At 35.6% G+C, this 72089-nt stretch overlaps 1 protein-coding gene across 1 annotated transcript; it reads right to left on the bottom strand.

Annotated features, from left to right (window-relative positions):
* Nucleotides 1-31251: 31251 nt before the first annotated feature.
* LOC121487204 (TLC domain-containing protein 4-like) lies at nucleotides 31252-57100 on the bottom strand. The gene is made up of 3 exons (XM_041748632.1): nucleotides 57084-57100; nucleotides 51295-51360; nucleotides 31252-31791 (listed from the first exon to the last, which is right to left on the bottom strand). Exons 2-3 carry the CDS (start codon nucleotides 51324-51326, stop codon nucleotides 31458-31460), a joined length of 366 nt encoding a protein of 121 aa, XP_041604566.1. The 5' UTR covers nucleotides 51327-51360; nucleotides 57084-57100; the 3' UTR covers nucleotides 31252-31457.
* Nucleotides 57101-72089: the final 14989 nt, after the last annotated feature.

A 72089-nucleotide genomic window follows, 5' to 3' on the forward strand; every position in this document is an offset into this window, starting at 1 on the left:
ATGCATGTTAAATACTCAGCCAACAAATGTTAGTACCACATTTATATGAGACCATGATTTCTCTCAATGACACAGCATTCCTGGGAAGAATCTTCACTTAGGTAATCAATCATTTATGGTTCTGGCATTTCTCATGGCTTCTGTCTCTATTTTGTGTCATCAGGATTAGTGTTAGTTACAAATATTCATACGCAGGTTTTTATGTGAAAATACCTTTCAATTCTTTAGGTAGATACCTGTGAGTGGTCTAGCTGGGTAATAGAAGTGTAGCTTTATACGAAACTGACAATCTGTTTTCCAAAATGACTATGCCACCAGGAATGTATGAGAGTCCCAATTGGTCCATGTTCTGTGCCAAAATTTATAATTGGCATTTTAACTGACTTCTTTCCATTCTGTTAGGTTCATAGAATATACTCTTTAAAATAAAAAGTAACAAGGATAAATGAATTGTTTAAATGGAGCTATTTGGGGGCACCTGGGTGGCTCAGTTAGCTAAGTGTCCCGTGCTTGGCTCAGGTCATGATCTCTAGGTCATGGGATTGAGCCCCATGTCAGGCTCTCTACTCCGCACAGTATCTGCTTGAGATTCTCTCCCTCTCTCTCCATCCCTTCCCCTGTTCGTACATGCAGGCTGTCTATTAAAATAAATAAAATCTTTAAATGGATCTATTTAGTTGACCATAATGATTAAGGTCTAGAAAAATAACTGCCTTATGTTCTGATAAGTAAAGCTAGTCCTCTACAGTACAAATTAATAGATATTCTTATTATTTATAGTAAGCTAGGAATTCAAGATATTTTATAGTTATATGAATCAACATATTTTTTGCCAGGGTGCATCAAAACATCTACGTTATTAGATATCTCAATAGCTATCTAAATTTACTTGTCATTTCAGAAGTAGGATATCTACATGAAACAATTTTTTTTTCTTTTCCAATAGGAAAACTTACTGAGAATTCAATACATTTCTATGGACAATTTAAATAGAATTAAATTGAAAAGAAGTACATGTATTTCTTAAACACTATAGCATTTGGATCAAGGAATGAAAGGTTTTATTCATATAGTAGGTCTTAAATCATAAAATTATATGTTTCATTTCAAACTTCAATATTGAGTCAACATACAAAAAATTCTAGATGGTAAAAAGTACCCTGATCCACAGCAGCTATGTTTCTAAAATCATTCTAATTTTTTTTATTATTTTTTTTTAAATTAATTTTTATTGGTGTTCAATTTACCAACATACAGAACAACACCCAGTGCTCATCCCGTCAAGTGTCCACCTCAGTTTTTATAAAGTTTTATTATCTTGATCACATCAGTGATGGAGTCACTCCTGTATCATAATTTCATCCATTTATCAGATATTCTGAGAATCTGGCACCCCCAGAAATAGCATCAAAACTTAAAAATTAGCAAGCTACTTTCTCAAGATTATTTAAGGAATTCTGGAATCTGGCACTTTTCAAAAGCTCCTCAAACTGTGAAAATTATATTTCCCTAATATTTAGATTTTGATAATCTGCACAAAAAAGTGAATTGAACAAAGGAAAAGAAAAAAAATATGAATAAGGTACGATATTGGTAAACACAATTCATGAGTTGGTCTCATCAATTGTTCTTGGGATTCACCACTACATGAGAGCTTTCACTTAAATTGTGTGGAAATTTTTGAGATAAATAATAATAGAGCTTGATCAAATTTTAGAAGTGATTCTACTTAATGGTTTCTTTGGTTAATTTCCATATCACTGACAAAAAATTGTCCATTGTATATAAAAAAGTACTTAAAATTTGAAAAAAATTATAATTTGTTTAATTATTTAGCATAATCATATGGAAATAGTAAATTGAGACCTTTTTTTTTTTCAGTTTTAAGCTAGTATAGTCATCCTCTCTACAAAAAAAAATGCACAGAAATGGGTTTTGTCACTGTACTTTTTCTCCCTTTTATCTTGCATGATCATAAAGGTAGACTATATCAGCATTATATTGAAATCATCAGGGAAACGTTTCTTGAAAGCTACTGAATAGACTGTTCATGCAAAATATTCAATGGAAAATTGGTTAAATTTCCATATTTTTATCATCTAAGTCTCTTTTTCTTAATGAAGGAGATTGTGACTGTCATTTCAGTGCTCCAGAGAGGCTTGAGTTTACCAGGGACATGGTGGCATATTTTTTTATGTTTTAAGACTAAATTTAATGTGCCAGAATATAACAAGGGCACAAAGACAAGAGATGCTGATATCTGTCAAACTCAACCAAGTTAATTGGGATAAACTGAAATGCAGAAAGCTAATTGTGCCAGATAAGATATCACACTTTAATTATGTGTTTAAGAGGTGTGATACTAACTTCAGGCCAATCCTTTATTATCGTAAAAGTTCTAGCTATTTCCATATGTGGAACTTGAATTTATTTCTTTTGATGATTTAAAAGAGGGTATAAAATTTAGAAATCACATTTTGACATGTAAGGCTACAGGTTTACGCATTTGCACATAAATTAGATAGGCTAACAAAACAAGAGTGAAATATACCCTTACAAATAAAGCCTCACCCCAGTATTTACCTTAGAGAAGAGATAAATGGAAAACTGGTCATAGTTATTAGGGACAAATTAGAAATAACTGACACCCAAAAACAGAATATCAGTTTTGCCTGAAATAGGTATTTTGATAAAATTGTGTTGAATATATTTTTTTTACTCTTTCTTATGTAAATCTGAACTGAAACATGTAGACACATATTCAGGCCTATAGACTTGAGACTGAATTTGAAGTTAACTATAAAACAAGTATTCACTGAGAGACCTTCCATCTAAAAATTAACTATCAGAGATAAATTTTTTCAGGAAAAAATTCTCAATAAGCAAAAGTGACTGAAGTTAGTTTCATCTATGGTTTGCTAAAATGACTAATACAGCAAATAGAAGGTGAAGGTCTAAAAGAGAAATTGACATTGAAATTAATAATATTTTAAGGTGCTTTTATCTTGTAGGTACAGAATTTGTAGAAAGGTTAAATTAAGGACACCTGGTTGAGTGCCTGCCTTCTGCCCAGGGCATGATTCTGGAGTCCCAAGATCATGTCCCACATTGGGCTCCCTGCATGGAGCCTGCTCCCTATGTCTCTGCCTCTGTCTCATGAATAAATAAATAAAATCTTTTAAAAAATGGTTAAATTGGTGAGCTGAGATGCATATTTATTGGACTGTAGAACAATGACCAGAGCTTTAAGCTAGATCTAAACTTGAAACTCTCACTCTGCCATCTATTAGTTATATGACATAGGAAAAGTTACTTAGACTATATATTTTAACCTAAAATATGTTCTTTTGAATGTACCCCTAACATTATTATTAACTATGCCATACAAATAGGCAAAGACCAACACAACCCCAGGAAAACTGGTAGAGTTGACCCTTGACAACATGAGTTTGAACTGTATAAGTCCACTTATATATGGATTTTTTTCTTTCAATAAATATAGTAGAGTATTGTGAATGTATTTTCTCTTCCTTATATTTTTCTTAACGTTTTATTTTCTCTAGTTCACTTTATGGTAAGGATGTAGCCTATAATACATATACTAAATATGTGTTTATCAACTGTTTGTATTATCAGTAAGGCTTCCGATCAACAGTAGTAAAATTTTTGAGGAGTCAAGAGGTGTCCGTAGATGTTTGACTGCATGGGAGTGCAGGTTAGGTGCCCCTAACCTTGTGTTGTTCAAGGGTCAACCGTAACGATAATCCTGTTTATAGTTTCTCAGCTTCACTTTCTTCATCTGGTATAGTCACCATCTTCTGGTTTGCCTCCCAAACCAAAAACATTTTTGGAAATAAAGGTTACACCTAGAGGCTGTACCTAATTCATATCATGTCCCTTCTGTGGCAGATGTTATAGGGTTTGGAAATGTCAACATAAAGAATGGGTTATTTACTTAAGGGGTCTAGAGCAAGATTATGAAAGAGGGAAAAATCTGTCCAGTCTGAAAGCTCTTAGATGGCTGTCACAGCTCAGTGCCTTCTCTGCCAGGAGCTATAGACATGCTGAGAATCATGATCAGAATATCATGAACCTTGGCAAACCGAAGAATCTGAAATTTCTGTTACCTGATAATTAAGATGCTTTTAGGAAACTGCAAGATGGATAAGAGAACAGAGAGGCTGAAGTAATTAAGAAAGCCTGATCCTGCCAATGATTCACACATACCTCCCACTAATAGTGTCTCAGTTGAATTGGTTTTGGCCCTTATTGCGGCTTTGGTAGAAGATATGCATGAAGAAATATGCATTTGTTCTTCTTGTTACCTTTCTCTATTATTTAGTTCAGATTAGATACTTAAAACTGTGCTGTTAACTTGCCATACTTGGGGTAGGTGAATTACCACACCAGGCCTCTTAGCTAGTTGGGTGAATATTAACCACAGGAACTTGACTAGCTGAGAAGATGGCGTGACACATCCCAGCTCACTCAGATACTGCCAGCAAGGAGTTTATAAAATAGTCTTTGAAGTGATGCCTGGGTGGCTCAGTTTTTGAGCATCTGCCTTTGGCTGACGCTGGGGTCCTGCAGGGACCCTGCTTCTCCCTCTGCTTATGTCTCTGCCTTTCTTTTTGTGTCCCTCATGAATAAATAAATAAAACATTTTAAAAAAAAAATAGCCTTTGAAACCAAAATCATCTGGTATATCTGCAGCAGATGGTCTCTAATTGATTGACTATGGAAACTTCAACTCCACTTTACTAACTGCTAGCATATCCCCGGCAAAGGGACACAGCATGGCAGGTGACTTGTTGAGATGGTCTCTCCCTTCAGTAGACAGACACAATACTGGACAGAGAGGCTGTCTCCAAACATTAACCATTCCATGTGCCATTAATGACAATCACCGTGAACTATTCTCATTCACCCACACTCTCTTTCCTCTCTTGTTTAAATGAGTGTCCCCAACACCTCTCAAGACAAGGATCTGTACTTGAGTAACTCTCAACTGTGTGCTTTCAAAGTCTTCACTTCTCTCTCACATCAATTTATTTCTGCCAACTGGAAAATACATATTGGCACACAACTATAACCTCTTCTAGTGTTTCCTGTTATTTTAAACAAAGATAGATTTTTCTTTCTTAACCTAAATTTCCTTTCAGTCTCTGTCACCCTTCTTTGTACCATTTCTCTGAAGATACGTTTGCAGAGGTCTTCCCACCTTTACTTGCATGAATTCTTCAACACCTTTATAATTTCTGACCTGTACAACTACATTGTTCTCCTTGTTTTTGCCTTGCTATGTCAAATTTCTTTTCCACTAACCAGAGTTCTCTTTAAAAATTTTAATCACACTATTGCTCCCCTGCAATTGCCACCCAATAGCTTCCCGTTGGCTTTTTTCTTTTTTTAAAAGATTTATTTATCCATGAGAAAGAGAGAGAAATAGGGAGGGAGGGGCAAAAGGAGAGAATCCCCAAGCAGACTCATGGGGCCCAATCCCATGACCCATGAGACCACAGAATTGAAACCAAAAGTCGGTTGCCCAACTGAATCACCCTGTCACCCTTCCCACTAGGCTCTCAACAGACCTCAAGACTCTTTGTGATGGGAATCTGCTTTTTCCATCATTGTCTTCTTCCCTCATAATCCCCAGATACACTGATATAATTTTTCCCTTAAACATGCCAAATTTGTTCCAAAAAGAATGTTGCACTTGCTATTCCCTCTAAGACTTCTCCATAAAATTCTTAGTATCATCCTCTTTCACCTTTCAATTTCAGTAATATTTCCTTTGAAGGAACTTTCTTGATTGCTCTGGTCACTCTAAGGAACAACCCACCTACAATTTCTATCATAGCACCTATTTAAATGTATTTATGTAATTTGCCACTGTCTGAAATTATGTGTTTATTTTTCCTCTTTAATACTGTGTCTTCTCCTATGGAATCAGCTCCAAGCGAGAAAGGGAGCTCTCTTTATAATTTGCATTTGTCCCCCAAATGTTTAGAACAGAGCCTGATGATACCTTATAGATGCTAATCAATGTTTGAAGAATCTATTGTTATATATAAATGAGGGTAAATATTACAGTTACATTAAGAAAACACCTGAAGAAATCTGGCTGAGTTAGGAACCCTTGGGGATTTTTTTTTGTCCATAATAAAATAGTAGGAAAGAAGTATCATCTAATTTGTTAAACTATAAGGTCTATGGGTGATTTCTCTTTAAAACCCAGAACACATAGTTTGCATGCTTTACAACAGGAAATCTCCAAGGAAATAAAAACAAAACAAACAAAATAATCCAAGAAAACAAGGCTATTATTCCTTGCCAACTAATGCACCATTTGCTGTCATTTTGATGACACATTGCCAATTCTATTCACCTAAACCCTAAAAAAAGTTCTACATGTGGTAAGATTAAATACGTTTTTTTTAGAAAAGACAGACTTGTTCTGGGATGAACAGTGTACTTCCCTAGCCACAGACCTTTGTAGATTAGTTTTTTTAATGAACTTTCAAAAGTCATGGAGTAAATCATGAATTAAAGATAATTAAACCTTACAAAGTAACTATGGATCTTTGAAGAAGTAATAAGTGTTTCATTAGGGACATCTCATGTATCCAGAAATGTCCCTTTGATGAAAGGAAGGAGAAACATTTAGCTCTCAAGTTGATATGCTAATCAGTGTCAACCCTAACATTTTGGAGAAGTTAATGGAGATTGAATTCAGGAGGTTGAGATCAGCAGAGGAGTTAAAATGCCTGAAGTTAGCCATTTGGATTCACACTGAAAACAAACAAAAACAAACCTAATGGCTGTTAAATAGCTAGTTTCACAGGGAGAAGGAAATATATTATCAAACAATAGCTTTTAATAGAGGATAATTTATAATAAAGAATGTCAGTTTGTTACTTCAATATTACTGAGTGAGATTAATGAACTATTAGTTATTAAGCATATTTCCATTTTTTAAGCACCCAGAGAAAACAATTTGAACTTTTGAATGCGGGAGTTTTAAAAGTATTAACTGTAATGAAAAACAAACGATTTAATATTCTGCTCTCCTTTGCCATCAACTGCCGTAATAGAAAGTGAAAACATAATTATGGTATAGGAAGTGATGGAAATGATTCAGTGATCAATAGAGACAGGGTTAATTTAATATCGGGCCATCTATCAACCATGTTAACAAATCTGTACTACAGACATCAGTTGCCAAAGGAAAAAAATTGAGCATTTAACTGTTTCAAGATAGGAATATTCTTCTTTTGGTATTTATGGCCTTGATTTACTAACACTGACATTTGAATTTACCAAGAAAAACTTACAGCTGTGACTGCCCACCATATGGATCCTGTGTTAGGTGTTAGTTGCCTCCCACAGGGGCAGGGCTGATAATATTCCAATATTGAGGATTACTCACTCTAGCAATGTTTGGTGGTCAGGCATTCATGAGAGAGGATACAAAATTATGTATATAAGAATTTACCAGATAATTTTTTAAATTCAAATAGAAAAGCACTTTGTTTAATGTGCTTAGATGACCATCATGTTAGGCATGTTACCTCATTCACTTTTCTTCACAACCCTGTGTGTTATGTTTCATAGCCATTTCATGGTGGATGAAGAGAAATTCAAAAATCTACATCATTTGTCAGACGCTGCTCTGCTGGTTAATGCCCCAGTTAGGGTTTCTATGCAGTTCTTCCCAAGGGGAAAGGACACAGAGCAGCCTTTCCACATCATCTGGCGGTCTCATTCTGGGATTGGTGGAAGCAGAGGGAGGGAAATCATGAGCTGCCACATGACAAAGTCATTCTCCAATGGAACTGGGTAGCAAGCCCTCACAAACTCGAAAAACTTTCTCTTTAACCCAAATCATTCAGATGAGCCAGCTCCACTACATGTTTTCAAAGGTGATTGTACAAGGAGCTCTGTATTTCAAAGGGCTTGTCTATAATTTTCCATGACAGTTTTCTTTTATAAGGCAAAGAACATGGTCTCCCACAGAAAACACAACTTGTTTAATTTTTTTTAATCAATTCTTTTAAAATGTCACTCTTCCAAGGATTTTGCAAGCAGTTTCTCGTTGATCCTTACATCACTGCTAAGTACAAAGGAAGACTGTTTTCTTGCATTGTACAGATGAGACGTACGGGTTCCATCATCTAGAGAATGAGAACAGCACTGTTCTTAGAGTGCTGAAGGGACGAGGGAGTGAACCCGTATGACATGCCAACTGTATAGTATTTGCACCTTAGATGGTATTTCCTTTCTTCTCCAACTACATAAAATACAGCAAATTGAACACTGTGGTGTCTTCAGGGACTACAAAGCTCTGAGAGCAATGTTCACCCTGGCTGCATGGCCACTGGAGCTCCCTCTGACCTCGGAGACACAGACTGAGTAGAATGACTTGTTGGATTATACTAAGGGGGGGGGGGGGGGTGTGCATTTTGACACAAACCAGAACTTTTGTTCACCAAATAGTGCCATGGAGCTGCAATTAGCATCAGAAGCATTACGTTAAACTAGACACAGAACAACAAACATAAATCACAGCAGATTACTTAGGGCTTTAATTTAGGCCTTTATAGTTCCCATTCACAAACCACAATGACAATGGCGTATACATATAGAGAACAGCAAACGCATCTATGCAGACCCCATTCGTTTGATACCCTATTGGTTTTCCCTGTTACGCACATGGGTACTTAATGCATAATTTACTTCATTGCTGCTAAACATGTGCTGACTTACTTCAGATGCCATTATCATACAAAATTATATGCCGAGACACTGAAGAAGCATGTTAATGTGTTTCTCTTTGGATTCATTCTCTTTGGAGGATTTTCTAGATACACCAAATCTGATGATGGGAAGCTGCTTTTAAATAGATTGGTGCCCAACAGAAAACTTGGGTTGGTTCGGTTACCTTGTGGCCAAACTATAGAAAAGCCTGTTTCTATCTAAGGTTATAATTCAAATTTAACTTGTGAACCCATCTTTTGGATATTTGGTTGATTTTTTTTTTTTAATTTTTATTTATGATAGTTACAGAGAGAGAGAGAGAGAGGCAGAGACACAGGCAGAGGGAGAAGCAGGCTCCATGCACTGGGAGCCTGACATGGGATTCGATTCCGGGTCTCCAGGATCGTGCCCTGGGCCAAAGACAGGCGCTAAACCGCTGCGCCACCCAGGGATCCCTATTTGGTTGATTTTATGCACTAATATACTGCCTAGTAGAGGAACTGTAGAAATCAAATGCTAACTGGCATATAATATGAATGGCAGGGTTATTTTCAATAGCCAAATATCTGACTTTTAAGGATTTCATAATTTTGTGACTATGTTATGATAAAATATGTTCGAGTAAACATTCCCTACTAACATATTTCCAATTCTGGATACACGTTAAACAATGTATGCCCAGGGAATGCTTTATGGTCCTCATTGAAATCGTGCATTCTAATCATTTGTTTCTCCTATGTGAGTGTCTACCACCCTGGCACTTATTAACCCACTACTCCCACTCTTATTTAATACATTCCATTGTCCCGATGCCCTTTTGCTTTTCAAGTTTCTCCTGAGCTATTTGCACAGTGATTGCACTATCAATCATTTATTTTCTTCAAATTAGTTCTGCATTTTGTGACACTTCCTGTTTGTTACACTTGCAATGTGACCTCTTGTATATGCTGCAACTTTCTTTCAACATAAGTGTAGATCCATAAAATGCATATGTATGCGTAAATACAACGTTCATGTAGTTTACAATCTTGTAAAAAAAATGATGATTGAAGTATTATCAACTCCCAACCTTTTTTAGGACAAAACTTATAGAACTAACAAAGTCACTACAGGGCTTTCTTCTACGGAAACAATTAACATACACCCCAAGTCCCTTTATTCCTTTCAGAAGGAAACTAATTCTTCGCACTTAAGGGTGAACTCTTCATTAACTCTTCATTCACACGAAAAGGAAAAACAAAAGAAACAAAGCTCATTTTGATGTGAAGCAATTTCTTAACCTGCACCTGTTCATATAAAATACACCACAGACTAATACTACTCCAACAGTTTACACTCCTAATTATAGTCTGTTCACAAGGAAATCAATTATCTAGAATATTTACCAAATAAAAGCTGCCATTTCATCAGTAGTGAACTGAGACTGAAGTCAAAAGGGGTGGGGAGTAGAAGGTAGGTGGAAGGTTTAGTTTTCCCTAATGGAGTCACTTAATTAAAGAAAAATGATACTCAAAGCTGTGACCATTTATTCCAGGTGCTTTGTCTTTTAATAATAGGCTCCAAATTTTGAAACTCAGCTTGCTTATTGATTGCTTCACCTCAATTCCACCTGGAATGTGTGGCTACAATCTAGTTGTAGGTTATAGGCAGAAAGAAAGCAATGCAACCATTTTTGTAAGCACGGAGGACTGTCTTTGATTATGTCACTTGTCTCCCACCCTCAGTGCTATCTGTTGCAGTTGCAAACATGTGAAGTATTCCATTACAGTTGATCCTTACACAAGGCTCAGGCTTAGGGGCACTGACTTCTGTGCAGCCAAAAAGCTTCCTGTAACTCTGGACTCCCCCAAAACTTAACTATGAATAGCCTACTGTGGACCAGAAGCCTTACCAATAACATAAACAGTCAATTAACGTATTTTGTGTATGTATTATACATTGTATTCTTATAATAAAGCTAGAGAAAAGAAAATGTTACTAAGAAAATTGTAAGAAAAAATGTATTTGTGATAATGTACTATAAAAAGTTGGCCTGTCAGTGTGTCCAGGGTCCTGTGGGCCTCTCCTTGCTTCAATGGTGTTTGGCAGACCCGACCCAGGGATGTCCCTTCTTCCAGCCTCCAACAACCCTCCAACCTCTTTTCTGTTGCCAGACTCTGAACCATTTTCTTAGCTGCCCTCTGCCTCCAGACCAGCCAACAACCACCCACCCACCTCGTCTTTTTAGAAAGCTTAATTCCTTGTTTTCCAATCAACCATAAACTCACAGATTCCCTCAGATTTATTCTATCAAACTGGGGGCCACAGTCAAGCACCGAATCAACATGCATCTATGAGCCTTTTACACCTACTTCTCTCTGGGCTCCTATGTCCATGATGTAGCTCTGGAGAACGGACCACTTCTTCCACGAGTTGGCAGAGGAGAAGCACAAGGGTGTCAAGCTTCTCTTGAAGATGCAAAACCAACACAGCAAACCACTCCCTCTGCCCCAGTAACTGTCCCAAGATGGATGAGGGTAAATCCTGGGATGCCAGGGAAGATGCCACAGTTCTAAAGAGTCTAAACCAAGCCCTTTGGCTCTGCAAGCCCCGAGATCGGCTGAGCAAACCCTCATCTCTGTGACTTCTTGGAGAACTTCCTAGACGGGATGGAGGTAACTTATTAAGAACATGGCGACCACCTGACTCACCTCCACAAGCTGGGCTGGCCTCCAGGCTGGGTGGGGAGAGGTAGCTTAGAAAGGCTCACCCCTAAGCACAAGTAGGAGCTCCCTAAGCCCAGCTGCTTGATCTTGAACAGCCCCTTTGTCATCCCTCTGGTACCAGAGCTTCTCCTTCAGCCTCTCCCTGCAGCCACTCAGTAGTTTTATAACCAAACTGGGGCCTCTCCCAAGCTGTGGGCCAAATGGAAACAATAAAGCTTTCTGCAGAGGTAAAAAACAGCCGATAAGTGGACCTCCACAGTTCAAACCTATGTTGTTCAAGGGTCAACTATATTTGATAATTTGTTCAAGGAGCCACATGAACTTGAGCTTGAGGAAAATAAAACTACATTAAAGAATAGGATTGAACTGCAAAAAAAAGGTCATATGAATATTTATAAAGAATATGTTTTCAAAATGTGTCAGGGTGAAAAAAATTGTGACTATCGTTGAAGCCAGTAGTATGGTGTTGTCCCACAAACACAATATGCAAATAGGCATAGGATACATGTTTTAATCAAAGTATTATTAATCTTTCATCAATTTCATTAGCATAATTTATGTACAACAAAACATACCCATATATAAAGTACAGTGCACTGCCTTTGGGCAAAGTATACGCTGTATAACTCCTACCATAATTAAGACAGAATGTTTCTTATATCCCAGAATAATGTTCTTAACTCTTCATACTCATTTCCCTTAACCCCCTTACTTAGGGCAATCTTGGGTCTGATTTCTGTCACTATAGGTGATTTGGGGGTTTTCCTATAATTTTATACAAATGGAATCATACTCTGTTTTCTCTCTGGTTTCTTTTTCACTCAATAAAATTTTGAGATATGTGCACATTACTGTGTGTATCAGTAGCTTGTTGATTTTTATTGCCGAGTAATATATCATTGTATTTATGGGATACAATTTATTTGTTAACTCACTGTTGATGGACACTAGACTCATTAGGATTCAAGGCTATTATGAGAAATAATCTGCAATAAACATTCATGAACATATGTTTTCATTTCCTTTAGATTAATAATTAAGAATTGAATTGGTGGGCCATATGATATCTGCATGTTATACTAAAATGCCAAACTTTTCTAAAGCAGTAGACAATCAGCACTTTATAAGCAAAGCAGGAGTATTTCTGTTCTTTAAAATTCATTCTACCACTTGGTTTTATGAATTTATTTTATTTTAGCTATGATAGTAGGTCTGAAGTGGTATCTCATTTAGTAGGTGGCTTTAATTAACATTTTTCCAATGACTAATAAGGTTGATAGCTTTCTGTATGTTCTTATTAATTATCCATATTGGTTATATTTTTATATATGTGAATTTCTCCTAGTCTTTAAATGCCTTTCCATTTTCTTTATATATATATAATATTATATATGAAAGGAGAGAGAGAAATAAATGGAATTAGAGGGCAAAGGGAGAGGGATAGAGAGACTCTCAAGCAGGCTCCATGCTAAGCACAGAGTCCAATGCAGATGTTGATCTCACAACCCTGAGCTCATGACCTGAGCCAAAGTCAAAAGTTGGATGCATAACAGGCTGAGCCCCTCAGGTGCCCCTCATTTCCTTAATATTTTCATGGTCCATTTCAGCAATTTTCTTATTTTATAATTTGTGCTTCCTGGTCCTACCTAAGAAATCATAGCCAATGATTTCCCAAGGTCACGAACATTTTTTCTTATGCATTTTTTGGAAGAAATTTTAAGGATTTAGGTTTTAAGTTTAAATTTATGTTCTATTCGAAAGTAATTTTTTGTTTGCAATAAAGGTAAGGGTTATCAAATTATTCAGCACCATCCAGCACCAAACAAACAAACAAACAAACAAAAAAACCTCACAAGAACGTCTCAGATTTCCTGAATTCTTTCCTGAAAAATATTTATATATAATCTATTTCTATACTCTATTTTGTTCCTTTGATCTATATGTCCTGCCAATACTGCATTGTCTGGATTCTTGTACCTCCATAGTATATTTTGAAATAAAGCACTATATGTTCTCAAACTTTTTTGTTCACTTTAAAAATTATTTTGGCTGAAAAGAGAAAAACAAAACTGGAGGTATCACAATTCCAGATTTCAACTTATAATACAAAGGAGTAATAATTAAAATAGTATGGTACTGGCATAAAAATACACATAGATCAATAGAATAGAACAGAAAACGCAGAAATAAACTCACAATTAAGCAATTAATCTTCAACAAAGAAAGAATGAATATGCGATGGGAAAAGTCTCTTAAAAATGGTGTTGGGAAAACTGGACAGTCACATGCAAAAGGATGAAAGTGAATGTCTTTCATTCACCATACACAAAAATAAACTTAAAATTCATTAAAAACCTAAATGCAAGACCTTAAACCATAAACTCTTGAAGAGAGCACAGGAAGCAATCTCTGTGACAGCAACATTTTTCTAGATATGTCTCCTGAGACAAGGGAAATAAAAGCAAAAATAAATAATTAGGACTACATCAAGATTAAAAAGTTTCTGCACAGTGAAGGAAATAATCAGCAAAACTAAAGGCAACCCACTGAATGGGAGAAGATATTTGCAAATGACATATCAGATAAAGGGTATCCCAAAAAATATAAATAACTGGTAAAACTCAATACCCCCAAAATAAAAAAATCCAATTAAAAAGTGGGCAGGAGACAGGAGCAGACATTTTTCCAAAGAAGACATCGAAATGGCCAGCAAATGCATGAAAAGGTGTTGAACATCACTCATCATCAGGGAAATACAATTCGAAACTATAATGAGGTATCACCTCACACCAGTCAGAATAGCTGAAATCAACACCAGAAGAAACAAATGTTGAGGAGGATGTGGAGAAAAAGGAAACCTCGTGAATTGTTTGTGGGAATGCAAACTGGAGCAGGCACTGTGGCAAACAATATGTGGGTTCCTCAAAATTTGAAGATAGAACTATTTTATAATCCAGGAATCGCACTACTAGGTATTTAGCCCCAAAATACAGCACCACTAACTCAAAGGGATACATGCACCCCTTTTTTGTTGTATCATTATTTACAATAGTCAAACTATAGAAGCATCCCAACCGGCCATCAGTCAATGAGTGGATAGGAGGATGTGGTATTTGTATATACAATGGAATATTATTCAGCCATAAAAAGGAATAAAATTTTGTTATTTACAGCGATATGAATAGAGATAGAGTATTATGCTAAGCAAAATAAGTTAGAGAAAGACAAATACCGTATGATCTCACTCAAATGTGGAATTTGAGAAACAAAACAAACAAACAAAGAAATAAAAAAGGACAAACCAAGAAACAAACTGATGGTTACCAGAGGTGAGGTGGGTGGGGGGATGGGTGACATAGGGGATGGGGATTAAAGAGAACCCCTCTCATGATGTAAAAAACAAATGATTAAAAACTTATTTGGGCTATTTTAGGTTTTTCCAAATAAATTTTATGATCAACTTGTTGTTATCCAAAATATTCTGTTAGAATTTTAATTGAAATTATATTAAACCCATGTATCATTTTTGAGATAATGACCATTGTATCAATATTGTGTCTTCTAAACCACATACATACAAGGAGATGTTTAATCTCTATCAGCAAAACCTTATATTTTCCCTGTACCAGTCTTGCCCCTATCTTATTAAATATATTCTTAGGTATTTCATCGTTTCTGATGATATTGTAAATGTATATTGTATTACATTATATATTTATTTAAAGGAAATATGCAGACGTACAACTTATTTTCGTATATTGACCTTACTAAATTTACTTATGAGTTCTAGTGACTTTGTATACATTTCTTCACATTTTGTCTGTACATTATCATGTCATCTGCAAATGCAGTTTTATAGTTTTGCTTTTACCTTTCCAATTTGTATGCATACTTTTTATTTTCCTTTTAAAAATCTTTTTGCCAAAAGAAATAAAAAATAAATATAAAAACCTTTTTGCCATATTGCACTGGCTAAGACTTCTAATTCAGTGTTAAATGGAAATAATCAGAGGAGATATTCTTGTTTTAATCTCAATCTTACAGAAAAATAATTAAACTTTTACCATTAAGTTGATGGTAGCTGTAAGTTTTTTATAGATAATCTTTAGTGATTTAAGAAAATCCCCTCTTCTTAATTTATTGGTTTTATTTTCATGGTTTAATTTTGTTAAATGCTTTCCATGAATCTAGTAAGTTATTCATTTTTGCCCTCCTTCATTTCATTTATCTGGCAACTTGCATTAATTAATTTCTGAATTTTAAACCAATATTCTATTCTGGGAAAGAAGACCAATTGGTCATGGTGCATTCTCATTCTTACATATCGCTGGATTCAAATTGCTAATATTTAGTTAAGGACTTTTATATCTATCATCATAAATGATGTCTTTCTATATTTTTATTTTATCATAAAGATTTTGATTAGTTTTGCTCTCAGGGTAATATTGGCCTACTAAAACAATCTGAAAACTTTTCCTTCCTTTTTGGTCTAATCTTGGAAGAAATTTACATGTGGTGATATAATTTATTCCTTAAGAATTTGATAGAATCACATAGTCAAGTCATGTAGACCTGGGGTGTGTGCATGTGTATCAGATTTTAAATTATGAATTGAATTTCTTTAGTGTAAAGAGAGCTGATTTTCTCCAGTTGAGTCAGGTTTGGTAATACATATATTTAAATAAATATGTTCATTTGATCTCAGTTTACAATTCATTGATCTAATTTTATTCATATTATTTTCTCAATTTTTAAATATCTATATGATTTTTAGTTATGTCTCCTATTTCAGACGTGACATTGGTAATATGTATCTCTTTTTTTCTTGATCTCTTTCTAGAATTCTATCAATTCTGTTGAATTTTTCCTACAACCAACTAAAAATTTCATGTTTTTTTCTATTATCATCAATTATTTGATTTGTCATCTTATATTTTCTTCATTGATTTCTATATACATAATTGCTATTTTCTTCTTTCTGCTTCTGTGGGATATATTTTACATTAAATCATTAATTTAGACCTTTATTATTTTCTCAAATAAGCAGTCAAGGCTTTTAATTTCACTCTAAGCTTTGCTTTAACTCCTTCTCACTAGCTTAGATATGTTGTGGTTTATTCTTCACTCAGTCAGAAATATTTGAATATTTTGATTTTTTCTCAGATTTAATGAGATATGTTTTATGATCTAGCATGCAGTTAATATTGGGAATCTATCATTTATACTTAAGATGAATATGCTTTCTGCCTTTCTTAAGTGTCATGTTCTAGAACAAAGCAGCTAGGTCAAGTGTGATTATGTTGTTCAGATCTTCTAATTCCTTATTGACTTTCTCTCAAAATTTATTTTCAATTACTGAAAGAGGAATATTAAAATCTGCATTTATAATTTGGGTTTGTCAATTTCTCTTCTCCATTTTGCCAAATTTTAATTCATTTACTTAAGTGATCTACATTTATATGTGAACTCAGTGTACTTTAAGAATATCAATTTTGACAAATATAAAAATTAAAGTTATGCAGAAGAAAACACTGAGTGGCTATGCAATTTGTTAAAGTCAGATGCCAAGTGCTATCATCCCTCTCTCCTCCCTTGTTAGATTAGGTTTGATTATATGTTGGAAGGAAATGCACAATATTAGCATGGCTAAAACAAAACATGACCTTATCTCAAAAAATAAATTTGAAGTTGGGTATCTTGGACATTATGGAAACTTGCTGCTGTCTTCAGGGTTCCAGCTCCTACTTTCCTGCTCTAAAATCCTCAATTAGACCTCATGCTTCAGAATAGTTGCTAAAGCAATGGCTACACCACAGACTTCTGGGCAGCAGAGTGAAAGAATAATGTCCTAATATAAAGATTTCCTGAAAGCCCTTCACATAAATTGTTCTGATATTTCATTGTTGAGACGTTAACACACAATCACACTAGCCTGTAAAAGATGCTGGGAAATGTGGTCTTTTATTCTGGATAACTGTGCCTGATAAAATTTGGGCTTTGGTAACTATGGAAGAGGGATGATGGTTATTGATAAGTGTCCAACAGTGATTGCTACAAGTATTTGTCAATTTAATTTTTTTCACTTGATTTTGAATGTGCTCTTTCCATATTAGATTATGGGCTCCCTTGAAGAGAAACCATATATATAATAAATGAGCAATACTAATTCCATGGCATCGGCCAGAAACATTAACAGAACTTATAAATATAATACTGTTAAAATCTGCAGAAGTGCAGAGAAGCTTGCTGAAGTGGACATAGTTTCAGATGGGCATTAAAGAATGGATTAAAATTCAAGAATTTCTTTATTCAATATTATTAAACCATAGTTCAGGAACAGGGTGAAGTCAAATCTAGATGAGACCACTGACCAGTTTTTATAAAGAAATAGCATTTCTATCACAGGAAGTGAGTAGATTTTTAAAAGTTTTTATTTACTGTATGGTTATGAGTACCCTGAATTTCATTCTATAAGAAAACTGAGTATTTTTTAATTAAAAAAAAAGATACTACACTGAATTTCATTCTATAAGAAAACTGAGTATTTTTTTAATTAAAAAAAGATACTAGCTATATCTGTGGCCATGTTTTTTAATGTTCCCACTATTTAGGAAATTGCAAATAAAGGAGAATCGTTTCTATGATAATACCTTTCAAACTTTAGTTAGGCTCTTGTAAGGGGTAGGTACTTGCCATGAAATTAGATCTAAAAGACACTGAGGGCTGCAAGTGTTGAGCACACAGTTTTAAGGGCCCTGCTCTGGGTCTATGTGTGTCTATAAACGAAGGAACATCTCTAATTCCATGTTTGATGGGAAGCTTATGGCGGTTGTTTCAATAAAGCACTAAAGTATCAGAATATAATAAATCAAAATATAAAAGACAAATCCTGAGCATTCCACCTGCTTCTTTAAATCCTGTAGTCTGTTCCTTTCAGGCTGCTCTGTCTTTCATCTCAGAAGCCCACAGAACAATGTCACCGGCAGTTAAGGCATGTTGACACACTTGACATCCAATTTAGTTAATGCTAGGTCAGTCTGGGATACGCAGAAGCACTGCTATGTATGCAGCAGAGAAGGCCACATGCGACTACTGAGGGATACCCTCTAATTCCCAGGATACTTGTTAAACAACTCTCACGTCAGAATGCCAGCAAGAGAGCTCGAACAATCAGTGAGCGGCACAATCACACACGCAGGTTAGCAGATTGTTTTGAGAGTTAATGTGTTAAAATACATTGCCTTTGTCCCTTGTCTCTCTGAGATGGATTCATAGCTCTTACAGTTGGTTTAAGATTCCAAAAGCTGACGATGAGTTAGTCACTTTACACAGTGTTATTGGAATAATCATTACAGTCATTATTTTTAACACAGTACACTATTTATTTAAGCTTTGTCTGTAGCACAGTTTAATTTATCTGATGTCTGTCAACTTTCACAAGAACTGGCAAAGTGCATTTAGTTGGTGCATTAGCAAATCTAAACACACAATGGGGCATGCTGCCAATGCAAATTAATTACACAACACAGCCGAAATATTAATATTTGTGCATGCTGATAGAGACTGGTGACTTCCTTGTTGTTGTTGTTCTGTTCTTTTTCTTGTTCTTTTTACGAGTTATGGCTTATGTACACACTTTTCAACTTTGAGATTAAGTCATATATGTAGTTCAATATTTTATAATTACTATTAAATTAATAAGAAAATAATTTCATGTTAAAATCTTTGCATTCTTGGGGCACCCGGGTCACTCAGTGGTTGAGCATCTCCCTTTGGCTCAGGTCATGATCCCCAGGGTGCTGGGACCGAGTCCTTCATCAGGCTCCTCTGCCTTTATCTCTGCCTCTCTCTGTGTCTCTCATGAATAAATAAGTACAATCTTAAAAAAAAATATTTGAATTCTTGAATATCAGAAATGTTATAAGTCCCTGAAAAATGACTTGTTTCAAACCATGTATACATCCTTAATATTTCTGAACTTAAAAGGTTACTTTAAATTTTGAGTTCCATCCACATACCAGGCACTCTATTAGGCGATAAAAAAATACCCAAAACAACTGATCTCAATCTTACTGAGATTCGGAGGCGCATTCTATCCTTCAAGATGGTTTGAGGTTTACAAATGGAATGGGAGCTATATTTCGCTCAAAAATGGGTGACAATAACATCATAAACACTAAAGAGGGAAAAGTGTAAAATTCGTCTTTTAATAAACTTTTAGTCAAAAGAAGCTAAATTTGATTCAATAATGTATCAATCAGGGGTCCAGTAGAAAAAGATGCCATCACTTTATTAGAATGATTCAAGGAGTGTTTACTGAAAGCACTGTTTACAAAGATGTGTAAGGGGTAGAGAAATCATAATATAGTCTAGGAATAGGAAGAGTCAAGATGCAATTCCTCTTAGTCCCAGAAGTGACGAGGGCAGGAATGGCTACGTGAACTTGAGAACTGTAGATAGGATATCTTCAGTGGAGTTGTGCACTGTATTGGAGGGATACAGGCAGCCTCAGGTGCACACATGGAAAGAGCCATGGAAATATAAAACAACCTCATTCCCCCGTGATTGTCTACTCGGGTTCTTTATTGATCAAATCCAACCAAAAGGCAGAGTATATAAGTAGTCTATTCTGATCATAAAAAAAAAAAAAAGACAAATCCCAGTTGATGTATATTCTTTCTACGTGAATAATATTGTCCCCAAATGTCAAGGTCATCAAAAAAGGGAAAGGTATGAGACTGTCACAGCCAAGAAGCGCCTAAAAAGGCATGACAACTAAATGCGATGTGGTATCCTGGGTAGGATTGTGAAACAGAAAAAGGACATTAGGTAATAACTGGGTAAATGTGACTAAAGTATGGGCTTGAGTTAATAATAATGTAACAATACTAGTTTACTAATGGTAAAATATGTACCATACCAATGAAAGGTGTTAAACACTATGGGAAAATTTCTGTTCCCACAACTTTATAAGTTTTGAGACAAGACTAATTGCTTTAATTTAATATCTTTATTGTACTATTAATACCTTATAGGAGAAAGTATTCGTTGATAGGTATTGCTATTCGGTAGCACTCATTTTTTTGGGAAATCCTCCAAATGTGATAAAGATTTATTTATTTATTTTATTTATTCCCCCTTGACAACTGACTACAATTCCAAATAACTCCATTTTATAGCATTATTTCCTCATACCCTTTATAGTTACCTAATGCCTACGTACCAAGGGAGAATTAATGGCTGCTGTAGCTATAGTCACAGGGAATAGTGAAGGGCTGTTAGTTCATAACCTTCCCTTTGGGTTCCTGAGCTGTACTTTGTTTCCATCAAAATCCTGTAGGCATCTCTGTTAATTCCCGCTGAGACCAGCCTTCTAGTCATCCTCCCCAAGCCACCGGACTTGTGAGTGAAGACATTGTGTATCTTGCACTGAGCCCATCTGCCAATGTTCTCTCCTGTGATGTCACATTGTTCAGAAGACTTAACCGGCCAAGCTCTACCCTCATACCTGACCTAGAAAAACATGAGATAATAATTTTTAAATTTGCTATTTAAAGTACTTAGGCCCAGAGAGTTTGCTATGCACAAGTAGAAAACAAAAGAAGAATCCAGTACTTAGAAGAGGGGTTTTCCCCAAATATTCTTAACATATAATATTGCTTTTGGGATGAAGCAGAGGACAGAAGCTACAAGGGGACTTAAATTATTAGCAAAATCTGGAAATGCTTCCAGAAGACATGGTAAGGGCTTTTAAAGACAATAAGGAAAATGTTACTATAACCTGGAGAAAAGGAGATATCTGGGACATGATGAAAGGTTTGGTGACGCTGCACTTGTGAAAACCTGGAACAATGAATAGATGTTCATTATACCATGTGTTCAAGAAAGCTTTTAACGCGTGTGTTTGATACAATAGGAAACAGACTAAAATCAGTAGCATTATTTTATTTGTGGTGTTTTATTAAAATAAGTATTTAATAATAAAAATACATATTTGTGAATTTTTTTAAACTGGGAATGTGTATCATGATGACATTTTATTAGTCCAAAAAGAAAGTCTCATGGTTTATAGTTGATTTGGGTAATATTAAGCTTCTGTGACTTGAAATACCACTTTTACTATATGATAATCTTCAACTTTTCCTTTTAAATTATATCTAATTAAACACTTCATTATGTTACTTGGGTGTACAAATCTGTAAACCACAATTATCAAAGATTCTAATTATGCAACAAATCTAAACATTGTGCTCCTCTCTTGCTTGTACACATTTCTGGGGTTAGTGATTATGGGTGTTAATTGTAACATAACTGTGGATGTGGGGTTGTAAGAATCACCGAAGATTTCTATACTCTGGTTTAAAGTGTGTTTGTAGGCCAGCATCCCAGATGTGAAAAAAATAAATGTGCTTAAAATTGTATTAGCTCTTCTAATAGTGAGACAGTGTCTAAATCGATCTTAAAAATGTTCAATTTAGCTGAAGTCTTCGTTGTCAAGTAATCAATGTGTTTACTGAATGATAAAAGTGGTGTCAAGAAGCTAGTGAGACTCAAAGTTATTTGGAAGATATAATGTGGGCCAGGGAAAATTCACCAACACGAACTTTACCGTCATTAGTCAGAACTGATGATATGCAAGAGAAAAATGGAACATCTGTTTGCATTTTTCCAAAGTATAAGAGTGAGGTAAGCAGTTGACCTCACAAATAAACACTTGAAAGTTTGGTAAAAATGGGCATGAACAACAGATGGTGTTCCCTCTCTTGATGGCTTTGACTCTGATTTGAGAACATTTATAAATATTTTAGGAGCTGAGTTAAAATACAGACATCACTAAGAAATAACTGGTAGGTAATTATCTACTTAAATGTAGTTTAGTTCTAGTCTCTGGCTCCTGCCTTTCATTCACAACCTTGTACCTACAGGAAAATGTATATAAGGCACAAGGCACGGCTTAACTCAGAGCAGTAGCTCAGCAAAAGCAGATCAGGGATGCTTCCCCCCTCCCCACTTTGTTACAGTGATCACATTAATCGTTATTTAAATTGTGAAAAATAGACATCAGGCAATGAAAAGAAGGAAGCCTTGAAGAAATGTCCTTGATGCTGAACAAGGCTTATACAAATGGCAACCTATTGAGTGCAGAATAAATGAGGTAATTACCATTCAGTTTTACAGATGGAAAAGCTGAGTCACCAGGAGGTTAAGCGACTTGCCCAAGGTCACAGAAGTAGCTACTGGCATTATTACGTAGTTCCTCTTATTCTCTTTTATTTCTACTATTTTATTCAGTACACCAGGATACATTCAAAGATATTCTCCACATGCACAGCAAGTCCATTCTTGCAATTTCATATTGACACAAAAACAATGAAAACAAGTTTGGGTCTTTGTTTTGTTTTGCTTTGCTTTTTTTCCCCACATAAATATATTTTACTCTTTATTTCTTTTGTCCTTGTCTATGCAAAAATTGGTTGTTCCCTTCATGTGGCTAAGTGAGCAGAGATCGACGAGAATACAGCAGAGTTTTCCACATCAGTGTTTTGGTAAGTGAAAGTATGTTCATGGAAACCCCCGTGTAAACAAAAACTCACTTTCTCTTTTGATGACTCATTTAAATAAAGATCGCTTGACAATATAAAAATCATAGAAAAGCCAATAAACTAAAAATAAAAATAATTTTGATCTTCTATTACATAAATATACTATAATGTATATTTTTCTAAGTGGTTAGTATTCTGATCTATGAATTAGATTAACAGAAATATTAATTTAGAGTGGCAAACACGAGGTAAATAATACTCAGATGCTGTAAGCATAAGATTTCTTATGGAATCTAAAAATTGGCTGTGTTTTAACCTGATGCAAATTCTAGTGTTACATAATGTTATATTTATGGATGCCATGGGAACCAGTCTATTTAGTCATATATGAGTTCACTTCATGGATAAGGATGAAATTATAGTTTTTAAATAGAAGCTGATTCCATCCTTCATAGAGATAGAAGGATCCTTCTATCATCCTTCTATCTCTATGACTTCTTACATAGATAGTTTCCTCTTTCTCACATGGTCGTTACCCTAAAACCTTCTTCCTACATTCTCTATAACTAGATATAAAAATGTAAATAATAATTTAAGTTGCATTCTGTGAATGTTACAAAGTATGTTCACAGGTATTACACACACACACACACACCTCCATCAATTTGTCACTCTTGACTTTCTAAGATAGTTCTGTCTCTATGGCATGTCAACACATACTAGAGGGTCTAGTCGTGCATGTTAAAGGCATACAATATTTTCATAGCAACAGTAAAGTTTGTTTTTTTAAAATATTTTAGTTATTAGAGAGAGAGAGAGAACGCAATCAAGGGGATGGGCAGAGGGGTTGAGAGAGAAGCAGGCTCCCCACTGAACAGGGAGCTTGATCCAGGGCTCAATCCCAACACCCTGGGATCATGACCTGAGCTGAAGGCAGATGCTTAACCAACTGTGTCACTCAGGTGCCCCAGGAGAGCTTGTATTATAAGGAAAAAGGAAAGGAAAGGAAAGGAAAGGAAAGGAAAGGAAAGGAAAGGAAAGGAAAGGAAAGGAAAGGAAAGGAAAGGAAAGGAAAGGAAAAAGAAAGGAAGAAAAATAAAGAAAAGAAAAAAAGAAAGAAAGAGAAGAAAGAAAGAAAGAAAGAAAGAAGAAAGAAAAGAAAGAAAGAAAGAAAGAAAGAAAGAAAGAAAGAAAGAAAGAAAGAAAGAAAGAAAGAAAGAAAGAAATCAGATTTATGGCCGAGCGGGATAATTCCACAAACAACAATGCTGGCTTAATGTAAAACTCTGGTCAGAACTATACTATAAGTATAGGTAAGAATTTCTCTTAGACAAGTAATTTGCAGCAAAATTAACTTTTTCAGTTCTTTATCTTAAAAACAATAGCCACTTCTCCATTTCTTGAAACATTCCTTTAGCGAAGCTGTGGTTTATGTATACAATGGAATATTCCTCAGCCATTAGAAACGACAAATACCACCTTTTGCTTCCACGTGGATGGAACTGGAGGGTATTATGCTGAGTGAAGTAAGTCAATCGGAGAAGGACAAACAGTGTATGTTCTCATTCATTTGGGGAATATAAATAATAGTGAAAGGGAATAGAAGGGAAGGGAGAAGAAATGGGTAGGAAATATCAGAAAGGGAGACAGAACATGAAGCCTCCTAACTCTGGGAAATGAACTAGGGGTGGTGGAAAGGGAGGAGGGCGGGGGGTGGGGGTGACTGGGTGGCGGACACTGAGGGGGCACTTGACGGGATGAGCACTGGGTGTCATTCTGTATGTTGGCAAATTGAACACCAATAAACAATAAATTTATTATTATTAAAAAAAAAGAAGTATTCCTTTAGCCCCTTTTTTTTTTTTTTTTTTTTTTTTAGCCCCTTTTTTATCTTGGTTTGCTTTCTCTCTGTCAATTCCCATTTGGTTATTTTTTTGTTGCTGTTCCTGTGAAGTTTTGTTGTCCTTGTTTGTTTTTTTCCCATTTGCTTCTCTTCTGATTAGGGGCCCTTAGTATCCGGTTCTATCCTTTTGCTTTCCTGTCTTCCTTCTCTATACAATTTCCATGAACAAGACAATCAAGGAATTCTGATATTCCTAAATCTATAGCTCCAGCCAAATTTGGTTGCATAACAATTCTTGGACACATTAACAGGTACCTCAAATGCAAAATGGCAGTGACTGAACTCAATACCTATGATCCAAAATATTTTACTTTATCTGTGCAATTTATCTGAGAAAATGGTGCCTGTCATATTCATATTAGTCAGCTTTCGCTAGATTTTGCTACATAAGAAACAACTTCAAACTTATTAGTTCAATTATCCAAACAAAAAAAACCTAACCCCTTTCTTTCATATATAGTTCATTCTGAAAATAAATAAGAGTGTTTCTAAAAAAAGAAAAGAGACAGAGGATGACCAAATCAGAAAAGTATTATTAGAAAAGATGGCTTTTCAGATGTACATAAAAGTGAGATGAATTGGAATAAAAAGTTATGGTAGGGAAGGGCCTTTTTCATTTTCTTTGAGGTATTTCAATCAAGTGCACACAGATAATTTATAGAATTAGAATATTTTCAGCACAAACACGTATTAAGTAACATTCTTATAAAGTGTGAAATTCTTGGGCACCTGGGGGGCTCAGGAGGTTAAGCATCTGACTTTTGCTCAGGTCCTGATCTTAGGGACCTGGGACCAAGCCCAGCCTGGAGCTTCCCTGCCAGCAGGACTTCTGTTTGTCTCTCTCTCTCTCCCTCTACCCCCCTGCCCCCCGCTCCTATGCACGGGCTCGCTTTGTTCTCTCTCTCTCTCTCTCTCTCTCTCTCTCTCAAATAAAAATGGATAAATAGTTTCTTTACAAAATAAAATACAAAATTCCTCAATACAGTTAAGCCACTGATATTAATGTATTTAGAACCTTCGATTTGTATTAAGAAAGTAAGACTTTATCATTAGCTCTTTCACTAAATCTGTAAGTCATCAGTAAAAGTGACAGAGGAAAGGGGGGAAAGGTGGAAAGAAGATAGGAATGGATGAATGGTTAGACAAATATGCTCTGTAAGGTGTACTTGAAATCAATCACTATTAATCTTGTTCAGTTAGGTGAGCAATTGTTGAACTAGACTGCTTTTCTGGACTCACCACTTGCTTTAGCCATTTTTTCCTACGTCTCTATTGATTGCCAATGAGGTTGTCATTTTGACTAATGCATTTATTTAAGGGCATCAAGTAATGATGATCTTGTTCCTTTGGCTTGTGGGAAAGTGATGCCCCTCTGATTTCAGGGAGGAGGTACACAGTAGGAAGACCTATTAAAACAACAACAACAACAATAGTTGAGATGCAAAATATGCAAAAACAAGGAAGGGGAAAATGGAAACAGAAAAATCATGACATGGCCGAAAATATGAAGTTACTTTTTTTCATTCAAGGTGTATTTATCGTCTTGTTGGTTTAATGACAACGTTTAAAATTATACAATACTCATATCATTTATTTAAATTCCATCACCTTAGTAAATATATTCGTGGTTCTAACTGGATGATTTAGAAAAGGAGAAGGGGGGATCCCTGGGTGGCGCAGCGGTTTGGCGCCTGCCTTTGACCCAAGGCGCGATCCTGGAGACCCGGGATCGAATCCCACGTCGGGCTCCCAGTGCATGGAGCCTGCTTCTCCCTCTGCCTGTGTCTCTGCCTCTCTCTATATATATATGACTATCATAAATAAATAAAAATTAAAAAAAAAAAGAAAAGGAGAAGGGGGTGGATAAAATGCAAATGACGTTAATGGGGTCACTCTTGGGCCACTTTGTGCCTCCCTTTGTGTTCCTCCTCATTACAACGGAGTGAGTACATCACAGTGCAAACTCATTATTACTTCCCTGCATACATTGTTCAGAGATATTCTCCACACTTTCCAACTTGGCAAAAAGATGTCTCAAAATCCTAACTAGTCACATGTCTTCACCTTGTTTTCCTTGCTGCACGTTTTAAATGTTTTGCCTACAACTTTTTGTTTCCCCTGATTGTATCATTGTGATTTTTTTATAATAAATTTATTTTTTATTGGTGTTCAATTTACCAACATATAGAATAACACCCAGTGCTCATCCCGTCAAGTGCCCCCCTCAGTGCCCATCATCCATTCACCCCCACCCCCGACCTCCTCCCCTTCCACCACCCTTAGTTCGTTTCCGAGTTTGGAGTCTTTATGTTCTGTCTCCCTTTCTGATATTTCCCACACATTTCTTCTCCCTTCCCTTATATTCCCTTTCACTATTATTTATATTCCCCAAATGAATGAGAACATATGATGTTTGTCCTTCTCCGATTGCCTACAACTTTTTGATGCCAATAGCCTCCAATAAGAGCTTGCCTGAAGCCTCCCCTTTTGTCCAGTCTAAACCTTTCCCACTCCTCTGTGTTTGATTCTTTGCCAAAATGCATATAACAGAGGCCGACAACCTAGCTCTAGCAAGCTCTGAACAAATAGCCTTTGTTTCTCTCATTTGGTAATACTTTATTTACTTCCACAAATATTATGTTTCAACAGGATTTTGTGCGTGGTCGTCTAGGAGGGATCTGCTGGGTACTAAAGGGGGCTGTAAGCTAAAGTGGCAGACCAGTAGGCGGAAGACAGTAGAATAGGTAGGTGGAGGAAGACAAAGGCTGGCTTTTATCCTGAGCTGTACCTTTGATAAAGTGCCATCGAGGACATCCTGACCCTTTATCTATCACACTGATGAGACAAGGAGACTGGACTACACGATCTGTCATGTGTCTCAAGATCCTAAATGCTCATCTCAGTTCCCAGATTTTGTAGAAAATCAAGAACTCTGGATTATATTTGAGAATAAGCTGCCTCAGAGACGGTCTGGAGAACGGAGAAGAAAGATCTTTCAAACTCCTATTGCAAATTGCCTCTAAGGAGTGCTTTCCTGACATCTATTAATAAAACATACTCTTCTTGGTCTATTAGTGTTCTCTAAGATAATGATAATACCAATAATGATAATGAGAAATATGTTAGAGTACTTCTAATTATCTCAGAATTTCTCGGATAGGAGATAGTTATCCCTGTGTCCATTTCACAGTTAAGGAAGTTGTAAATGCTTAACTATAAGGAGAAAGAGATCTTTTGGAAGGATTATGCAAGGCTCTTAGGAATATTTTATAAAATACTGCTACTAAGATAAATTATATGAAAACATTTTACTTGAATTGTACCTCTTACCAGGATAAGTTTTGGAAATTGGCATTTGGAACCAGAGTGTTAATACATGGTCTGTGAAATGACCAGAGCAAGCAGAATCTAGACCCACAAACAGGCAACATGACACTTACTGGACATCATTATATAATAGTATAAAGCTATTTAATATGATATGTATATGTAACTCTTTTATTAGAAAGGATCAATTTGGTGAAACAGGGAGAGAGCTTAGTTTGTTTTGTTTTATAAAACTGTCCCATCTATGATATTTGAACACTACCCCCACCCCCAACTTCTCTCCATTTCATCACTGGGAATGCTCACTTCCTCAACAATATTTCAGTTTGTTTCTACCGCTTCTCAGTCATACTTCTTTATTAAAAAGTCACTTTTATTATTTAGGACTTTATGAAAACCCCAGTCTCCTATTCGATTCAAAGCTCTTCTCTCCACCAGCTAAGATTAGAGCTGTTCCTCTTAAGTCTTGGAGCAGATGGAGTCATGCGGTCTGCTTTTCCACAACAACTTTTCTCCCTTGCTCTAAATGCTGGGTCCTCAAACAGGGTAGGGGGACAGGCACAAGACAGACTCTTTACTGACTCCATAAACTCACAGTGCCCCTCCCAGCCCCCTTGTGGGCTGTCTTTCTTCCCTAAGTCATTTGTCTGTGGGATGCCTCCACTCTTTCGCACTGATGTGCAAACACATGAAGGGTAGTCCCCATGGAACAGTCATAGCCTTCTTTTCCACCATTTCCTTCTTCTTTTTTTTTTTTAAGATTTTATTTATTTATTCATGAGAGACAGAGAGAGACAGAGACAGAGACACAGGCAGAGGGAGAAGCAGGCTCCATGCAGGGAGCCCGACATGGGACTCGATCCTGGGTCTCCAGGATCATGCCCTAGGGTGAAGGCAGAGCTAAACCACTGAGCCACCCGGGCTGCTCCCCACCCTTTCCTTCTGAGTAAGCACATGGTCACGCAGGGAAAGAAATGCCAGTCTATCCCATACACAGTTATTCTTTTGGAAGGTATCTTTCTCTTCAAACACTATACTCCCTGAAAGATGACTCTACCTTTTTCCCCAGATATATATTCATGTTGTTTGGGGTAGGGAGCATGAGTGCAGATATTGGAAGCATCGCTTTTTGTGAAATGTTGATTATCAGAGAACTCATAGGAATGTGGTTGGCCTGAACTGATGAAATATCTCTGAATTTAGAAGTGAGGAGAGTTGGATGTTTTAATCCTTTAACTGTGAGCTTTATTACAATTCTGAGTAGATATAAATGATCTCACACAGAACCTAACTACTCCTAACTAAAGTATTTATAAAATTGATGACAAAATATATTAAAAAATATGCTGATAGTATTATATTTGTTCAATTTAATGTGTTTGTCTAAATGTTCTGGAGATTCTATAAATTTTTGGTAACTCTACAGATGCACTTCTCACAGGGAACAAAATGAAGCACTGTAAAATATAGAATGAGATGAGGATATTGGGAACAAGTATTTTAAGTGGTTCAACCAACCTTAAATTCAAAAACTTAGCAAAAATATTAGATACCCAGAGTAAAATAATCCCTATTTACACATACACACACAACACACACACCCACATACACACTCATAAAACTGCTAAAAATAAATATCAGCTAGTGCTAGTTATTAAGCTTGTGTATCATAGTCAGACTTAATCAAATTGGGTCTAGAAGACCAAAATAACAATGATATAATTGGGAAAGACAGCATATCATGTTCTGTCTTTTGTTCTTATTTGTAGACATTAAAAATTTAATGTTAGAACTTTAAAAGATATACAATTTAAAATTATGTACTAATTATATTTGTAGTATAAAATATATGTCTTAAAATCAACCACATAGATAACTAAATTACTCATTTAATTAGATATCACTCATAGAAAATCAAAGGTTCTATTCTATTGTGGTGTCCCTCCAAATATATTTTTTCCGATTCACTGAAGAATATGTTAATTTGAATTTATTAACCTATGCAATTGAGAAATGTATCCCAAGCTAGCAGAAAGGAACCAATAACAAAATAATTTATCTTTTCGTTTTGTTAATACTGGAGTGCAAACATTTGTTGAAGAATTGAATCACCTTATTAATCAATTTGACTATAACTTATCATCTTGTACTCCTTCTCTCCACCTAAATTGAAAAAAAAAATTGGAGACATAGACATATTAGGATAATTTACGAAATATACTAGATGAGGAAATAAGTTCATTTTTTAAAAACTCTACTTCCATAAACTTAAATAAGAATATATACATATGTATGATAGTTTTCGCTTCCAGAATTTCTAATATAGAACAAATATCCACACAGTATGTAGCGTCCTTCCTACATATGTCAATAAATAATACTTTTCTCTTCGAATTTATTAATTCAATTATTTAGATGAAATGATAAAAATGTACTTGTCTTTAACACACTATTGGCCAAAATCACAATAACCAGAGACAACACACATCCTTCTGTACTTATTGAGAAGTTAAAGAAGGCAGGTATTGCCACAGAGACTGAGAGATCTGTATTTTGCAAGTGTTCATTCTATCAAGGGATAAACACAAGGGGTGGGATCCAACAGCAACAAAAAAGGAAAACACCTTCTTGTGAGGAGTAAGGGTTGGGTAAAATGAAAAATGTAACAGATTAAACATTTGACTCCACACCAATAGCCATTGCGTGAATGGAATATACATTTATTTTGCTATAAGGTTATCAGGAAAAGCAGCCTTAACATTTGTGCCGGGGATTGAAAGAATGAAGACAAAATGACCAAAAGTAAAATATTTTGAGTTTAAATCGTCTGCATTGTGCTTTTATCATCATTAAAACTCATCTCCATTATTATTTAAGTAAGTTTTTGTAAAATTAACTCAGGAAACAGAAAGTTTTCTTTTCTTTTTTCTTTCTTTTTATTTCTTTTCTTTCTGGCAACTTCTCATAGTTTTTATATTTGTAATTTTTTATTTAAACCTTTAAGATTTTATCCATGCTTATATTGCAGAAGAAAATCAGAAAAGAAATCTTGGAATAAAATCTAAGTTTTAGTTTCTCTTTTCTAAAGGTAAAAAAAAAAAAAGGATTGAAATCCTCGATAACAAATATAATTAATAAGAAGTACAAGAACATGCCAAGAATTCATCCTATCAGTAGATATAATGCAGATAGTACTGAAGTATGCATATCAACAGCCCACTTTTAGTCAAGTTTTCCATTCTGAAGACTACTTTTGGTTTTCTCTTGTCTGATGAAAGAGATGACTTTGATGCAACCCTTTGTAATTTTGATCATCCACATGACATTCATTATATCCAAAACAACACAAGTAGAGATCCAGGAACATTGGATTAAAAATCCAAGCCTTATGTAGACTTCTGTTCCTAACACGGAATACATGTAACTATAAAAAGGAGGTATTGGGGCAATCCGCACGATGAACACCATTGTCGTGAGTATTCCATTGATGACGTTAGCCTTGGAAAACTTAGGATACTTCAGAGCTTCAAAGAACCACCGCTGATTCACAAAAGGGCTGGAAAATTATTTATTAAATTATTTATTAAAAATAAATACTATACCAGTAACAATGTCTTAGCTGAGTAATTATTAGGCATTATGGTGTATTCAGGTAGGACTACCACAAAGACTTAGAACAGAAACAAATGTTAATTTGGAATAATTTAATCTATTTATACTTAATTTACAATACATAGTATTTTTATAATACCAGATGTTTGACTAATGGCTAGTAACTGCTTCTTTTCACTTTTTAAAATTATAATCAGATATGTGTGAGAGAATATTAGGAAAATAAAGAAAGAAAAAGTTGATATATTACCACAACTGGTTGATGAAGATCTTCTTAGCCATCACTCTGCTCCTCCTTGTGCCCCCTATGTTCTCATCTTTCTCCTCCTCCCCACCATAATCTTGGCATTATAATAAATTATAAAATAGGCCAAAAATAAAAGTGTTTGTTAACCTGACACTTTTCTCCAAAAATATGCATGCCAAAATGTATTGGAGCAGAGATACTTATGCTGAATATTCTTGATTTTGATTATAGTCAATCTTCTTTTTAATTTCAAATCATTTTTATTCTCTTTTGCCTGCTGAAAATGTCCTACCACCCCGATTTATTATTATTATTATTAGTAGTAGTTTTTTGGCCAATTTCATCTAATCTTTCAGTTCAAGCTTCATATTCTCTAGAAAAGTTAGCTTAGCTGCTTTTTTTTTTTTTTAATTTATCTGACAGAGAGAGAGAACGAGAGCAACAAGCAGGGGAAGCAGCAGAGGGAGGGGGAGAAGCAGGCTCCCCCCTGAGCAGCGAGCCTGATGCTGGGATACCAGGACTTGAGCCAAAGGCAGATGCTTAACCAACTGAGCCACCCAGGTGCTCTGATTAGCTTAGCTATAGCTACTTAACTTCATCAGACAGGCAATCCTCCTTTATGATCCAATACATTTCTGGATCTAGCTTTATCATTATATTTAACCTATTCTTTTATAATTACTTATTTATAGGTGTTTTCCCACAAAAGTATAGAATGTTTTGAGGACAAATATTTGTAAAATATTATGTTTTTTTATCCGGCATGGTACCTGAAACATGTCAAGTTCAAAACGTACATGATGGATGCACAAATATATGAGCTAACAAATTAGTTGAATTAGTATATATTTAATTATTTGCTTTGGTTTAGGAATCATGTTATTGGAAAAACAAAGCATGAAATAATTCCCTGCTCCAAGTTTTCAGGAGGACAGTTGGCATACTGATATTATGTAGAATTGGTATTATATTTTATAACATAGAGTTTAATTTATTGATACATGAATGATGGAAATTAAGTTTTATCTCAATGCCCAGCTCCAATGGTGGTAACTTCTCCGTATGGAATGCCATAAAGGGAATGATTCTATGCCAGTGCCTTTCACATAATAGTTACTCAGTAAATACTTACTGGATATATCATTGGATGAACAAACTATCTCTTAAATGTGATTTTCTCTCTAGATGATGACATGCTTTGTTCTCTTTTTCATTTTGATTTCTCAAGACATTCTTGTTCTTGTTGATCAACAAATGGTAGTGGGTCATCTTGGATCAACCAAAACGATTAAACGTTGAAACAGAGATTGAGTTTTTTGAAGACATTCAAGTTATGAGATAACGGAGTTTGGACTTTTCAATGGGAGAGAAATACAATTATATTTCTTATTTTGTACTTGTGTTATAAAACATATATCCTATTTCAAATACTCCTGTTAATTAACACACTCTTAGTGGTATAAAAGAGTTTTCATATTTTAACAATGGCTTTTTTTAGAGAGTCTAACTTCTTACCTATGTTATAGTGTGAAACAGTATTTGCATTCTCTCGATTAAAATAGAAATTTGCCAAATTTTCTCCATAATGTTTTTAATATATTCTGAATTCCATAGGCATTGTCTGTGCCTTGCAAATCAGATGTCTTCTCAGAGCTAAGTTATCTACTTGCACTGCTCTATGATGCTACTTGGTGAACTGAACTTTTTATATTAATGTAATCACATTAATTAAATTTTCCTTCAAGATATTTTCTTTTTATATAATGTTTAAGAAATCTTTTCCTAAACAGATATCATGAAAATAAGTTTCAGTATGTTTCAGCCTAATTTTAAACTCTCTTTTACAATGAGATCTTTACTCCACTAGGAATTAATATTTGTGTTTAATGCGAGATGGGAAGATGCACTTAGGCTATTTACTTATTTATTTGTATATGAATTGCAAGGTGAAAGGTGACCTAAATATATCACTCAGATTAAATGTTTTGGGGTTAAAATAAAGGTGAATCAAAGAATGTGTATTAGCATAAAATGGTAAGAATATGAATTACTTTAGATTTTTTTTTTTTTTTTTTTTATTCATTCATTCATGAAAAAGAGAGAGAAAGAGAGAGAGGCAAAGACACAGGCAGAGGGAAAAGCAGTTTCTATGCCGGGAGCCTGATGTGGGATTCAATCTTAGGTCTCCAGGATCAGGCCCTGGGCCAAAGGCAGGCGCTAAACCGCTGAACCACCACGGGGATCCCTATGTGAATTAACTTAATGGTAACCAGAATCTGAAAAAAAACAAAAAACAAAAAACAGTGTAGGAGATACAGGAACCATTACTTTCTAAGAATTAGCCAGACATTGCAGCTGGTCATTTTCGTTAGTGCATGATTATGTAATGGGGGTAATATTAAAATAAAATGTAAAATGAAGAGAAGAATTTGGCTGAAGTGATAATAAAGGATTTATCTCTGACCGCTTTACAACAGATTATTTTAAAAGGCCCAGGTCCTGGATGAACGCATTAATGCTTTGACTCCTCAGAAGCGTATCATTGGGATCCAGCAAATGCTTGCTGAATGAATATAAATTGTTTAATGAATAAAGCAGCAAGCCATAGGAAGGATTAATAAAGAGGTGTTATCAGATAACCAGATGTTATTATATTGAGAAAACAAAGTCTTGAAAATATCACCGATATTACAAATCTGTCACATCCAGAAAACTAGCTAAGACAGGTCTTAGTGTATGGAGCTAGAATCTCAACCCTGAACGGTAAGGAAGTATGAAATTTGAATTTCTGTGCTGGTGATGCTAGGTTAATCTGTGAGTTTATAGTTGACTCTCCTTGCTCTCTAATCTGCTTTATTCTTGCTGAGCCTGAGGCATTCCTGTTCTCAGGCATTATATCTTGTCAGAAGGAGGTCAGGCAGCTATAGGTAGGTATTGATCCTGGTGCGAAGAAGAACAGAGAAAATGCTGAATATGAGGTGGCAGGCAGGCACCCAAGTGGAAACATCAAGGAGAATTCCAAGGATGTTGGGCTGGACATAGGCAGCCATCTAAGGTGATCAATATTCTAAGAGTTTTTAACATTTCCCTTGAAACCAGCAAGACTCACATCATTCTATTAAAAATAAGAATAATAATGAAAGGTAAATCGAATTTTCTAACTCTTCAGTCAAAACCAGGCTAAAGCAATACTAATCACCACCATTTATTTTTTTAATCGCTACCATTTATTAACTACATATTTTTGTCAATATTCAATTCTCACACAGCCACAGGTAGAGTTGATTACTTAACTCACTTAACTAATGTGTAAAATGAGAGGTCAAGTGATTTTTTTTTTCCAGATTATTCAAGAGGTAACTGACAGAAGCAAGGATCCAAATTCATGTCCGCCTGCCCCTGAACCTTGTGATTTTATTTCTGCGCTATTTTGCCTTCCCACCTGGAGAAGCAACTACAGAGAATACAATTTCTGAGAAGCAGAAAAAGGATTTGCTCACAGAAAACATACCTCTGCCTGCCAAGTGATGCTTAAAATCCCCTTTACAGGGTGTTAAATTCTTTGCTTCCACAGACTGAGATAAGGTTTAAAATGCAAATAAACTTTAGAGAGATAACATTTGGGTGTAAATTCATGAAAAAAAAATAAAATCTTTTTGTGAGCAGATTTGTTTAGGGAATTATGATTATGTGCCACATGGCATAGAAAGGAGGGGGAAGACTGGGGCAAGGAGGGAGAAGGGGACCGTAGCACAGGAGGGACAAAAAAAAAAAAAAAATCCTGCATGGCTATTATGCCTGCATGAGAGTCTGTCCTGAATTTTGTCCCGCCTAGCCATTAGGGTCTTTAGGAGATCACAACAATAACAGCAAGCAAAACAAAACAAAATGTGGTTCTTGATAAACTTTCCTATTTTTGAACTCCGAGAAGGGAATCAAAACAATAATATTTACAAGAAAGGGAATATACTTAACTCTATGACTTTGGTTTCCTGAAAATTGCCACTAAGCCGTAATGCTCCCCCCTGCCTACCCTCCTCCGCCCCCCTCCCCGTCTTCTTTTTAAAAGCTGTGCATTCAACTGTGTTCAGAGAGCCATTCTACCTGCCAATGTTGTCTCTGGGAAAAGAGGCAAGTTAAAGGAAGGACATTTTGCTGCTCCTGTAGTATTAGGAAATGTGCACAGCTGCTACAAATATGCTCCAAGGGTAACATCTGGAAAGAGAGCTCCCCGATTGATTAAATCATTGCCATTTAAGTGCAAATACACATCTTTTCTTATAGCTTTTCCCTCTCCCTTCCTCAATCCCCAACTTATAACTAAAAAAAAAAAAAAAAGATAAAATAAATATGAATCAATCAATAAATAAATCATGCTTCAGAGATATCTGCATTTTTCCAAAATTTAGAATTCACCTGAAGTGTGTTTGATTTGAAATTCACATGTATTAAAAAGTAGTTAATCTTAAAACTGAAATTGTTTTGATAAATTCTCATTGTGCTTTCTTTTAACATTGAGTAATTAACTGACCCCATGTTAAAGAATGGGGTATATTTAATACCCAAAGACAGTGCCAAGCAATTCCCAGTATAAAAACTGCAGTATTCGGGATGTGCATAGATATGTCTATGGGAAATTTAATTATCAAACAGGGAGGTCTAAAGGGATGCTAGTTTACACTCACAAAACTTGAATTGCTTCCAGATAAGTTAGTAACGAAATCTCGAGGGCTTTAATTTTTTTTTCCAAGCAAATATGTCTCATCAACGAGAAAGTGAAAAAACAGCACACCCCCACTATGAAGGAAAAAGTAAAATAAAAATTTGTGGGATTTGAAGAGCTACCTAATCTAACAGAAAATGCTTCCGCATGTAATTTTATCTTTGTCAATTTAAATTATTTCATATTCTAGGTTTAATGTAACAGAAAGAGCCTTATTTCTGATCATGAAAAGGTAAAGTAGAAATATAGTACTAGTGTAGTTGATTTCAGAATGAAACATAAAACATCTCCTTTCTCTCTCACACACACACACAGACATACACACACTATCTATGAAATAATCGCCATAATATTAGTTTTAAATAAATACATAAAAAGGACCATAAGTCTCCCCCACTGCTGCATGCCAAACATTTCATTAACTATTGTGCACTTTGAGTTTTCAAAAGATAGATAAAGCATGGGATACAGGTTTCCCCCTCAAAAAGCCGAGCATTCCTATGAAACCTTTTGTAAGTGGGAATCTCATGAAACGAGGAAGTAATTACCATTTCATTAAAGTGAAAATCCTCTGAGTTTCTTTCAGTAAAGAAAAAACAGGTACTAATATAGATCTTTTATAAAAGCAAAGTGGCATAAAGCAAACTTTCGGATAGAGGGGGAAACTTGTATTCCCAAACTTATGGATTCCATAACTAATTTTTCAAAAAGTTAAAAGTACTACCATTTATTGATTATATATTACGTATCAGGCACTGTGTTAAGCACCTTATATATCTCATTTGAATCTCTAGCCACTATATCATTTATAAGCAATGTTTTTAAATTACTATTATTATTATTATTATTATTATTATTATTATTATTTTAGTTTGTAGAAGTAAAATCAAGTCCTAAGTGGTTAGGTAATTTGACCAAGATAGCCAAAGTGGGGAAAAAATTGAACCCCATCTCCCTGATTCCCATTTCTCCTCTTTTCCTACTGTGCTCTATTTCCTCAAAAAATGTAACCTGAACATAGATCAATATAGTATATGCAGTCCCCAAAGAGATGTTCACTGATACCTGTGATCACTTTCAAACGCAGAGATAAATCTATGAAGCAGTTACGGCCATTAGACTCCACTCAGCGCATATAACTTACTATTACTAATTCCTCTATTTTCAAGTGGATTAACTTATTATCTACACAAGGGATCATAATATAAAGTGGAGGATTACATTAATTGCATTGAAATGTACATATTTTTCCATGTAGTGTAAGACCAGTACTAACCATCAGAGCAATTCAGACAATTTGTTTTTGAAAAATGGCCCCCTCAGTACTTAGCTTTCTACTTTTCATGTGAAAATAATGCATTGGCTTTTCCTGTCTTTTCCTTTTCCAGCTCAGTTCAAACTGACCATCTGTTAAAGTTATCAACTTTCATATGGCATTATGAAACAGAACGTGTCAAATTAAAGATTGTTGTGCATCAGATTATAATAAATCAGTAGAGATGAAAGAAGAAGCTGGATGATCTGGTGGTCTTCCCTTTACTAATGTACCCTTACTTTATGCTCAGTTCAATAATTGGGATTTTTATAGGACTGTCCTGAAATTATTAGTATTATTTAGATTTATTCCTTGATGTTCAGATATGAAAGGTCAGTGTAAAATGTATTATATTACCAGATGAGTTAGCAAATTTATATATGTTTAAGCAAATATTGAGAGACTTGGAAATTAGGCTTGAGATTTCTGAGAAGAAAGTAACATAAAGGAGAGGAATCTAGCATGTGGAGGTATAATTACGTTATTATTGGGGACTTTAGTATTGATAGCCTTTTGATCCTTTATAAATTAAATTACAGGGTTTCATAAAGCTACTTGCTCTGAATTCAAAAGAAGTAAGCAAGAAAAGTAAATTATTGTTCATTTATTAATTATTCTAAGGAGCTAACATTTGCCCTATGACCAAATCCTGGCAAAGGACGTTCTTAAGTTAATCAGTGACCTTTAATTCTTGTGTGCTTTAGTCTACAGTTTGGAAAGACTTGAACTTTCATAGTCTGCATCTTAAATTGTTATTGGATGGTATCGGAATTGCTATTCTTTATTGACCAAGGTATTGACCATTTATAATTAGTTCAATATACATTGAATTTATTCTATGCTGTGCAGCATCATAACATTCTAATATGTCCTCCCCCCCCCCCCCCAGTCTATGCCCTATGTAATTTCCTAGGCCCAAGTGTCAATGGGATTTGTGAATACGATGGGATATCACTCTGATAATTATGTTATGTTTTATGACTGAAGGAGTTATGGTCTCTAATCAGCTGACTCTGAGTTGATTGAGAAGGATATTACCCTGGGTGGGTAAAATCCTACAAGGTAGGTAGATTCTTCTCCTAGCCTTAAAGAAGCAAGATGCCCTGATCACTTGGCAGGGAGTGGCAGGCACCTCGAGCAGCTAAGAACATCCCCTTTGGACCACCAGCAAGGTAAACATTGTTCAGCCCTAAAACTCTAAGGAAATAAATTTTGCCAACAGCTAGTGAGCTTAGAGGAGATCCCCGAGCCTGCTGACACTCTGATTTCAGTCTGTGACATCCTGAGCAGAGGACTGAGTCCTGGAGCGCTCAGAATTCCAGCCTGTAGAACTGTGAGGTGGGAAGAGCTGCTCAAACGTCCGGGAATGTGTCACTCGACAGCAGGAAACAAGCACAGGCCTCTTCTTGTTCGGGGGCAATCTGCCATGATTTAAGTCTTTGTGAAACTTTGAAATACTCTGAAAAACATGGTATGAGGAGTGCCATGTGGGAAATTGTGCACAACTTTAGCAGATAGAGCAGCAAGTGCCTGATGGTAGGAGAACACCCTTGCTTTAGGAGAGTCTTGCTGGTCACCACCCAAACTTAAAGAGGTGCTTTTTAGGACATGGAAGAAATCCAAAGAGGCCCTGATTCGGATCGGATTCTACTTCTTATGAAGAGAACTGAACTTAGCATCACCCTGGAGTTCCCTCCTCAAGGATCGACAGGAAGAATGACAAAAGGAAAATGCGAAACAGAAAGATGGTGTGAAAAGCATGACATGACAGAGGTTGACACTGGTTTGGCCAGAGTAGTGGGACGGGAGCAGGAGGTAACCAGGTGCCACTATGGCAGGATGACATGAGGCAGTGAACTTTGGAGTTCTGCTCTCTCCTGGGGCACCTCTACTGGGTTGTAATCATTCACCTCCCACCCCCTTGTCCAGTCTCTACCATCTCAGCCCCACCTCACCGTTGGCTTTGAGCAAACAGTGCCAACCACAGTCCACAGTAGTGACTAGTGCACTGGTCCATGTGTCTCATAAGTAAAATCAGGAACGTCACTGAACTGTGATTTAAGAAAAATGATTTAAGAAAAACTGAGAAAAATGATTTAAGAAAAACTGTGATTTTGAGAAAAATGGGTGAGGCTCAGCTAACTCCAGGCAAATCTGCTTATTGCTATCCTCCAAACTATTATGACTCTTGAATGAAAATCTGGAGTGTAGTCTTTCCCAAAGTCACTTCTCTAAAGGCGGCAAAGGATGAAACCTTGATTTGAAGAGTAAGAGTGAGAAATTACTGAAGTTGATTGTGGTGGTTGGGGCTTTTTAAGGTGAGCATATTTGTTTCCAGTATGAAATTCAAGATAGCACATATGGCAATCTGGCCTTTTCTCTCATGCGTTGACTGACAAGCAGCGACAAGTAGCCAGTGATGTCACAGGATTATGAGCTCATGGGCTTAAATACCAAAATAACGGAGAAGCACAATTACTTCAAAAGAAAAATAATACTGGATCATAGCCCCTATTAAAAGCATACAGGTTAGAAAAAAAATAAATAACCCAACCATATACTCCATCATTATATCAGTATATTTTAAGGAGTTAAATATTACTATTACTCTTAATAATTACACTGGAGCAACAGGTATAAAATTGGACAGCCACATGTGAATTGACTTACTGTGAATCTACTAATCAATATACTAAAACAGATAAGGGAACTTATGAGAAATATGAAGAAAAAATGTTGCCTTAAAAAAGAAACAAAAGCAACATTAAAAATTTATTGGTTGGAATCCAAAAATAGGAGGATAGATTGTCTTTTGCATATGAAAGGTTTCTGTAATTGGACCTCACCTCCCAGCTTTTATATCTTATGAAAATTACTTCTACTATATCACATTTTTCTTCATTTGAAAAAAGGGATATACTATCTCAGTTTACTGCCTCTTTACTAGGTCATAGGATCTAACTAGAATGTAACAAAATTTATTTTATTTTCATTGCATTAACATTTATGATTATCTCATATTTATTGCAGGTGTAATGATCTTAAATTTATAGCATTGATATGTTTTCTTTCAAAAGAATAAACTTATTTTATTAAAAAAAAGAATGAGACAATTTAAAGAAAATATTAAGTAAACATAGTATAGGTAGAAAAGAAACAATTCCACGTATCTGCCAACTGAATTTTAAGTAAGCTTTGTAAATGAAAAATAAGGAAAAGGAAAGTGCAGGCCCCAGAAAAATAACTAACCAAAAAAAAAAAAAAAAAAAAAGGTGGTGGGGGGAAGAAACTGTAGCACTGAAAATATAAATTACCTTATACCCCAGGAGCTTAGCAAGCAACAGAACAGATCAAAAAAGAAGAGACATATTATAGTGGGTCATTATGCTTATATGAAAAATTGTATATTTTATCTTGAATATAAGAGATTTTTTTTTAAGTAGGGGAGTAATATATTTAAACGTGCTTCTTGTATATAGATTGCTTTGTGAAAAGTATGCAGGAGAAAGTAGAGAGCCAGGATATGTTAGAGACGCCAAGACCAGTTGGGATACGAGGCAGCGGTGCAAGTGAGGTGTACGTGACTGACCTACAGTATCAGGGGAGCAAATAGAGATGAGATAAAAAAATAAAGACAGCATCAGGGAGGAAGAAACAAGTAAGTCCTAAGTGGCTGATGGGACAGGAGCCTCCAAGAGAGGGTGGAATCTGATTTGTGTCCCAGGTTTCTGACTTAGGTGACCACTGAAATTATTTTTAGTTGTATTTAAATTCTTACTGTTTATTCTTATTGTGATAGTAAATAAACAATCTCTTTTTCTTGACAACAAATTACATGCCAGGCTGTGTGCTAAGATCATTCCCTGAATTATGTCGTCCAATTCTGTTGAACTGGCTAGTAAATTTGGTGATATCATGGTGCCCATTTTACACGAGGAAAGGGAGCTTTAGACTGGCTATGTCACTCGGCTGCAGAGCGAGGAGGAGGGCCCAGGCTGCCTTATCCTGCCACCTGGACTGTGAAACTCTGTCTACCCCAACTCTAAAGGCACTATTTACAAATCCAAACATATAGGGAGAGAATGGGGGGTGGTTAGGGGAGACAAAATGACTTCGTTTGGTCATACTGAATTTTGGGTGTCTGTAGGACCTTCATCATGCAGATTTCTAATAGGCAATATCAGAGGAATTGGAGCTGGTTGCTAAGATTTGGGAATTACCAATAAACAGGTGGTAGAGGAAGCTTTGGGTTGGGACAGTTTTCAGTTCCCAAGTGTGTCTTGGGAGTGAGTTTCAGAAGCCGAACAGTGAAGTTTTAAGGTGTGAGGGATGTATTGGATGCTGAGGCTGTATAATGAAATAGTCATCATCCCCTAAGAATAAAACATGCCTTCAGATGAAAATCAAGTTACCAAAAAAGATCATGCTGGAATCCAGTCTTTTTGTAGACGAGGGTACAACAAGGTGTCACAAGGCTGGAGGGAAGCTATTTTCGCATGAAGGTGAAAGAATAACGTTTTTTGATTTGGCGTTTTGAATCCCTCTGCCTCACCCAGCCCCTTGAAGTTTTAGAGAGAAATATTCATTGTTGTTTGTATTATCTCTGCCATTTGGGGACTGTCTTAAGATAAAGGCTAGATGACAAATAAGAAAGCCTAAAACATCAGTGGGAAAGGACAGACTCCATGGGAGCCCATGGGTGATGACAGCCCAGGATTCACACAAGCATGATTGCTTGGGACGATCCCAATGAAAACTGTGTCCACTTCAAAGAAGTTTCTGAGGAAACGGTTCTCATTGTAAGAATTCTAGTATAGAAGTCCTAGCTGCTTTATTTAGAACATTTTTAGAATTTCATCATGGTTTATTTTTCAGTATCTAAATTTAAATTTTGGGATAATGCTCATCTCAGCAACTTATTATCTACAGCCAACATACATAAATTAGAACACAAAAGCCCGTGCAGCTATTTATTGGATGGGAAAATCTACTAGGTGGGGAAAAAAATTGAGAATAGAGTGATTGTAAATTATATATTTGTGTGCAAGAATTTAAGTTGGGCAAAATATGTTATTCCATCAGCAAAACTCATGGCATTTATAGATCAGTAAAACATCTTCGAACGTTCTTCAGATATCTGGCTTAGCAGAAACTTGAAAAAGCACTTAGTCATGTAGTTTTATGCCTGTGAATACCACACAAGGCAAATTTCATCTTCATTTTTCTATATCATCTATGGCAGCCCCCATCCATGCTGAACTTATGAAAAAATATTACCATTTCTGAATCATACAAATATTTTGAAAGGAAAGATTATGGATGCTCAAGGCTGTAAGAGACATTAAGTGTCAGGAGCCCAGCCACACAAATGGGCAAACTTGTTTAGAGTTGGCACGATTACCCACAGTTCTCTAAGGGGACTCTAGTCACATTGTTCCCTGTGTGAGTCAGAGCAGGAGGGGGACACTTAGCCCTAGCGCTTCCTTGCAGTCAGCCATGGGGTAGGGTGTGTTGGAATCATTTGTGTGGTAATGAGATAGTTTATTGAGGGTGTTATTTACTGAATTATATTCCTCCCCCTTCAATTCATATGTTGAAATCCTAATTCCCAGTATTTCAGAATGTGGCTATACATATTTACAGATAAGGTCTTTAAGTTAAAATGAGGTGTCATTAGTGTGGGTCCTACTCTGACATGACTGATGTCCTTATCAGAAGGGAAAACTGGGACACAGACACAGAGGGAAGAATACGTGAAAACACAGAGAAATGACAAGCCAAAGAGAGAGGCCTCAGAAGAAACCAAACCTGCCATGCCTTGATCTCAGACGTCTAGCTTCCAGAACTGTGAGAAAATAAGTTTCTGTTGTTTATGACAGTATCTGTGGCAACCTTAACAAACCAATACAGGAGCGAAAAGAGAAACAACCCCTAACATGCTAGTAAATTCTTTGCAGATCCGGTTTGTAAGATTCTCTCTCTGCTTTGCCAATGACAGCCCAGTTGTCCTCAGATAGAAGATTGATACAAAGAGTTCAAATAGAGGAATCGAGGCTGCCAAAGGATCTGTGTGTCTTCAAATTCCAACTTTTTGTACTATGTTTGCCCCTCATATTTCAGAAGGAAGGTTTGAAAAACAAGCTTAGCATTCCCCGGGGGCAAAAGGGGTGGGAAGAAGAAAGAATTTAAATTACCTGCTAATGAGTAAAACTCCTTGGTGTATAAAGCTAAACTTTAAGTTACTAATTCAAAGATTTTCTGTTTAATGTATGATTTCAGAATACACTCCAATTTAGTGTTTAGGGCATTAGGAAAACTTAGAAGCATAGCTTGAATGCATTCTAATTATAAAATTAAAAGATGGGATATTGAACTGCTTAGTATGCCACTTACATAGTTTCAAACAATAATGAGGGTTTCAAAATAAGCAGCAGTCTTATAAAATTCAAACGGATGATAGCTGGGTTATGGTTAATACGAGCAAATTGTGATTTCCTTATCTCAACAGTAGTACATAGAATGAGACTATACTAAATATTTGTCTGCAGATGTCAACACTGTAGTAAATCTAGCAATCTTCTGAAGGATTACAAAACAGATAGAAAATGGCTCAGTAGTAAAAGAAAGAGCACATTTTGGTAATTTCTTAATGGAGAAAACATTTCCTATGGGTCAGCATTAACTTTTTTTACTTCTCAGTTACCATATAATCGGGTGAAAAGGCTCTACTACTACCACACACACTGTGAGAAACATGCTGATCTCGTCCTGACGGAAGAGGGGATGCCCATTTACCAGATGAAGATATGGGGATTAAAAATGCTCCACGAGGGGTGCCTGGGGGGCTCCGTTGGTTAAATGTCTGGCTTCAGCTCATGTCATGATCTCAGGGTCCTGGGGTTGGGCCCTGTGTCAGGCTCCCTGCTGAGTGAGGAGTCTGCTTTCTTGTCCCTCTCCTTCTGCCCCTTCCCCTGCTCATGTTCTCGCTCTCTCAAATAAATAAATAAAACCTTAAAACAGACAAACAAATAAACAAACAAACACAAAACCCTGTTTCATGAGCTGTTCCTACCTAGGAATCATTAGCTTCTCTTAAGTGGGAAAATTACAAATATCTTTTCAACTGGAAAACCGGTCAATATGATGTTCTCTGATGCTTTTGCATCAGAATCCAAGTGAAGTAGGCTATTTAAGTGGATCGTTGATGAAGGAAGAAAACATATAGTCTACCACAGGGGGAAGGATCGGAAGACAAGAGAAATTGTGGATCCCTTTCTATTGACCTCAAGGATTATTCAAAAACTGTGATTAAAAGGGTAAAAAGTGTAAAAAGTGATTTTCAATGTTTTCTTTTGCTCAAAGACCTCTAAAATTTATATAATCTGGTGAAATTTAGAATTGATTATGAGACATCCCAAAAGAGTACTTCACATGGTTGGTTGATGTTTAAAGTTGATTTTATGACATACTATAAAATGATTTTATTCTTTTCAAAACATGGTCTAGTATATATGACTGTCTTCCCAATAGATTTACTGGGTCTAGTTAACATCATTATTTTATTTCAAACACATGTGTATTTCATGTTGTTTATTTTTCTCTTTTACAACTTCTAGTTTAAGATGAAATAATATCATTTTGAAAACTGACTTAATAGGGATGCCCTGGTGGCTCAGCAGTTGAGCATCTGCCTTTGGCTCAGGGCCTGATCCAGGGATCCGGGGATTGAGTCCCACGTTGGGCTCCCCGCATGGAGCCTGCTTCTCCCTCTGCCTGTGTCTCTGCCTCTCTCTGTGTCTCTCATGAATAAATAAATAGAATCTTTAAAAAAAAAAAAAAAGCAACAACAACAAAAAAAAGAAAACTGACTTAATAAATAGGGCTAATGGTTTAATCACCCAACAACAACAAAAAAAAGAAAACTGACTTAATAAATAGGGCTAATGGTTTAATCACCCACTTTTCAAGAATCTCACTGAAATGACTTATGCCATTATGGTTTTTGCTAAACTTTTCTTCCTATGCCAACATTTTTAAAACAAACTCCTAAGGTCTTGGTTTGCATCGAAGGGAGAGTAGAGGATGGTCTTTGTTAAGATGAAAAACACAACATGAATTCTGTCATCATTAACAAAATAAAATCAATATTAATAAGGAAAAGAGAGGTACACCTGGGTGGTTCCACAGGTTAAGCATCTGCCTTTGGCTCAGGTCATGAGCTCAGGGCCCTGGGATGGATCCCATATTGGGCTCTGTGCTAAATGGGGAGTCTGATTCTCCCTCTGCCTCTGTGCTCTCTTTCTCTTTCTCTCAAATAAAGTCTTATTTTACATTTTTTACATCTTTCTCTCAAATAAAGTCTTATTTTCTAACAACAAAAGGAGAGTTGACATGAAAAATTCCAGTGCTAGATTTATCTGTGGTTCAACATATTGGTTCATATATTGGTTCAAGTTTGGTTGGACAGTTCGTCCTCACTCTTTTCACCCCTCAAAACCCTAGTAAGAGACCTGAAAGACCTGAAACTGTTTCCTCTTCCGACTCTTCAAAGAAAAAATATTAGTTAAACATTATTGGTGAGGGGCTTGAGTTAGACTTGAGAGAAAGAAGGGGAGCCCCTGAAGAGGAAGAGAAATATAGACAATCTGGGAAGACTTTTCTGAATTATTTTTTAAAATATTTTATTTATTCATGAAAGGCACAGAGAGAGGCAGAGACACAGGCAGAGGGAGAAGCAAGCTCCCTGCAGGGAGCCCGATGTGGGACTCGATCCCAGGATCCAGGATCACAGCCTGAGCCAAAAGCCGGTGCTCAACACCTGAGCCACCCAGGTGTTCCAAGATTGTTCTGAATTAAAAGAAGAATGAGGCACACTGACAGGGCAACCCCTGGATCGCCAGTAACTCAATGCAGACAGGGGACTGATAGGTGTACCCTGAGAGAAAACATGAAAAACAAACAAACAAAAATTCTGCACCCATCCTCTGGATCCCATGTACATACTGGATCACATTAAGTTGTAGGTTTATGGAAAGAAACTCTACTTCGCTACATTGATTAGACCAGGAACACACTGAGGAAGTACAAAAATAAAAAGAACTTGACCTCAGCATTAAAAAATAAGAAGCCATGAGCACAAGAAATAAGGACAGGGAATGACTTCTGGAAGATGTAAAGCATAATGGACCAGGTTGATGGTGATACTCATCAGCGCTGAGGAATCCATAGTCACGTACAAAGATGACAGGATCATTAGAAAGTGGTTGCTCACTAATACTAAGATCCACAAACAGTTCTATAGTCAGAACTAGAAGCACAGCAGGCAAGAGAAATATGCAGAATTTCAGAGCCATCCACCATTCTGTCCTACAACCATCTGAGCAGAGTGGGCCTGGTTCCAGAGCAGCAAAGTAGTGACTCCAGACACAGCACAGCAACAGAAGAGGCAGTAAACTACCACACCTGGAAGATGCAATATGAGGGGGCTACTTCCTATAATCAGAATTGAATTTATCATAAGGACAGAAAGAAACAACATTCCCATTTGGACTAAGGATGAATACTTATTAATTTTGCTTAAAAGTAATCGTAAAATGTGAAGTTACTTTTAAAATATTAACAACTAATTATCATCAAACATCTGAAGAAAATAAACAGCATTTAATTGTGGCATCAAAACAGAAGAAATATCTCTAATGGCTTTATAGGGGAAAGATTTCAAAACTAAAACATAGTATAGTCAATATTGAAAGAAATATTGGAGCTTTCACACATCAATGTCACCCTTGAGAAATCATAGCCTCTAAGAAAATGTAAATGTTCTATGGAAAGGATAATTGCCCAAGCAATTAAATTAAAACATTAGTTGAAGATCAGAATTCAAATGGCTGAGGATAAAATTAGGGAATTGGAAGCTTTAATGCAAAAGTTGAAAAGAAAACTTGTGGAATTAATCGTACTTATGTTCCACTCCTCTGGCTTATTGCAGATGCGAGAACTACGTGGCAAATTTATTTATCAACCACTAAGTGTCAGTCATGATTCTACACATTTTATGTACATTTTCACAACATATTGTATGATTATATCACCCATTTTACAGATGAAAATCCAGAGGCTTAAAAAAGACTGATAATTATCTTCAAGTCATTCAGATTGGAAACTGAGCCACCATCCTGTCTCTTTAAACCCTAAAATATTCAGGTATTTGGAAATTTTAACCTGGATCAGGCATAAATTCTGGGGTCCTGGATGCAAATAACCATTACGGAGTCCAAGCAAGGATACTCTATTGCAGTAGAGTGCACTCTCACAAGAAGTAGTAATACATTTTCAAGGAAGAGAATCCAAGGCTTTAAAACACATAAATGTTTCAGATGTAAATGTGACATACATTTCAGAATGAATTCTGACTGTTGGTTTAATAGCACCTTGATATCTCCTGTAGTTGTATTTGCCAAAACTTGGAATCATAATGAATCACACAAATAAGACAGCCTCTATTCTCTTGCTAATGATTATATAACTTCTGTTGCTGTCAGTAGTAATTTTGAAGTCATACATTTTCAATGACAAATCTTTGTTACAAGTTTTTGTGAAGTTCTTGCCATGATTTCAGATTTGACAATAGCAATCTTACTATTTTTTACTTTGTTACACCCTTTTGTTAGTTTCATGGCCAGAAGTTAGAGTGGCAGAAAGACTATATATTATATATTCACATTTTAACAATATCATTTCTGTTCCAGTGTTAACTCTTCATTGACTTTTTTCATTATTCTTGTATTGAACAACAAAAACTTAGCTTTAGAGTACTCTTTTTTTAGATAAATGGTGAGAATTAAAAAGTTAGATTATCAAGATCCAATAAATTCCAACTGCTAGTAATTTTTTTCATAGATAATCATATTTAACTCAGCCAAGGAATAGTGAAGGTCCAAGCAGAAAAAAAAATATTGTTTCTCTGTTGTTTCCTTGTGTATCAAAACTGATTTTTAATTCAAAAAGTACATTTTTCAGAAAAGCTTTTTTAACTTAGAGAATAAAACACCTATCCAAAAATATGGAGAAGCTCAGGATTTTTGTCAGAAAAGTAGCTGGGTAAATCACAGCACCTGTATTATGGAAATAATGTGCTTCTTTGCTCTGCTAATAATATTATACCATCCCCTCTCTAAAAAGATGGAGAATATACATTTATTTAGAATGAGATTGGAGACTTTGAAGAGGGATAAAAATGAAATTAATATTTTTTTGAAATAAGGTAGAATGTTGGGCACTCTATATTTTTGGATTATGTAAACCTTCTGAAAGGCAGGCATGCAGAATTCTTATTTTACAGATGACAAACCAAAATTGCAGTGAGCAACTCAGAGAACCAGGCGGTGAGTGGCAAGGCTCAATAGCTCCAAAACTCGTGCCCATCCCAACTCATTCCGAAGCACTTGATTTTTTTGTACAATGACTAAAAACTATGGCAGAAATTTTCTTTGGGGGGAAAAAACAAAACTCTTTTGATGGCAGGTAGTAGAACATTGCTGCTTTTTGGGTGAGTGAATCTCTCCTGTACAATCAGAATCTGTCAGTCAGCTCTGCTTGAGCACAAGCTTAACAGGCCATAAATGTGAGAGCAGGATAAAGAGAGTAAGCAGGAGAACTGCTATTGACAGTCTTAACAAGCTCGGATAATTGATTTATGTAGAAAATCCAATTAGATCTGGCTGACCAGAGCTCCGGTGGCATCAGGTTGAAGTCCAATTGTGAGTAGAGATTGTTGTTAGGATACCTGTTGGCCAACTGATCAAATATTTAAACCCTCTTTAGTTTAGTTCCCATAATTAAGATACTACCATTACATTTCCACACATTAAAATCCAGGCCCATGGATAAAGGCATAATAAAGACTTAACTGGCAAATACTATCATGTAATTTTCAATACATGTATAAATAACAGAGTATGCTATTTTTTTCTTAATCAAATGTTTCTGAACAAATTTAAGTCTTACATCCATTTCTATAGAAAAGGCCTAAAAATAGTCAAAGAGCATTTTCTATGGTGTTCATTTGCTGTTTTGTCACTAGAATTCCATAAAAATTCATCAATTATTTAAAAAATGATTTAACACAGTGGTGAAAAAATAGTTGCCCTCCCTAATTGAACATATTGGGGCACCTGTGTGGCTCAGTTGGTTGGGCGTCCTCCTTCAACTCCCTGGGTCGTGATCCCAGAGTCCTGAGATTGAGCCATAAGTTGGGCTCCCTGCTCAGCAGGGAGTCTGCTTCTCCTTCAGCCCCTCATCTCACTCATACTCACTCTATATATATCAAATAGATAAATAAATAAAATATTAAAAAATAAACTGAATGTGTTAGTTATTTTTTGTTTCTCTTTACTATTTTGGATATACCATTATTACATAGATTCCTAATAAAATTCTATGTCATAAATTCCAAAATTAATATATGCTAAATGAACACATGCACAGACTCAATTTGATTCTTTTCTTTGACCTGTTAGCATTACTGGTAGCTGAATCCCCACATCATGAAGAATGACATTTAGCTCCATCTTCCATACACACTCAGAATAATGTTCATTCCAGTTAGGCTTTTATACTATGAACTAAAATTTAGTAATATTCACATAGTGGATTACTACTGAAATTGGCCAACCACAAATCTAAAAATCAAATTTGGATGTGTCTTCCTATGTGCTCTGATACAGGAGTAGTAACACCATCAGAAAGTCAGTTTGCACAGCTGGTGTACCACAATACTCAGTTTCTTGTCCTTGGGTCAGTTAGTTTTCTCATATCAGTTAGTTTTCTCATATGCCACATTTGCCATTATATTCTTTATTTCGGTCTGTCCAGTTTATATATTCTTTAAATGGCTAAAGGAATAACTGAGCAGAATTAATTATGTCTTTATCTGGGAACCATTGTATCTTATAGCATAAAATCACTTATTTTTAGATTTGTTTTTCTTACTTAGATTGAAACTTGGTTACTCATTTGTTCATAGGAATCAGTTTAGTCCTTGGCACAAGGCATATGTTCAGGTTAATGAACAAGATAGAGTCTAAGAGAAATATGCCATCCATACGTGTGTAACTATTTCAGCCCCAAAGAGTGTAAACTACATTGAGAACAAAGCACATACCTTTTGAAATTTTTCTTCCATTGCAGGTGCATGGGTATTGATAAACCACAAACTCTCAAATATTTACTGAAAGAAAAAAACAACCGAATAATTAAATTAATACATGATATTCATGGTCTACAAAAGATCACAGATATTTCAGAAAATTATGTTATCTGAAAAAATTACTCGGATTCGGATCATGCCATATTAATCTATCATCCACACTGTAGTCTGAGAATTTTATCCTTCTCTAGGATCTCATTTGCAAAACAGGTTTCAAATGTACTGAAATATTATTCTACTGGTCCTCTTAGAATGTTTGGCAGTCTAAAACTTTTTAATCCATTCAAAAACTCTCCATGAAGAATCTGAAGTTGTTTACAAGTAGTATTTGTACAATGATAAAATATAAAATAGTTGAACTGTGCACATAAGCATGCGAGACCATTTTAGAAGAAGAAACTTCATGAACCCAGTGAACTTTTTTATCAAATCAATTCTGTGAAACCATTTGCTTGTTGAAGCAAAGGGGACTGTCTCCATATGTTACTAAGAATTTCATGGAGACTAATGGAAAAAAACACTCTTCTCCTCGTGACCAGAGATGAGGCTTGGCCCCTTCTTGAGAAAAGCTTACTTAATTCATTCTAATGGTTGAGAAGTAACAGTAAAGCCATCGACTCTCCATCGTAGGCTACTCAAAAAAAGAAGCTGGCCGGGAAAGTATTCTCTCCCAAAGGAACTCTGTGAGTCATGATCTCTTTCCAAACTAGTGTGAATAACTGCAAGTGGTGGATTACTCTCCTGTGGACTGTGAATAATAACCTCTGAGTGGCCTTCAAATTCCCAGGGAATAGTCATTGGATCTTCAGAAAACATCAAAACACAGCAAGAGCTAAAAAAAAAAATAAGATAAAAAATGAACCAGAATGTAAAAAAAAAAAAAAAAAAAAAAAAAATCGGAAGAAAAGGAGTGCATTGCTCAGAAAAGAGAGTGAAAAAAACTGAAAAATAACAATACATACCAAACATATCATTAAACTTTCCCCCCAATATCCCTACACACCAATTTTGTTAATAATTAGTGTATATCATGGATGGCATGGAGCATGTTTTGGAACATATTCATGATCATAATATATGAAGGATGGCTTGGTGGTTTAGTGCCTGCCTTCCACCCCGGGTGTGACCCTGGAGTCCCAGGATGGAGTCCCACGTTGGGCTCCCTGCATGGAACCTGTTTCTCTCTCTGCCTATGTCTCTGCCTCTCTCTCCCTCTCTGTGTCTCTCATGAATAAATAAATAAATAAATAAAATATTAAAAAATATATATGAGATATAGTAGAGAGCCTTTCTATAAAATTAGTATCACAAAACTTCCAATATTTTTAGAACAACTTATTTGACATGCCTAGGATCTCATTTGCAAATGATGCAATTTGATGTCATCAAATTGATGTCAGGTATAACTGGAAAGGATAAAGAAACATTTTTTAAGGGTTTTTTGTTTGTTTTATTTTGTTTTTACAAAATACGTGTGTAACACGGCATGCCTACTGGAGACACAAAAACTTTGGCCGCATTATAACCCCTAATTAGCTAGCAACCAAAAAAAGCAGACAATATTCTTTTATTTGGATTCTATTGAGACAAAGAGTTGATTAAGTATAACAATAAATAAAATAGTATATATATTATGCATTAATTTATCACATTGGTAAATTAGCCTCACAATATACAGCTATGGGAATCCACACAGACTGTGTTGTGCACATTCGGTGACAGTATCGTAATTGTCAAGGTTGTGTAATACAAAGAGGTTTATATGAGTGAAAAGTCATGATGCGGTAATTTGCTTATGAAAGTCATGTTGTAACATACTTTTTCCATTTATTAAAGCTGGTTTTGTCCCAGTTAGAGTGAAACTGTGAACCTGAACATCTAAATTCAGTGAAGCCATGTTAATAAAATTTATACAGCTTATACGAAATGAAGCAATAAAATCAACTGGAAGCCCAGAAGCTTTGGGGTCACATGTAGCAGCTCAAACAGTCTGCCCTCCCTCCCAGCCTGGGAATTCCAAGGTACCCTTCTGTCAATCTGCTCACATCCCAGCTGGACAGCTTGAGACATGAGCTGATGGCTTAAATGAAGTGGCCTTTCTCTAGAGGAGGGCCAGACAGCTGGCAGGGGAGGTCACTGTGCCTTTGACATCAAACTCAACAAGACCTCTCTTCCCTTCAAATTCCATCCATGTAGCTCTGAACCAACTATTATAGTAATATTGACAACACTGTATTTTGTAGCAGCCACGACAAGATAATAATAAACAATAAACTAAATAAAGTGCTCTTCTGTTAATAAATCAGAATTCCTATTTAGAATTAATTTAAATACTTGGGGGGGGAGGGAGAGAGTAATATGCTTTGGTCTCTTTAAAATTCCTTCCTTCCTTCTTTCTTTCTTTCTTTCCTTCCTTCCTTCCTTCCTTCCTTCCTTCCTTCCTTCCTTCCTTCCTTCCTTCCTTTTCCCTTCCTGACTTTCCTTCCTTCTCTCTTTCCCTCCCCCTTCCTTCCTTACTCCCTTCCTTTTTTATCTATGCTTTAAACAATTGCTTCACTTTTCTGTGATTCTGTGTTCAAATAATTATTTCTTTGAATGAAAACATTCCATTCCTTGTACAATCATTCAGAATTCCTGTCTTAAATGCAGAATTGCTCTAATGTGGTGAAAGAGAGACTTCTCATTTGCACAGAAAAGAAAATCCCTTTTGCTTTATGTGTGCAACCTTGCAACTTTGTGACTCTGAGCCCATCCTTTGCTGCCTATGCTTTTTGTCTTGATGCAAAAATGAGAAGCAGGTTTTAAATTCCTTTCATGTCAGGGGAATAACATAATTTCCAGGTAGGAATGTAGCTATCATCAAATCTACACATGAACATAAATATGGTTATTACCTTTTTAGCATTATGAATACAATTCCTGGTTTAGTGTTTTATAGTTTCTGTAGGATAGTGATTTTGGGATTTTGTACTATTTAGAAAAATGAGGAGCCAGAGTCACATAAAGTTGCACTTTCTTTTGGTGCATATATTAAAAACAAAAACAAGTCATTTGTTTATCACCAATATGTCATAAGAGAAATATCAAAATAAGTAGAAGTAGTGGGGCACCTAGATGGCTCAGTCGGTTAAGCATCCAACTCTTAATTTTAGCTCAGGTCATGATCTCAGTGTAGTGAGGTCGAGCCCCATAATGGGCTCTGAGCTCAGCGAGGAGTAGGCTTGAAATTCTTTCTCCACCTCTCCTTCTGCCCCTCCCCGCTGCTCACATGCACACCACCCCATACACACACACTCTCTCTCAAATACATAAATATTAAATCTTTAAAAAATTAGAAGTAGTAATTTCAGTATACTCATAATTTTTCAAATCATTAGCATATGATTTTTAAAAATACATTCTGTATGTCATCATCCTTGTTTCTCTAGCTTTGGTGGACACTTTGTCCTGGACTGGCACTTTTCTTAAGACAGAATTTGGGAACCACATTCTTGGCTTCTCACATAGTCTGTAGGTAAGTAATACTTTGTACATTACAGCCTTAAACATACATGTGTTACCTGGCATCATTTATTGAGTTAATGTTGAATTGAATTTTATAAATTAATTTATTGAATTAATTTATAAAAACAGGAGCTGTTTTTATAGTCTGTGTCAAAATTATAACTTTCGGAAAATTAAGGATGCATTGTTTAATAGTTTTACCTTTTCTTTTTCTTAACATGACTCTATCCTTTCATTTTTGGGAAATGTGACTTTGCATGATATTATGTTTAAGGAGATTAATACAAATTTAACAGAATTACTCGCAGTTACTGCTTTTAATGATTCATTAGGTAAGTAAATCCAAGTAAGAAATAATTGGAGATTTGCAATTTATAGCAAGATCTAAAACTAAGTGTTTATTTAGTGAAACTGCTTAATTAGGAGGACGCATTGAGAAGATACATCCAAGCCTTGGCCTCTTTTATACTCAATAAACAATCACTTATATTATTTTCTTATGGGTACTTTCAATGTTATTTTGCAGATATAAGCAATATTTATGCTACATATTTTATACACACAACTAGAAGCTGTAGATGTTCTTATGCGCCTAGGTTTTTTTCACTATTTTAATAAAAATATCTTGGAAATATTTCTATATCAGCAAATAGACAAGAACTCCATTCTCTTATCAACATGTAATGAAGTATAACAAGCTTAGAGAGATATAGCTTTACATATTTCACACAAATGAAGGCATTAATATGATGTTATTGTTTGACCACATACACAGGATGCCTAAACACAGCTCAGTGCTTACAGATTGCCTCACTTATTTATCAGTCTAAGAAGGATGCTTTAAAAATAATCTGGTAGGAAGAGTTCCAAATCACTTTTGTTCAAGGTGAAAAACAATTACTCATTACATAGTTATTTGGTATTTCCCATAAACCTCTATTAAATGCATGCTGGAAATAGTGACTCAAGAGCTTTGTAGATCTTGCCAGTAATAATGAATGGGCACAGACATACTATATTGAAAGAAATGGAAATAACTAAGACAAACTAATAGGTTCAAATGGCTTCAATTCCTAAGTGTCATTCTATTTAGACTAATGATTTCACACTTACTCAGAACATATACCCTATTTACAGAGCCACTCCACGTTTATCTCAATGTTTCATATCAACTGTCCAGAAAAGGCAAAAAGTAGACACCTAGCTGGAATGATTATGGCTTATTATTTAGGAGTTTAGGTTCTGTGTCTGATATAGTTTAGTTGTATTTCAGGAAAGTCACACACAAGCTGTAGAACGTGGGGGGAAAATGATTCCTTCTAAGCTCCAGTTTCTGATTTGTGAAATGGGAAACCTATTTCATCACACTGTCATTCTTAAAGGAAAAAAACATGTCTATCAGAGAACCTGGAAAATAGTATATATGCAAAATAAATTCATGATGATGATGACGAAGAAGAACAGCCCCCATGAGAATGAAAATATTAACAGAAATAGAGTTCAAACTGTAACTAAATTACATACGAAGTTTAACTTTCACTCTGAAATAGGCATTTTTTTAAAATTGAACTGAACTCTAGGGACACCTGGATGGCTTAGCGGTTGAGCGTCTGCCCTCAGCTCAGGGTATGATCCCAATCCTGGGATCAAGTCCTGAATCAGGCTCCCTGCAAGGAGCCAGCTTCTCCTTCTGTCTATGTCTCTGCCTCTCTCTGTGTCTCTCGTGAATAAATAAAATCTTTAAAAAAATTGAACTTAACTCTTAAATTTATGTTCAATTCAGATAGGAAGTGAATTTCTGTCATATATTTTTTGTCTGAGATATGTATTTTATTGAAGATTTAAGTGGTGATGTTTTTCAATATAACTGAAACTGTTAGTTTGCAAAACATTAATTTTAATAATATTTCTGATGCTAGCTTACAAGAGGTGATAAATTTTTATGAAGACATCAAATAATTTAAAAATAATAAGATATATATTTCTAAATGTAATCATTCATAAAAATCATACATATTAGCTATATGTGCTTGTGTGTGTGTGTGTGTGTGTGTGTGTAAGGATAGAATCTGAGATTGAAAACTGTATATAAAAGAGAAGATGAATATAACAATGTGAGTTTTGGGGAAGTAAAACATTTACTTTAAATCTCAATTATACTATTTATTTTGGAACGGCTTTAGAATTCTATATTGTATCCAATTGCTTGTGAAGTTTAATGTAGTTTCATAAATACATACCCAAGAGCATATGACAAAGTGCTTAAAAGTGTATTGCACTTTTGGGATCATCCAAAGTAACTTCTTCCTAAACATGTCTCCAGAGGAAAGGGAAACAAAAGCAAAAATGAACTATTAGAACTTCATCAAGATAATAAAAACTTCTGCACAGCTAAGTAAACAATCAATAAAACTAAAAGGCAACCCACAGAATGCGAGAAGATATTTACAAATGACACATCTGATAAAGGGTTAGTATCCAAAAACTATAAAGAACTTACCAAACTCAACACCCTAAAAGATAAAGAAATGGGCAAAAGACATGAATAGATATTTTTCCAAAGAAGACATCCAGATGGCTAAGACACATGAAAAGATGCTCAACATCACTCATCATCAGGGAAATACAAATCAAAACCACAATCAGGTATCACCTCACACCTGTCAGAATGCCTAAAATTAACAATGTAGAAAACAACAGTTGGTGAGGATGTGGAGAAAGGAGAACCCTCTTACACTATTGGTGGGAGTGCAAACTGGTGTAGCCACTCTGGAAAACAGTATGGAGTTTCCTCAAGATGTTAAAAATAGAGCTACCCTACAACCTAGCAACGGCACTACTCGGTATTTAAATACCCAAAGGATACAAACATACTGATTCAAAGGGGCACATGCACTTCAGTGTTTAAAGCAGCATTATCAACAACAGCCATCATGCAAAGAGCCCAAATGTCCATCAGTTGATGAATGGATAAAGAGGAGGGAGTGTATCTATACAAGGAAATATTATTCAGCCATCCAAAAGAATGAAGTCTTGCCATGTAAGGACATGGATGGAACTAGAGTGTATTCTGCTAAGCAAAACAAGCCTGTCAGAGAAAGACAAATAATATATCATTTCACTCATATGTATAATTTAAGAAACAAAACAGATGAACATGGGGGAAAGGAGAATAAAAAAAAGAAGGAGGCAAATCCTAAGTGACTTAACTATAGAGAACAAACTGAGAGTTGCTGGAGGGGAGGTGGGGAAGGCAATGGGCTAAATGGGTGATGGGTATTAAGGAACACACTTATTGTGATGAGCACTGGTGTTATCTGTAAATGATGGATCACTAAATTCTCCTCCTGCAACCAATATCTCACTATATGTTAACAAACTAGAATTTAAATAAAAACTTGAAACAAGACAAAAAAATGCAGTATTGATGCATACAATATAAATAAATCTTGAAAACATTATGCTAAAATGAAGTCAGTTATTAAAAACCAGAAGTGTATTGTTATTTTTAAAAAGAAGTTTATTGATTGATTGATCTCTAAATCCAATGTGGGGCTCAAATTCTCAACCTCGAGATCAAGAATCGAATCTTCTGACTGAGCCAGACAAGTGCCCCAGAAGAATATTGTACTTTTAATTTTTTTAATTTTATTTTTTTAGAGGCAGGGGTAGGTAGGACAGGGAGAGGGAAAGAATCTTAAGCAGACTCCAAGTCCAGCATAGAACCCAATGTGGGGCTTGATCTCAGGACGCCAAGATCATGACCTGAGTCAGATGCTTAACCAACTCAGTCACCCAGGTGCCTCTGTTATTTTAATTCATAACTGTGTACCCATGGATTCAGGTATTAATTATGCATATCCAAGAAAAATATGTGTTCACTTCTATTATTTTGTATTTTGTAAAGACAAATTAATCATAATAATATTGCTGTTTCTTACTCTCTCCCTGCTTCATTTCATCCTTTTCATTGTACAACCTCTGAATCTCACTTGAAACCCTTTCTGAACTCTACCGTGTATTAGAATTACAACATCCACTTTATTTATCTTCATTCTAACTCATGGTCTAGTCTTAATGAAGTTCCATTGTTCCATATATATTCATAAGACTTGTTTGATAAGATTTGGATTGCCATTTTTTAAATAATTGTGATTATTCATAAAACTGTTTTCTGAAATGGTGGCATCTCCAAATTATTGATATAGGGCTAATCTGTTTTATTAGGCTAGAGGGCTCTCAACAGAAATGGCCTAAGTAGAAAAAATAAAGAATGAGTGCAAAGGAAGCAGCCAGATGGGAACATTGGAAATTTATGTTGGGAGTATTTTATTATGTGTCATATAGCCAGTGGCACTGAAAATTCAAATATATACTCTCTATTGAAATTATTGCATGGGCCTTTAAGATGGGTTTACTCTTTAACTTTTGATAGGTATCTGCTAAATTCTACTTTTATCAGAGATGGTACTCACAGAATTATGAGAATGAAGCATCTTATCCATAGAATTTTGCCCTAGAATTGATTAAATGATTTGTATTGGGTCTAATCTGAACAATATTTGAATCAATAGAACTCCAGCATTTAAATTTCTACCCTGGGTGGAAATGGAGTTAGCCCAGCATATGCTACTTTTCTCATTGATTACAATTGAAAACTAAACTAAACATATAAAGAAGCTACATGAGGACCCTGAAAAGTAAATAGGAACAGGCACATCAGAATGGAAAGTCAAATCTTGATGAATGACAGGTACCACTGTGAGTTTTCTGTTTTTCCCTCCTATATAGCCCTCAGCTTTGACTTGAAGGTAGCTAAATCCCAGAATCCCACTTGCAGGCTCAGGCAGTAAAAACTATGTGACAAACAATCTCTTTCTAACTAAAAATCTGGGGGAAAAGCCTTCAGTGAGATACCAAAGATAGGGTAAGGGAGGATTTCCTTGTTTTCCTCATATCTCTCTCCAAGCCCAGCCCAAGAAAATAATCTTTAGTGTTAAAATCTCACTATTACTGTGTCAGGGATGATGATGGTGCAGCCATGCTGACACCTAATCCTGTCTGGCAAGAAAAAAACTAGTAAAAAAGGGATCCTATGGTTTGAATAGTATAGGGGGCAGATCACTATTATTTCTATTTTTCTCTCGCTGTTTCCCTCTGAAAAGAGAAATCAGTTACATAAATGTCTACAATAGTGCAAGTGGTTAAAACCTGGAGCTAAATCAATTTTTCATCTGAAGGTACTAGGGAACAAGGCCTCTGTGATCTAGAGAGTCTGGAGAGGAAAGAGCAAGGAACTGGAAAATGGGATATGCTAAATCTGCACCTGTGCTGACCCAAGACTCAGGCTTACCTCCGGGCTGCAAGTGAACTTAACAGGTCACTGGTAACATAACAGACACTTTGAGAACTGGACTATAATATAAACCACCACTCAAGTCTTCCCTGAAAGATCAATATCCTTGGCCATAAAACAACGTTATTTTTTTTTTATTTTTTTTATTTTTTATAAAACAACGTTATTAAGAGAATTCACATACAAAGCACACCTGAGAATAACAGCATTAAACTAGAAACCAACTATTCACAGATATCTAGAAAACCCAAGTATTTGGAAATTCAACAATGTACCTCTAGAAAATCTATGGATAAAAGAGTAATCCTCAAGAAATATTAGAAAATGCTTTTGACAAAAACAACATGAAAATACAATACACTGCAGCCTTGAACAACTTGGGGGTTAGAGGTGCTGAGCCCCCTGTGCAGTTCAAAGTCCATTTATAACTTTTGACTTTCCAAAACCTTAATTCCTAATAGCCTACTGTTGACTAGAAGCCTTGTCTATAACATAAAGAGCCAAGTAACAGAAATTTTGTATATTATATGTATTGTATACTGTGTTCTTATAAAAAAGAGAGCTAGAGAAAAGAAAATGTCAGTAAGAAAATCATAGGAAAGAGAAAATACATTTACAGTCCTGTACTGCATTTAAGGAAGAAAACCAGTGTATAAGCAGATCCACACAGTTCCAACCTGTGTTATTCAAGGATCAAAATTTGTGGGTCTTGGGCTTAAAAGGGGGCTTAGATAAAAATGTATGCCAGTAGATATCCATATTAGAAATGAAGAAAGTTCTCAAATCAATGATCTAAGATTTCACCTTAAGCAACTAGTAAAAGAAGAGTAAACTCAATCTAAATCATATAATATATATATACATATATTTATATATATATATATGCCAAAACAAAAATCAAGGAAATTGAAAACACAACAAAGAAAAATAGAGAAAAATCAGTGAAATCCAAACTGCTTAAATAGCAAGTTATGGCCTTTGACATCATGGAATAACAAAGCAAACAATAAAATAGTAATCCTAAAAGTGAATAAAATGGTTGCCAGGGCCACAGAAAGAATAAAGGGGTGTTTATTCCCTTAGGAGGGTGTTGACAAAGAACTGTCACTGACTGTCACTTTTAAGCTCACATATGCAGCATCTCACCATAAGGAGACTTCAAGAAAGAGAAATCACTTGGACTAGGGGTAGGCTGGAGAGTGCAGCACACAGGATGTTCCTGAAGCAGGGGAGAGTGTAGCTTGAACAAGAACATTAGGATTAGTGCTAGTTGAGTGATAAGAATCATGGTCCAAGCTCTGGGAATATGCATTCATTCTTTTTTATTCCAGAAATACTTATTGGGTGCTACTCCTTATTCTAGGCGCTGGGATTAGAGTAGTAACAAAAAGTGTCAAAGCAATTGCCTTTATGGAGCTTGTAAAATTTTTGAGACACACACTAAGCAAACAAATAATAGGTGTCTAATTTGTCCAGTAGTTGTGAGTGCTATGGAGAAAGTGAAGCAGTTTAAGGGATGGGGGATGTGAGGGGTGGGGTGAAGATTGCTGTTTAGGGTCAATGAGGAGGGAAGGCTTTTTTGATGAGGCAAACTTTGAGCCAAGAGCAGAAAGAAAGGAGTTAACCACGAAGGTAACTGGTGGAAAAAGATTCAAGGCGGAGGAAACAGCAAGTGTCAATGCCTAGTGGTCAGAATATGGTTGGTGTATGTGGTCATGCAGCGAGGAGGTGGATGAGACAGGAGGACAGTGAGCCAGGGAAGAGAGGGAGGAAACAGCCAGATCACAAGTGGGCCAACCCAGTGGGCCAAGCCAAGACCCCTGGCTTTTATTCTGTGCAGGGTTCCTAGCAGAGAAGTGATAATTGAAAATTTTAAAAGGCTCTTTCTGGCTACTATGTGAAGAAGAGACTGGAGGCTTGGGAGTGGGGAGAGAGGGGAAATGAGGGGGAAAACATATTGGATTCATATTCCTATTGGGTTCATATTCCTATTGGGTTCAGTGAAAAATGGAAGGGAGGTGGAGACAGCTAAGTTAAACAACTTTTACAATCATTTTGCTGTAAAGAGAACAAGAGCAGTGGGATGGTAGTTAGAACAGCATGTGGTATGGAGGGATGCTTTTTATTATTTTCAGAGAGAAAACATGTCACAAATGTGTTTGTTTAGGGAAACTACAGATCTGGAAAAGTTGATGATGCCGAATATGGGAAAGGGAGGAATCACACTGTTGTTCAGAGCCCAAGAGCCTTCTAGAGTGCAGGGGTTGGCCGGAAATATGGGCCTGGGAGCATATGCTTGACTATAGGAGGAAGACAGATACAGGTGTCCTGTTTGACATGGTGGAGGGAACAGAATGTCTTTCTGTTGCTTCTGTGCTTGTGTTTCTCCCTATGTGTCTTCCTAGAACGTCTTTCTGTTGCTTCTCTGCTTAAATCACATGAAGGAAATTTTGAAGAGCTGAGGTAAGAGGAAATCACGTAAAAATTGCAGTTCACAAAAGTCAGAAAATTTGTAGAGTGATGTGTCATATATGTTTGTAGGTCTAGAGCAGAGATTCTGAAATGAATAGTCCTAGTTGCATTCTTGTTCCACCACTTAGTAAGTGTCCAACCCTGGGTTAACTACTGAAAATTCCTAGGACTCAGTCTCTTAATCTATTAAAGAGAGAGGAAAAAAGAGTACCTGTATCACAGGGTGTTTCAAGGACTACAAGAGCTATATCTTCCCCCCACCCCAATAACACACACACTTTTAGAATAGTTCCTGACATATAGGATGTGCTCAAAAGATATTTATTATTATTATTATTATTATTATTATTATTATTATAGTTTTCAGTGTAATAATGCTTACTACTTCTATATATTTTTTCCTATATTCTAAAACACTTCCAAACTCACTTTTTGATTTGAATCCCTGGAAAAAAATGGAGGCTAAGTTAGTCAGTGTTTTCTAGAGACCCAAGGAAGAGCTGATGTTGCAGTACCAAGTCCACAGGCAGTCTGGAGGCAGAAATCCTTCTTTCTCAAAGTCTCTCAAGTTTTCTTTTAGGATTGATTGGATGAGGCCCACCCATATTGGGGGGGAGGGTAGAGCATAACTGTTTCATTCAAAGTCTGATGATTAAAATTTTAAATAACTTCTAAAACACACCTTCACAGTAACATCCAGATGGGTGACTGACCAAAAACCACATACCATGACCTAGCCAAGTGGACAAATAAACTTAATCATCACACAGTATAACCAGAAAAGAAGCTAGGCTCTCAGTCTTGCAGGTCTTATTCTTTAGCTCTTTCCTGCGGCATAGTCTACAAAGCCCAATCAGAGTATTTGGTTTCTAAATGTGGGCTTTCTTATCATTTCACAAAAACACTTCCAGCAAATGTTTTTTCACTTCGACAAAATTTTAATAAAACTACTAGAGAAGGTCAATGTCGTCTAGAAAGGATTTGGAAATTCAACAAATAAATGACACACACAAATAACTATTAACAAGGAACTGTTAATGGTATCATGCAATCCTCACTTGAAATGTAAAAGTTTTAGTATTATTAGTTCTACATCATAGACAAGGAAGTGGATTTTAGGAGAGGTTATGCTATATGCTCTAGACCGCACATGGAGAATCTGGGATTCAAATGTAAAAATCTGATTTCAGAGTCTAAGCTCTTTCTATTTTAAAATGCTCTGCCTCCTGGTGGAGCTTGAAAAGAAGATTCAGGTTTCAGCTCAGGCTCTACCACCAGCTGACCATACTACTTGACATATCTCTTAACTGATATAAATCCCAGTTTCCTTCTGTATAAATGATAAAAATCATATCTGTCCATCCCATCTGGCAGGACTTTTTGAGGTCCAGATTGGAAATTTATGGATAAGTTCCTTGAAACTTTAAAACAGTCTTTATATATGAGCTCTTAACTATTATTATGGGAAAGAAGATTGGCGACTTCCCCTGGTATATATTGTTCTGATGAATTATTTTAAAAATGAAGCTACATCACCATTGCTGATCTTGGAGACCCACATAATTTTTAAAAAAGTAGAGAGCCCCCGGGCTTTTCAATTTACACTGTTTATGGTTACCTCCATCACATTTGAAAAAACAAAACTAAAAATTAGTTTGATCGAAAATAAGAAACGTTGACTATTTGATAAGAATTCAAGTATGTATTCAGTAAATTGCAACACTGCATTCAATCTCAAAGAAAAATACTGAAAAAATACATTTTAATTTTAAAAGATGTCTTGTCAGCCGGATGCTTTTACTCTGCTGACACACACCTGCCACATAATACCCGAAGCAGAATTGGACTCATATGATTAATAGATACATCTCACCATCATTTCTATGGGATGGGCCTGCAGGGCTCCAGTCATGTGGGATTTACTTAACTTCAGGTCTGTGACAGGCCAGCAAGACCTAGAGATATAGAGCAGCTAAAATTACTACAAAATTCTACAACTTACTTGAAGAGATTTTTTTTTAAGTAACTTTCATTTCTTCCAAACACAATAAACATACCAGACTGTTCTTTATATTTGATTCCAATAATGAAATCCATAAAGTGCTAAATTAACAAAGTCACTCAGCAGTAGAAATTATAAGAACATTCTATTATTTGTGGTTAATGATACTTTGTATGGTCAAAATTTTTTGTCTATGTGAGGAAAATTAATTATTAAATATAATAATCTTATTAATCCAATTATCGTCCTTAAAATATAATTTAGTCATTGTGATATAGTATTTTCTGTGCTGTGAAAATGAAAAGGTGGTAATATATATTGGATTTGCTATACTTTCCTTCAGTATTATATTTTCTTTACACAAATTATATTTTATCTTTCTGCTATATATTAAACAGAATATTAACTGTATTTGGTTTATACACATACATACTCTCTTACATTTGCATATAAAATGAAGAAACTACAGTGTGATTTAGTTTAGACAACTGAGTAAACTCCAACAGTATAATAAATTTTGGCATCTTTCAAACTGTGAACTACCAAAAATGGAATTTATTTTTGGTCACTTGGTCATCACTCTTCAAGGGAAAAAAAGTTCCATAAGAATGCAGTTGATGTTCTACTCCAATATAAATTCTTCACATGGTTTTCCTTTATTTCTTTTATTGTCCTGTCTACACAGAGTGTTCTATGTAATTTTAATCTATGTTTTGTGTATTTGTTATTTTTTTAATAGTATTGTGAGATTTAGTATTCTATTTATTTTAACTTCTCTTTATACTTTGGGTAAAAATGCAAATGAGTTCTAGCCAATCTTTTCAAAATACTTGTAGTTCTTTTAGGGATGGACTACTTGGAATTTTAGGTTAACACTTACATTCATGTGGGTTTATGTATTGAGAGGATTGGTAAGTCCTTATCTCTTGGACTTCTCTTTTTCATATTGGTCGTGAGTTTTAGTTCCTTGTTTTGCCGTATTTTTGGTACTTTTTTCCTCCAGGCCAGTGACTCACACTAATATATTTTTTAATGGAAATCTTCTGACTATTAGAGTACTATAAAGTCTCTCCCAGCTCAAGCAGAGATAGGATTTAAAGGCACTTACAGAGGATACTAATAGAATACATTCACATTCTTGTCATGCTAAAGCTCTTGACTTTTCATGATTTGCTTTTTCTAACTTTATAAATGGTTCAGTAACCAATCTAAAAGTAATCTCTAATTTCAGGCTCATAAAATGATTCTTCTATAAAGATACTCAAGTCACATTTATAAATGCAAATTACATTAATCTTCATCTCTTCTTTCATTAATTTAATTTTAATTTAACTGATGTTTGTTGAGCAACTGTAGCAGGTGATTGGGCTATAAAATTTAATTAAACAGGGTCATTGCACTTACTGGATGATGGTTTAAAAGTGAATTCAAGAAATATATAGATTCTTTTAAAAGTATGGGCAATGATAGATATCATTCTTTCTTTCCTCTTTTGTTAGATCAATAGGTATGGGTTGGATACTTAGAATATGTTGGGTACCATGCTGGTAAAGAACTTGGAATTGAAGAAAAAAATAAGCATGGTTCCCACCTTCAGGAGTAGTCCAGTAAGGAAGATAAATATAAAGAGACCACTGGAATGTAATATGGGAAATCCAATTAAATATACCTTTTGAGTAATTAATTTAACAAGAATGGCTGTAACAAGAATGGCTTACTTTTTATACAAAATGGGCTTAGAGGCAGTGACAGATATGTGTCCCAGGAAAATCAGTAAGTTATGAGTCAGTGTTATTCTATCAATAAGAAATAGTTATTAGAGATTGGGTTGAACAGAAAGTTAGCAATAAAAGAAGTGTAGGTTGCTTTTTGAGGTGTTTGTGGGAAAAGGGTGAGGAAAAGATTGAAGGTAGAAGTGAATTAAATGAAGTGAGATTTATTTTTTAGGCAAAAATTTGTAGGCAAGAATTTGTTGTGGGAAAATATTCCTGGATTTGGACCCATTGTTGCTAGTTCTCAGCTGGATGGCCCTCAGCCTGTTCCATAGCCATAGTTCTATTGCTTTTAGAATTGTAAGAATAATAGTCTTTCTTGTGCTGTTATGAGGACTAGTTGAGAGGTTTGCCAAATAAAATGTTTGCCACAATCACTGACTCTAGTAAGAACTCAAAAACAGATGGAATAAGAAGAAAGTCGATGAAGAAGATGAAGAGGGAGCATTTTGCTCTTTACACTTTCAAAACCTCTAATGGCCTTCCATATTCACTTGATATAGCATGAACTTTAGTTTTGTCTTTTATCTGCTTTACTGTCACTCTTTCTTGACCTACTCCATTTCCACTGACCTGTGGGAGATTTGCTGGACCTAACAATCCATTTTATGCCAACACATCTTTTAATCACAGGAGGCTTCAATCTGGAATTGTCCTCCCTCCACTTTTCTGCAAAACTTACACAATTCACCTTGAATTCAACTTGGTTTTCAGCAATAAGGTCGTTCTGCAGCTGGGCCCCACACTACCTAGAACTCACCATCTCCCCACATTCTTTGCCAATAGCACCAAGATACTCTTTAAGGACAACTCCTCTATGACTTCATTCCGCTATTTTCACTTAAATGACAACCTTCCTATTTGTCACTACTTATAGATAACCTAACCATCAAGGCTTACCCAATTTTACAACCTAAGTACCCAACGCAGCACCTAATGCGTAGTGGGCTGAACTTGTCATTTGTAGTAAATAAAGAACTTTGTGTAGACTTGTGCAGCTATAATTGCAGAAACAAATAAAAGAATGCATGAAGTCTGCATAATTGAGAAAGAAAGCCTAAATAAAGGGACTTGAGAAATTGCAGCAAATTCAGGCATAGAGACAAAGAATCTCCTGCAACAAAAAGTATATCACCTCTTTTGATGGCTTCATGCATGTCTAACCCATCAGCATATCTGTAAATTCTAAATCCTAAATGTATCATTAATCTTTTTTACTTTACTCCACCTCTGCACTCATTCTGTTTGGGTGACTATAGTACATTTCTATTGTATTTTTCAGCTTTTACCCTATTCATTTGCCTCCAAACAATTTATCTCCGCATATTACATATCCCTAGTATATAAGACATTATCTACATTTAGTATGTCTCCAACCCTATTCCATAAATGAATAAATGATCTAATAAAACACATTAACCTATACCTGGGATGTTTTGTGTCTGTACTTGAATATTATCGTTGCCTGTTTTTTCGTTTATATTAAGTAAAGTTAAAAATCTTCAGGAAACCGACACCTGGGTGGCTCAGCAGGTGAGCGCCTCCCTTCCGCCCAGGGCATAATCTTGGAGACCTGGGATGGAGTCCCACATTGGGCTCCCTGCATGGAGGTCGCTTCTCTCTCTGCCTGTGTCTCTGCCTCTCTCTCTCTCTGTGTCTCTCATGAATAAATAAATAAAAATCTTTAAAAACTTTTTTCAGGCAATTTCCTATAATGCCTCATTTTTTTCCAACTAATTTTGTCATTGTTCTTATAAATCCCCAAACAAAAAGCTTCTCATTCTTTGGAACAATAAGAATACTTATTCCCCATCAACACACAGTTTAGTTAGCGTCTGGTTGAAAAGCACATGTTAGTTTATTTGCAAGTTATTGAAATCTATTTCAGACCAGTTTGGACCACACAAAAAAAAATAATATTGCATTACATAATTAATTTATGAGGGACTGAAAAATCTAACAGCAGGAGGAGTGGTGTAGCCACTGGGACTCAATATTAATGGGGATTTGAATTCTCTCATGACCTCAGCACTCAGATGTCATGCTTGTAGCCAACAGAGAAGCCTCCTCCTCATGGAGTGACAGGATATTTTAAAACTCTTGCCACCTTTTTGTCAAAATGTCAAGGAAATAGTGATCTACTCAGGATCAGAATCATGCAAGAAGGAGACGGTTGTCCAGGACTCAAACTGTTAAGAGGGTGGAAGAGAGCAATCATCAGAATGGGAGAAAGGAGGAGAAATGGTGCAGGTGGGTGGCTAGGGAACAAAGATCAAGCAGTGCAACAGGTGACATAGATGAATGTGCTATTGCATCCTCTAATATTAGCTGTGACATTGTTGAAAGAGGCTATATCGGCTGTCAAAAAAAATAGGATGAAGCAAACCCATAAAAATATAAATGTCATGCCATTAGTATGTATGAGCTGACCTACTGGTTGAGGATCTCATTTGAAACAATGAATGTATAACAGTGAAACAATTCTAATGATATTAAGGAGTAAGTTGAACCTAGTTGTATAGGCTGATATTGAGCTCCTCTCACAGACCTCATCTTTGCTCTCATCTCAAACACACATACGCATTCCCTGAGAATAAAACAATATATATTTTTAAAAATATGGTGTTCTCCATATTGTGGCAAGTTGCCTAGTCTTTATTTGAAACCCTGTATCTATATAATCATGTGCTTAAACTCAAGAGAAAGCAACAGCATTACTGACCTTTGCATGCAATAAGTATAAGATTTACTAAGCTAAGTTTGTATGAAATTTGCTAAAGGCAGTGTGTAGTGAGATAAAATCTTTTTGATGTTGTCAAATAAGAATTAGACAAAAAGCCTGATGATGTTAAAAAATGGGGAAAAGTACCCTTAGATTTTTATTTGAATATTGATTTAAAATAGTTTTCTAGTGAATGGCTATAAAGTATTTACATATGCATGTTATGCAATGTTCTTAATATTTCAGTTTGCATATTTCTGTAGTTCAGGAGTATTAATAGTACATTTGTACTTCTTTCGTTTGCTTCCAACTTGAGCTTGAGATTACTTCCTTCAGGGAACTGCAGATCCTTCCCAGAACTTTGCTTTTCCCCTTCCATTTTATCACACATCCCATCTTGCTAAGAGACTAAATCCATGTTTAAACGTTAATGTGATAAAAATATATTTATCAGAGAAAGAAAGTGATATCCTTTATTTGAATTCAAATTGATGGAGACATTTCAAATTTTATCTGGCATAAGAGAGCATAGTTTGCAAATATTAAGTTGGAGGAGAATCTCCAGAGCATACTGGTATATGCCAACTGGAGGCTGGATTTAAATAATTAGTGAAATCACCATTTGTGTGCAAGAAATATGATATTTTTACTCTGCATATTACTGTTGCAAAGATCAAATCTAGAAAGTCTGTCTTCCAGGGACTTTAAGATCCAGTGCCTTGATTGAACTATAGGGAAATTTTACCTTCAGTTGAGAGTCAAGAGTTGCACTGGTAAAAGTGAGTCATTATCTATGAGGAAAAAACAAAATTAACAATCTCCTCATGGAAAAGCAAGACTTACTAATGAGCACAAAACATTAGTCAGAGCCAATTTTTTTTCTGTTTTTAATCACAGGATGTGGCATAATCTTTTTATGTTCACAGTATTATATCTTTGCAGGGGGCCACTCAGGATGGGAGGGCTCAGTAATGTCCCTGGGGGAACTAGACACACCACGTAGTGACTTATCCAGAAGTTTGGAGGTGGAGGAGAAGAGTGTGCGGCATTTCCAACTAAGTAAAACTTTAGGATTTTTGGAGCTATGCAAGATAACCAAGACGGACGAGAAATCTAACAAGTCCTGCCTGCAGCATCTCCTTGAGGCCTGATTATATCAAGAGGGTTTTCAAACTGGAAGCACAATGTCCAGCTACCAAATGAATATCAATATTTTCTCAGCTTAATAAAGTCAATTTTTCCATAAACCTCATGGCTTGATGGAAATACGTATGAAACTTTTTTATACCAGACCCCCATTTCTAATCATTAGTAAAATTGATTAAAAAAAACTCTATTATTGTTTGTTCCATATTCCCCACTTATTCTTTATTTACATACTGTGATCACTCCCCACTTACCATTAACAAAGTGTTAGTAAAATACATAGCCATTCCAATACAACCCCATCCTGCCTTTGCCTCAGTAAGTTAGGTACTTGTGGCGAGGCACTGATTGTTTTTCAGAAAGTTATTGGAAAACAACTTAGAAAAAAATGCAAAGTTTATGGATTTTTTTTCCTTCCAGACCCATCTATTTTTATACCATATGTATAATTTTAGCACTCTTTTCTTCCATGACAGCTTGTGACACGAGTCAGTCAATACTAGAATGATCACCCCATTCTTGTTTGCTAGCAACCTTAGAACAATTGTACTACACAATTGTATTGATCCATAAATAAATGGCGGTTGGCTTGACTGGAAGTTTTATGGGTCTATAGAAATTATAAAAATGCACCCAAAGATTCCAAAGGACCATACTTCACTAGAGAGTAGTTAATCTTCATTGAGATACAAAAAGAAAATAGAACAGGGAGATCTAAGATTTTTTAAATCAATAATTAAATCCTTATATATTATAATTTTGAACAAGTAGGATCTTTTTGAAATATCAGAAGGATGATATTGGTAATACTATTTTTTGGAAACTGATATTAAGAAACATTTGACCCAAGAAAATACTAAAGTCTCAATGGTTAAATTTTATGTGTATACATGTGCATTCATGTGTATGTGTAATATATACATATCAATGAACCATGTAGAATTGCTTATTTTTATATTATTTGACCTCCAAAATGGAAATTTGTATAATTCAATCTGGAGTTGACAAGTCCATAAATAGAAAGAAATTATTTTTCTTCCCATCATTACTCTCATTTCCCTGGCATATGGAAAACGTTTAAAAATTATAAGTGCTCTTAATTCTAAGGAAGTGGCCTAATTCACATACAACTGTTAGCAATGATGTGCCTGACCTTCCCCAGCAGATAATTATTTGTCTTTCCACCAAAGCAATGGCACCTTGCCAATTTTTGAGAAAATATCTAGAAATTAATGTTTTACTGCTCTTTTTCATAAGGGTTTGTAGATCTGTGCTTTTCTTGTTGTTATTGGCATCGTTACATAAATATCAGTGATATTCTGTCTCTATTCTCCAGTCTGTCTCTTGTTCCCATAAAATAATGTGGTATTAATTTAAACCAAGTTAAGGAGGATGAGTTTTTTATATGGTTTGGTTACAGATGTTAGTTTACAGATGAAGCAGGAAGTGCTGATGTAGAAGCTGCAGCAAGTTATTCAGATGTTAGTTTCTGAGAAAAAAGAAAAGATATGGCATTCTTCCAATGAAATCATAGAATGCTAGATTTGGAAGGAATCTATTAACCATTTATCTGAAACTTCAAGAAATCCATAAAAGAGAAGATCTAGAAATGAGAAGGTTACCCCAAAATCATGAAGCTGATTAATGGTTTATATTTTTCTGACTACTACTTTGGCAAATGAGCTGCCTACTATTTAAATATATTTTGGAAATTCAAGTAAATTATTATTTCCTCAAAAAAAATCCAACATGTCAATGTCAGCTATTTTGGGTTAT

Source organism: Vulpes lagopus, chromosome 3 (genome assembly GCF_018345385.1).
Source record: "Vulpes lagopus strain Blue_001 chromosome 3, ASM1834538v1, whole genome shotgun sequence".
NCBI classification, from domain to species: Eukaryota; Metazoa; Chordata; class Mammalia; order Carnivora; family Canidae; genus Vulpes; species Vulpes lagopus.

What these genes read in the sequence shown, in the direction of transcription:
- LOC121487204 (XM_041748632.1), bottom strand. Translation starts at nt 51,326, where the DNA reads ATGCACCTGCAATGGAAGAAAAATTTCAAAAG. An exon ending in TGGAAGAAAAATTTCAAAAG is followed by an intron (nt 31,792 to 51,294) that starts GTATGTGCTTTG and finishes ATAATTTTCCAG; the next exon opens with CCCTTTTGTGAATCAGCGGT.